At 46.3% G+C, this 72,089-nt stretch overlaps 2 long non-coding RNA genes and 1 other non-coding gene across 3 annotated transcripts; 2 read left to right on the forward strand and 1 right to left on the reverse strand.

Annotated features, from left to right (window-relative positions):
- Positions 1 to 23,083: 23,083 nt before the first annotated feature.
- Positions 23,084 to 23,194, forward strand: trnal-caa (transfer RNA leucine (anticodon CAA)). Its single transcript has 2 exons — positions 23,084 to 23,121; positions 23,149 to 23,194. It is a non-coding gene; the product is annotated as a tRNA-Leu (tRNA).
- Positions 23,195 to 37,833: 14,639 nt separating this feature from the next.
- Positions 37,834 to 38,639, reverse strand: LOC115249229 (uncharacterized). The gene is made up of 3 exons (XR_003887924.1): positions 38,248 to 38,639; positions 38,046 to 38,092; positions 37,834 to 37,972 (listed from the first exon to the last, which is right to left on the reverse strand). It is a non-coding gene; the product is annotated as an uncharacterized lncRNA (long non-coding RNA).
- A 3,735-nt stretch (positions 38,640 to 42,374) lies between these two features.
- Positions 42,375 to 49,090, forward strand: LOC115249183 (uncharacterized). The gene is made up of 3 exons (XR_003887893.1): positions 42,375 to 42,456; positions 47,914 to 48,165; positions 48,980 to 49,090. It is a non-coding gene; the product is annotated as an uncharacterized lncRNA (long non-coding RNA).
- Positions 49,091 to 72,089: the final 22,999 nt, after the last annotated feature.

Raw genomic sequence — 72,089 nt, forward strand, 5'->3', positions numbered from 1 at the left:
TTGAAAGTGCTCTTACGCTCAGGATGGTTGTTATAAAGATGGATGAGGCTTGGCCGCCTCATGCGCTGGTGGAGTCTGAACTAACGAAGCTGTGCCGCTGCGCTCCTGCTGTTCCCGCCTATCCTAACAAGTTCTTAGCCTTTGAAATGATAGAAGAGCCAAAGCCCTCACTCAGTAGCACATGACAACGTGACACAGGTGACAACTGACCAATTACGTGTAGCCCCGCCCCCTGCATGCTCTCTGGAGACGCACCTGTGCTACGCAGCTGCGTTCAAGTGGCAACATCAACTGCAGACAGACCTCATAATTTCGGGATCAAGTCGAAGAGACCAATGATGATTGCCGTGTGTGACAGTGGCTCATTTTGGACGGTGCAGTCGTCGATTTTCTCCTTGTTACAGAGCTGGAAATTCGAAATGGAGCTGCCCATCGCCGCGTCTGAGCCGTGACTGCGCTTTAATATTCGCAGTCCTTCTTGAAAATGAGCAAGTCAGGCCAAATGTCAGTGCCTCACACAACAGAGGTGCAACCCCCCCCCCCCCCCCCCCCCCCCGAAATAAGCATTCGAATGGCCAGAGCAGGAGCCAACATGAAAGGTGCATCTTTTATGTATGAGCTCCACAAACAGCTTCTGTCGGTGCCCCAGGAGACGACGGTGTGGCTGGAGATACAATAACTGGAGGCGGTGAGGAATAGGGTGAGCCCCCACCCCAAAAAAAACAGCCTTCTGTGATGGACATAGCAAAGTCTGCTCTGTTTACAGATGTTGTGGCCGTGCCGTATCGAACCCCTGGATGTCAGAAGGCAGGAGGAGCCCCTGAGCTCCCATTAGGGCCACGTTCTTCGCTGTTATTCTCTATGACATACAGTGACATCACTCATGTACAGGAGCAAACAGCCCCTTCTTTTAGACCTGCGTGTTACTGCCAGAGCTTTTGGAGGTCCTCCTGGGGGAGCAGGTGGGGGACACCTGGCTTGTCAGCAGCTTCAGATACAGTTTTCTGTCCTGCACAAGTCAGGCTGGAAACGATGCTCAACTATCTCCAACGGGTCTGTTGACAGCCGAGATGTCGTCCCCCCCCCCCCCCCGCTCTGCTCTGAATGTTCACCTCTGGTTTGCAAGAGAGCAACGCGTCCGTCCGGTTGTGAGGAGATCTCCTGCATTCAGCTCCTCAGATCAGACAGATGGGAGACCAGATTCAGGCCGGAGCCATTCTAAAACGTCCGTCTTCTCCTGGCGACGTCCTGCTCTTGTTGACTCGGATACGAGGCTGAGGTGGTGAAGGGTGGAATCCCTCCTCGTCGTCCGCTTTCTGACTGCTCTGTTGTGTCTGCATGATAGACGACAGCAACATTAGCTCAGCAGTGTGATGCGTTCGGGTGCTGGCAGTGATGTTTCAGGTCCGCTCAAGCTAACAAGAGTCATGCCGATCTGGACTCATCCTGGTTGTTATTATTGACAACTTGCTTTATTGGGTCCAGTTTAGTGTGTCAGATCCCCCCCCCCCCCCCCACACCACACTGCACGGAACGTTAGTTAGGAGGAAGCCCAGTCATTTTTGGGAAATTGATCCGTTCCAGTGATCCGCGTCGGCAGTTTCAGGTGATCCCAGCCTCCTCAGAATCTGCATTCTATCGGCTCAGACTGTGGAACGTGATCAGCCATCGGTACCATCCTGCACTAGATTTTAGTGATCTGGTTTAAGGACAGTTCCCATTGATGACAGGTGAGAGAACAGAGGATTCCGATTCCCCTCGTGTTCCAGCAGATCTGATTTTCCTTTCGTGACCTCGTTCTCATCATCCTGCGATCAGACGAGCCCCCCCACTGGCAGAGAGCTTATCAAGGAACCATGCGTGGGGGGGATCGTCAGATCCACTCTCACATGACGGCCGTCCTCTAATGTATCGCTGCACTCCTCTCTGAAGTCTACCTCAACCAGACCTTCATTCCTCCCGGCTGGGTTTCACTCGTCCAGCTCCGGATCGGTTTTCAAAAAGGTGTGTAAATATTTGTGGCCCGTCGGGGGTAACAACCTTGTTTCCATAGCATTTATCTCGCCCACAGGGACAGTGATCTGTTACGGGGAATTACAGGAGTTACGTCCTCTCATCAGAGTAAACAGCATTTTCCTTCCGCGCCGGAGTCTCAGTCTCAAGCTGCTGACAAGAAACGTTGCAATTAGATCGGTGGCGTCGGGCTCTTCTGGGGTTGGATGTATGATCATCACGGGGAAATTCACTTCAGAGTGGCACTGCTATTACCGTCATATCGCGTCTTTAAACCGCCCCTGTGGCACATCCATGAGCTTGAACATACAACTCTCACCGTGAGGCCCCCGGGATGGAAGCTGAGGTTTCTAACGCTTGATACCAGGGCTGCGAGGGTGAATAAAACATGGACGCGCTAGTCTGGATGTCTTGCTCCCAAGGTTTTGCCAGTTTGAAATCAGCAGACTGCGCGTAGACCTAAATCTGGATAGAAAATGTGAAGTTGCGGAGCGATCCAGCTAAAGCCTGATGCTAGCTCCCAGAAAACCATATCCAAAAATGGCTTTTTCTCTCCTTTTATCCATAATTGGCTTCCTGTGATAGTCAGAGAACCTCGGCTGGTGCATCAGGAAGCATATTTTACCTCAGGATGCTCTCAGGAGAAAGCCAGCGCTCGTTTTCTTGTCGCGAGTCTTTTGTCTACACCCACACGGGCCTGTATTGAAGGTTATGTAACGCTAACACAACCTGAGGGCAAGTCTTCCGACGAGCGACAAGCGAGATCTCGTAAACAACCCCTCCATTTTTGTTTTGCATTCGCCCTCATATTAGCTTCTATGCACTCTGATTCCACCTTTAGATGTGAAAGCCCAAAACTTTATGAAGGTAGAAATGGGGTAGAAATGAGCTCTGGAATATTACAAGTGCTTCAGTCCAATTTATGAACTCCCAAGGCAAAACTAAATCCAGGGCACATCCAAGAGCCTGCGCAGGGAAATGAAAGCAGCGCTTTTCCACAGTTACGGCGCGTGGCACTGTGCAGTCATAACATGTTTGACACGGTGTCCGTCAGCCGAAGACAGCCATTACCTACAGCCGCCTGCAGAGAAGCGTTGCTAATGGCGACATGTTAATGACAATGAGGCTGCTCGAGGACCTGCTGCTACGTTTAGCATCGGCTGCAGGACACGCTCATACGTTTAATAAGGCTGCAATGAAGAAAATGTGTTTTTTCTTTATTATTTCTGGTAAAACTTCTCCAAAGTAAAAGCGCAGATGTGTATGACTTGAGATGAGTGTTAAATGAAGTGTCAGTCCTGGGATTATCGGGATTGCTTTTTACATTATGGGCTTTAGATTTATTGTCTGTGCTACTCAGAACAAGGAATTCGCCAGGCCGACATTTTGAAAATCTTATTGTGCTATTCTCCTGAGCTTCATTTCTAAACTCATAATGAATCTAAATCTACAGGGGGCTTCAAAATACTCAAGTATTTAAGTTCAAGTGGTAGATGTCAGACTGTGACAGCTAGGAGAGGTGACTGTTGGTGGGAAAAGTGGGCTACATAGATTCCAAATAAAAAATAAATACTTAAACATGTCATGCTCTCTGCAGCCTGTAGGGGCGCTACTAACTTCAATTCAACGAAATTCCCCCTTTAATAATAATCCCCTATGTAAACAGTAAAATCAAAATGGGAATCCTCAGGAAACCATCAAACAAGAAGAATGTTTAAGGAGTTCCCTCCAGCTGTTCTGTGGTGGTCCTCCAGCCTCGTCCTGGTTCAGGTTAGCGCAGGATTTTTTTTCGCCAGCTGCACGCGGCTATCGCTAATTCTGGGCTGTGGAATTCAATTAGCCCGGCCTCCTCTTGGCCGCCACCACCATCCATGTCATGGACGCCTTCATCCGTTCCCGGCTGTTTGGCTATTTGCAGCTATATCACAGACTTACCACAGAACGCGAGAGGGCATCGGTATACGAAAATCCTCCCTTCTGTCTCCACACCGGGTAAATATTAAAACAACCCACCCGGGGGGCTGCAGTTTGCATCCGGTTCCATGTTCCTTGGATTGAAAAGCAGGCCACCACCCACAGCAGGACCCACAGCGGCCTCTAAAAGCTTGGACGGGCCTTGTCAAATTCCAAATATTCGATCCTGACATCAGAGCAACGTGCCGAAGAAGCAGCAGTACAACGGTTTTTATTCCAGGCTTGTAAGATCCGACGGAGACGGTGGGACCGCAGCTCTGCCAGCTCGGCTCCTTTGCCGAGCCAAGCGGGCGCTGGGCGGACCCGCGACTGCACCGTCAATGACCACGAAGTCCTCCGGCGCCGCCAGTAAAATAAACGGGTACAGAAAACGGGGACCGGCCGCGGCTGCAAACAGACGGAAAAACCGGAGGAGGAAAAAAGACGTCGGAAACAAAGATTATAAGGAAATGAGCTGCTCGCATGGCGGCATAAATCAGAGGGTCGCGTTCTTCTCTAATGGAAAGCTGAGGCCTGAGCCCAGGAGCCTATCAATCACAGAGATAGAGCTGCCACCATATTGACTATGCACCAAACAAACAATATCCAGGATGAGGTCTAAGTGCTATTCCCATACTAGCTGTGCTGTATATCATCCCCCTGCCTGCGTCTCGGGGGAGCACACTGAATTATTGAGGCCACTCGGGTGTGAGTGCAAAGCGCGGTAGCCAGAGGATTACAGCAAACATCGCTAAAAGTCACTCTCACTGAAACTCATCGGGGGGCCAAAGCATTTACTTCATTTACAGAGCCTGCAGAGAGGGATGGGTCGCCACGGTCGCCATGGGGATTTGTATAATTCACAGGTGCTCCCGTACTGACCAGGGCGTGCGGACCAACTCCGGAGCGCCGGTCCCGGAAGAGATCTGTTGCGTTTTCCATGTGGAGGAGAAGCAGCGCCAGCTTCTGATGGAGCTGATGTGTAACCTTCACTTCCGTCAGGTGGCTTTTATCTGGTTTTGATCTTTGGCTGTAACTGGTCTGGTTGATCTGTCCCAATCTAATGGAAATGTGCCTCTTTTCCACAGAGCCGGGCGCCCACGTACACGGTTCCTGCATGATCAGGCAGTTCTTAAGCTAATATACTACACATGCTAATATAAAACAAGTATATTGTACATGCAGTTTATTGAGGCCATCACGTTGGCGGACCTCCCTGGGACCTCCTCTTCTATCCGCTTCGCATAACTTCCTTTCTTTGCTTCTATTATACCGAATGAGCAGAACAAGAAGTGAAGCTTTAGAAAGTATCATCCTCCAATCAGTGAGCTTCAGCACCCCCCCACAGAAATACTGGGGAGGGTTTTTTTTGTTTTTTTCTTAGCTAACTTCAGTGAATACACACATAAGGATTTGTAATATTCCAGCTACCCGCGGTGCAAAAGAGGCTAATCTCATTGTAACCTGTGTTACTGTGCTTAAAATTTAATTTCAGTCTTGAGGGGCTCCGATTCATTATGTGTGTGCAGGTGCAGGGATCTAAATATTACACTAGGACCAGAGGGTGGGGGCGTGAGGAGACGGCCCGGAGACAGAGAGACATTTTCAAACATCATCATCGGCTGCACGTCTCAGGCACTGATCCCAGGTAAGGCGGAGGATCGACCGCTCCGGCCCGGCATCCTCGGCAGCGCTTGGTGTAAATAACTTGCTGGCCTGACCTTTGACCTCAGTGCAACAGGACTTTTCCCTTCAATAAACATGAGCTTCTGAATACCTGCCAGTCTGCAGTAGGATTACTCACAGGCGGAGCCTCCAAACCCCACCGAATCCATGTCCCTCTGGAAGGCGGTCCTCTCCATATCTGCTGAACAGTGTGTGTGTGTGTGTGTGTGTGTGTTCTGTTTCTGGCTGACCTGTTTTTGAGCAGTACAGCGGTTGTTGGTGCTCCGCCTGTTTCCAGGATGTCATCCAGTCATTAAGCCGATAAGCAACCTTCCCCACCAGATAAGGACACCGCTGGCGTACTTGGCTAGCTGACCTTTGACCTACAGTGGGACACCGAACGCTGCAGCCTCGATGCTGTGTTTACATCACTAACCTGATCTTTTCTTTAGTTTTAAAGCCCAAAACAAGTACAAAATCTCAGGTTTTGCTTGTTTTGATGCCTGCAAACATCAGATCATCCTGTGAGCTTTCACACCAAAGGTGGTGTGGTCCACTTCAGTCCAATTTGGTCCAATGTGGTCCACTTTAGTCCACTTTGGTCCACTTTAAACTGACCAGACTTCGTTTGTATGAAAACAGGTGGAAACGCTCATCTGAGCTCTGGTGGGGCCCAAACGAAGCCAACTCTGTTACATTTGGGTCTCAGTTCACTTGCAAATGAACCCTGGTGCTGTTCACTTAGAGTGGGAATGCAGAAAGATGATCCAGCAAACTACAGAGAGGAAGTGATCTAAAGATCCCTAAATGTATCCTATCAGCCTTTACCGTATCCACTATGATCATCTTAAATATTACAACATAAATGTGTAAAAAAAAATCAATCAACCTTCACTCCCCCCCCCCCCCACTTAAAATTGTTCTTGGGAATCGTCTGTTCCTCACCAGGCGACAGGATCTCAGGAAAAGAATATTTACAAAGATGAAAAGTAGCTCTGGATCCATTTTATGATGAAAAATGGCTTTATTAAATGTTTTCACTACAGCGGAATATGACTTGAGAATGTGCCATCACGTCTTGGCTTGAAAATGTCAAGGGACACTAATTATTTTCGTAATTATTATTGTATGATTATTGGCATTAATATTTCATTTGATTATATAAAGTTAATTATAGGGTAAAATATTGCATTTCCATAAAATGACCGCTGAATGTATTTCTGATGGGTTACGATAATTAAATGGACCTGGCCACTTTTCCCGGCGACCGTAATTATTATGCGACACCATGACGTCACTTTACGTGCGCCGTAAATGACGCCGTTGTCCGAATACTAACTTTAATCTGAGTGCGCTACGTAGTTCACTCAATCCATGTCCCCCATGTAGTGAAGAGGGAACGAGTGTGTGGTTTCGGAACCAGCCCAAATCAACGGTGGGAGTCCTCAGGCTGTGACCGCCTGTCAGCAGTCAGCTCTGCTTTGATCAGGTTCTGCGGGGGCTGAACTATCCCAAATGAAGGAGTGAAACTCGTTGGCATTCCCTGCCGTATCGAGCCGAGTCCGCCACACTCTGCTGGTGCCAAATGACCCAAGATTTCTCGGTTCTTCAGCAAACCGGAGCGGAGGTCACCTTAACAGGTCACCCATCAAACCGGTCGTGACCTGCTGGGTCAACCGGGGAGTCTCAGGTAGGACCAGCCCGCAGGCTCAAGTTGACCTGCTGACAGACGCAGGTTCCAAACCCGACATTAGCTCAGGCAGCGATTGTCTCACGAACATCATCCCGGTGATCTCCAGCCTCCCCCGGGCACCGTGGCGGAGTGGGGGAGGGGGAACTTAGGAACTAAGAAGCGGCTTTTGTCAAAACGACGCGTTCCTCCACCTCTGAATAGCCTGAGCAAAATTGCAGAATGAGTCCCAGAGTGTTGCTCTCATTGCTGCAGTTCAGAGCGAGAAGGGGGGGGGCATCAGATTATAACAGCTGCACGCCGCCGCGGAGGGCTGGGAGCACAAACAGAGTCACAATCTCTGGGAGACGCACAAAAGATGACAAAAGCCCAGCACGGCGAGCTCTACGGGCAGCTCAGCTGGCTGTTTGACTGTGACACGGATACACGGGTGGGATCAGACGAGAGGCCTGGAAGCGCGTCACCTTATCTCAGCCCCTCTCTGGGCTCTTCCCGCACGCCGGCGCTCCGCTGCTTCGCTCCAGTTGCGCAGGTAAAGCCGGGGAAAAGCACGAGTTTCCAATCTGGCTAATGCTGCTTTCCACGCATGTCGCCGCCGTTCTGCGGCAGAATTGATTACGAGATGCGGCTCGTCGTTTATCACCGGCGTCAAGTAGGACGCATCATCCGGAGGCCGCCGATTCCCGGCGGGGTCTGCTTCTGCACAGACATCAGGATTAGTTTGTATTTAAGGATTTAAAGAATTCAATTTTATCCGTCTTATCGTCGAAGCAACGCTGGACATGTTTTCTTAAGTCGTTTTCAGTCGGGTGAAGCCAGGAAGTGATCGGCTCCTGGACAAATCAAATCAAATCAGTCTTTATTTATATAGCGTCTTATACAATCAAAATTGTTTCTAGGCGCTTTCCAGAATCCCAGAGAGGAGAGGAGAGGAGAGGAGAGGAGAGGAGAGGAGAGGAGAGGAGAGGAGAGGAGAGGAGAGGGAGAGGAGAGGAGAGGAGAGGAGAGGAGAGGGAGAGGAGAGGAGAGGAGAGGAGAGGAGAGGAGAGAGGAGAGGAGAGGAGAGGGAGAGGGAGAGGGAGGAGGAGAGGAGAGGGAGAGGAGAGGAGAGGAGAGGAGAAGGAGAGGAGAGGAGAGGAGAGGAGAGGAGAGGAGAGGCACAGAAAGACACACAAAAATACACTATACAGCAGGGTGATGTCGCTTGTTTCCTGGTCACATGACAAGGGTTAACGCTGTGTTGGGTTTTGGATAAACGTCCAGCTCCAGGTTGTGTTTCCATTGGCTGTTTGCTAAATAGCACCGCAAGTTCCTGAACACGCATGTGGTCCAGACTGACGTCACATATTCACACATAATCACGCATATTCACACATATTCACACATATTCACACATATTCACACATAATCACACATATACACACATAATCACACATAATCACACATAATCACACATATACACACATATTCACACATAATCACACATAATCACACAGCTTTACAGGACATTATATGTTTTCTCCACCTGAAACCACCAAGTGTGTGCTGCTTTTCTTTTTAAAATCATTTTATTCATGCTCTTTTGTTTTCTGCCCTTGGTTGTGAATTTTCCTGGTGCTTGCTCAATAGATCATGATCTTATCTAATCTTATCCTTTGTTTTCCTCTTCTAATCGTGTCTTTCACATTCTCACACATCACCACGGAGAGAACTGAGGGCCATGAAACAGCCTAAACTCATCTGTGCCATTAACCGCCTCCCTTAGAGCTCCGTGTTTCTCCCTCTGATCCAAAATGTTGTGCCGTTCAGCGTTTATCCCCTCGCTGCTCGCTTTAGCTTTGATTTCCGGGTTATGAGGATATATATTGATTCGGGCCTTGTGAAGTCGTCCATCTTTGACCATTAAGCCGCTGAGCCTGCGGCTCGTGTTTAAACAGCAGATCTCAGAAATTAGCTGCGATCGTCTCATGGATGTAATTTGTGTCTTGAAGCAGAAGCAGCATTTACCTTTAATTAAACAGCCTTGTGGACCGAACACGTGTGTGTGTGTGTGTGTGTGTGTGTGTGTGTGTGTGTGTGTGTGTGAGGCCCAAGAAAACTTTAAATTTAGTGATAAGAAACAGAAGCTCAGCTCTTCAGAGTGTAAATATGAAGTTCTCGGCTCCACTATCTGTAGTTTCATATCAGTTTGAAACATCTGATGGAAAATACTTTTTTAACATTAAAACAGCCCACAATATTATACTGTGTCCACATTTATATTATATGTTACACCCAATTTAACAAAAGTTTAAATAACCCTTGAAGTTTGTTTGGTTTGGATCCAAATCCAAAAGGAAGAGTTTATTAGTCTGTAATTAAAAACAAAGTGGTCCCAACGGTCTGTTTTAGTTGAAACTGACAAATGAAAATGATGGCAGGGAGAAGGTTCTCCTGCCAGGCAAATGTTTGAGTTGGTCATTAGAGACTCAACTATGGGATGGCCTTGATATTTACCCTGCCAAGTGTGTTAGCTTTAGCTCATATATTACATGTATTTTATTAGCATTGAAAGAGGAGGGGCCAGAGGTGACGCTGGGGATCCTGCTGACGCCCGTACAGGAAATGACGCATCAAAATGGTTTTGATGTAACTTCTCCTCTAAATGAACCCTAAATGAAATCTTCCCCCACTGACTGTGTCACATCCTGAGATTATTTTTAATAGCTCAAGATCTGTAATGAGCTGAATCATTAGCTTGTGAATCACTCGCGGTAACGCGTGTGCGCATCGACACGTGTGTGTTATGTAAGACGTATGTGGGAGCTCTCAAAGCTCTTCATTTTCCCCTTCATCCGCTGTATTTTTACTCAGTCCCTTCTTGGCCAGGACGGCCCCGTCGGCGTATGATTGTAGGCTAGGCGCTGACCCACAGCTGCAGGTCTGCAAGCAGCAGACAGTTCGGACTTGCTGGGGTCTTTCAGAGGACGCAGAGACGTGCCGATCGCCTGAGAAAGACCAGACGCTAATCTAACCCCCCCCCCCCCCTGTATCAGGAGGCTTTGCTCCTCTCTTTGATGTAGCGGCGCCTCGGTGCTGCCGGCGTGATGCCCCCGGCTCTCCTCCGTCTTCATCCCCCGTCAGTCCAGCTGACATCAGTCAGAGTCTGCGTGAACTCAAGGAGGGCACTCAGCACGCCGACCACATGGCTGGATGTTGATGCGGGGGTTGTGGAGATATGGAGGCTTACGTGGTGACGCGAGATGTCAGGGCTGGCTCTGCAGCATGAGGAAGTCTTCCTTTTCTTTGCTGATCCCCAGAATACTAATTTAATGCCAAGTCTCTCTCCCCCATTAGCTGTTCTTTCACTGTAAAGCTATTGTTATTAGCTTCTATGGATTAATCTCTAGCTTGCGTCGCTATGTAGGCATGCTTACACGTCTGTCAAGAGTAATACGCTTTAGCTTAGCTTAGCTTAGTTTACCTATGCTTTCAATTGCATTTTACAGTATTTTTCTGGTCTTCTCTGTACTCAAGGATCCTGGATAGTGGGACGTGGGTCAGCATTGCTGGGTGATCCAGATCATGCCAAAAGGTTAATAAATGGTCATTTAAAGTTGCTTGGTGGTTATTGTAGCATTAGCTCCCGACAGTCTCAGGCTATCATTGTCGCATTTGTCACCTTATGAGTGCGTTGAGATCATTTGTTTCCCTTCATTCAGCTGCTAATTGCCTCTCAGCAGCCGTTTAACTTTGACTGTGGGGAAATTGCCCGAATAGAGTTTATGTTTGTATATACGTCAGCTTTACTCCGCCAGCACTTTGGCGGCGCTTCATTTTCTCAATCTTGGCTGACTGATATAACTCCCGCTTCTGCTGCTCCACAGAGCTTCTGGAACGGAAAGTTTTCCACGTTTCGGAGCAGGGAAGTGGACTCGATGTTATATATGTTGCAACTGAAGCGCAAGGCGGCGCTGAAATAGAACTTTGGAAATGGAAACTTTTATGTCGGTGTGATTGACTCAGGCTTTGACCGGACCTCACTGATACTGTACGTTAAACTAACCCAGGTCTGATCGCAACAGCGGGAAAAAAGGTCACCTTAAAGTCAGACGGGGTTAAATGCAGCGGCGTAGATGGAGAAGAGTCGGCATGTCGCACACACAGAGGAAGCAGGAAGTGGGGATCAAAGGATCTTCAATAGGAAGCTGTGGAATATAAATGGAATAAATAAAAGAGACTCAACTGAGTCACTGAGTCGGGGGTTCAGATCTCCTCATTCGCTATAGCTGAGATGATGGGCTCGCCGTGACAACCTGATGAGGAAACCGTGTTGAGGATTTGATATTTAGCTAACCAGGAAGACGTCACAAACGTTCCCCACTCGTGACTTTTGTAATTGAGCTGCAATCCGGGTCCATGCTAGCACGGCCAATAACCTGACGGCACGCTTACAGTAGGATCATAACGTCACCTCGTAGCTATTTTTCCCATTGCTGAAGGTTTCGAAACTCATTCTGTGTTTTTCAGGAACGCCAGCAACCACCTGGAATTCTGTGGAGACGCGGTTTCAGGCCTGAGTGCTCCCAAAGATCCGGAATCCCGATAAAGTGTTATTTAAAGGGCCTCTGTGGTTTTAGTCCCAGTTCTTCATCACGTTCCCGCGCTCCGTTTAACTGAGTCAGGAGGCTGTTTACACACCGCGCACACGCCGCTTCAGCACTTGGCTCGCTGAGTTGCTCTCGCTCTTTGGCTGCCCGTGCCGGCGTTTGGCGGGGAGGGCAAACATCTCGTCAAGTTTGCTCACGACCAATGCGGGTCAAGATGACAAATGGGGTGTTTGTCTAAAGCTGCGGCACCAGATGCTCCGGGGAGACTCAAATTAGCCGGACGTGTTTATTGTTGTCACCCTGTGTTACCGTCCAGGAGGCTTTAGCTTTTAGATAAGAGCGCTTGTTTACCAGATATGATTGGATGGCTTCCTGTTAAACCTTCCATTGATTGCTTGGTTATTGTCTGGAGGTCAAAGGTCAATCGTTAAAGGGCAGTCTTCATCGCAGAGCCTTCCAGGTGTTCAGAAAAACAATCTAGCTAAACTGTCCGTCACAGCCCAGTGCTCCTTCTTTAGCCGGATTACAGTTTACGTAGTCCTTTCATCACGTTTGAAGAGGGAAAACTGCTAACTGCACATAGCAATTAGCTGTTTAGCTAACAGGGAAGACCTATAGCTAAAGCCTATAAATCACCAGTTCATGGTGTGTGCACTTCTAAACACCAGCACATCCTTTATTAATGATGTACTAATGTCTCCTACAGGTTAACGTCCCAATTTACTAAATAGCCATAAATTCCTTGCAAATGTGTCAACAAAGCACTTGTGTATCATCTGCTAATGTATAATAATGTTTAAAATGATGAGTTCTTCAACAGTAAAGCTTAAACCTAGCTTGGGAGGTGACTGCGCTCACCACCGACAACCTTTTCAAATTTAAAAAGAAAATGCAAAAAAGCCAAATTGTGACTGAAGGCTCAGAGCCCAGAGTGCTGCTTGGATCGGCATGATGGGACGGGCTTTTCCAGGCTCCCCAGCTGTGATGAAGAGTAGAAGACTCCAAAGGGAAAATCCATCCAAGACGTTTGGCGAAATGAATTTCAAGCATCCGTCATCGCTGAAAATCCCTCATCCGTGACGTCCCTTTATGGGGCGTGTCCAAAGGGTAAATGCGCATGTTGATTTTAACCAGAGCTGCTCTTGAGGTTATTAAAGGCTCGCCGTGTTCTCTTGGAGCCCGGATCAGGGAGCAGCATCAGCAAAGGTCAACATCGTGTCTGAACCTGGCGGCAGAAGGAAACGGCCCCCGTGTATCAGTTATTAGACGAGCTGCCCACCTAATTAGGGCTCGGGCGCGGTAATCAATCAAGGGCCAAATTGGATTTGGATCGGATTTCGGTGCCAGGCGTAGCGAGCGTCCGCGGCTGGACGTCGGACTTGGACGCTGGAGAGAGTAGCGGTGTAACGACACGCTGGGGGCAGGTTTCAGCCAAGGCAAATCTCCTCAGATCTCGGCGGTGGTGCTGAGGGTGCGTGTTTTTGGTGATGTATCGACTACTTTTGTCAGTGTGGCTCGGCGGCTGCAGAGAGGAGGAAGGCCAGAAGACTTTCTAAAAATAAGTGAGATTAACGAGGGACCATTACACCTAAAAGCTTGGGCACATTTGCAACATAAAGGATGCAGTAATTGCTGGCTGTGTGGAATATCTCTCTGTTAATGAGGCTACGGTGATTTCCCCGCCAGTCCGCTCCAAGCCAGGATTTCAAATTGTTCTTCAGCTTCCACCGAGGTGGCAAACGTGTGAAATGCCATGGCAACCGGAACCATTTTATTTGATCTACAGATCATTTATTTTAAATCTAAAGGAAACACAACAACACCACACCAAACTCATTAAAAGTAGCTAAAACATAGTTTTTTTCTACTTCCAAAGTGACGCGAGAGTTCTAAATAAAACGGCTCTCAATCGCCCCCCTGTTGGTCACCAGTGGTACGACATAAAGGTTCATATAGATCTCTGTTGTGTCTTGGGAGCAATGTGTTAAAATAAGGTTTGATATTAACATTAGGTCCTTGAAAAAAATCATAACGATGTTCTCAGATCCAAATTTTCGATCAAATCATCGTCAAAACTGCTTTTTCCACTGTGTTTAAAAGCTAATCTGCAACTCCGACTGGGCTGCCGCAATTAAAGCTAAGAGAGCGTTCTTGAGTCTCTCTGAGAAGCTTATTGCTGCTTTTACTCGGACAAAATGAGACTGAAACCTTGAGCAAAGACTTTTATTGGGAAAAAATAAACCAAAAAAACATATAAAAACCCAGCATGTTGATGTTTCTGTGGGCTATAAAGTGGGCTGTAAACACAGGAGGGACTCAAGCAGCCTGGAAGCATCAGTACGAGCAGATCAGTACTATCAGTATTGCTAATTTCCCTGATGGACACCCCCTAAAGGGATCAATAAAGTACTCTTGAATCTTGAAGTACTCTTGAATCAGAGATCAGGGACCTTTCCTCCATCCCTCCGTCTGTCCGTCTGAGGACGTCAGCGACGGAAATCCTGTGAATGAGGGGTGGAGGCGCCATTTTGCCAAAGTCAACAGCGCAATCGTTCACCTGCAACCTCACGTACGCAAACACAAACACGGCTGTTTGCAGACTGTTGAAAGCCCACTGAGGGAACAACAGAGGAGCTCAAACACAGCTGCTGAATGAATCCAAATCTCACCTTCAGTCATCCTTCACGGGGGGTCTGCTCTGTGTTCAGCCCCCCCCCCCCCCCCCCTCTCCCCGCCTCTGGATCTGGAGCTGATCCCTATCTGTGGCAGATGTCGTTTCAGTTCATCCCTCCTTAAAGGGATCCAGACAGCGTTGCAGACAACTTCGCTGAGGTCTCGCCATACATGTCAACACACACACACACACCAGAACCACCGCAGCGTTCCAGTCTTTGGAGTTCCGCTCATTTATTTCTTGAACAAAGTTCCGCTCTTGAATTTCTTGAACAAAGGTTTGCATAAATGTGTTTTAAAGTCCCAACAGCAGCAGCTGATTGATCCCGGACAATAGAAACGCCTCAAGTGGAAGCGTCACATGTCACTTTTGGGACTTTGAGGGTCGTTGCTGGAGGCGGGGAAACTCGTGACACGCGTTGAATCCGCCCCGACTCTGCCGGATGACTCACCGCCCTCAAGGTTGTTCACGCACAGCTGCAGATGTTTGAGCGATGTTTGAGTGAAGAAATGCAGAAATGCTGCAGGAACCCACAGTAAAAACCTAAAGGCTCGTTTGGGCTCTGTCCATGACCGGGGGTCCTGCTGATGACCATAATCCAGGATGGGGGGCACGCATACAGACCCAAAATAACAGTGGAAACCTCTGCGCCACTGGAAATTTGAGGCGCTTTTGTGGGCAAAACGGCTGATTGTTCTCCAACATTGTTTGAGTTCAAACAAGCCGAATCCCATAAACAGGATTGCTTGACATTGAAGGCATCGCCTTGTGCAATTAGCTCATCCTTGCTAAACTAATCCATCCCCTCCAAACATGAATCAGACCCCGTCGAAGGCCACCTTAAAAGTTGGTGAGTCAGTGGAATTCCATCAATGCTATTTTAACACCCTGCAGCAATTAGCAGCAATTAGCATCAGATTAAAGGCCAAATAATCAGTAGTTTAAATGCAAGAATAAAACAAATTCTGAAGACCTGTGCAGTCGTTCCCAAGGTTAGATGGGAAGCACGTGTTCAGCTGTAGGTCCTTTTATCCAGGCCCACTTTCAAAACATGAACTCAACAAATAAATAACACAATAACTAACAGTAAAGCGTCAACACGTGCTGCAGCTGTGCTCGTGATTGCGACCTACGCTGATGCAAGGACAGTCATTTGGCCACAAATTGGATTAAGAGCTCAGCAATTCTAACAAGTGCAGCTTCAGCTTTTTATTTATTTTTTTGTAATTACGTTTTCCACAAATGTCCCCTTTTTGGTTTTTACTTAATAGCAGAGTGAGCATAGAAACACTGAGCCAGCCACCTCTGGCTTTCTCTACAAATGTACATATTCATTCCTGTCTGAAACGCTGCTACTTTGGGCTCTTTTACTGTGCAAAAACCTGCTCGTTCCGCTGGTGACTTCATTCTGTTTACACTCTCTTTTCGGAGGAGATAAATAAAACATTATTCTTTTGAGATGGTTTTGGGAAAAAGAAACTTCAGCCGCTCACACGCTTTAGGTCTACATCAGTATAAATGGGTGTGGTCAGAAGGTATCAGCTGTGAAGCCAAACAGACAATTACATTTATTTCCCATCATGCACCAGCTTTCTGTAACCCCAACCTGTGCGAACCATAACCATGGCTGAAGGTCCCATCCAGGCTCAGATGTGTCGCACACTTTGAACTGCTGGGTCTCCGTCAGCTTCTTCTTTTGGAACGCATCAAACCTTCAGAGGACTCTCCCTGCTGCTCAAATATGCTCTGTTCCAGTGATGCCAAAGTGTTGAGCACCTGGTACTCAGGGCGGAAAAAGTCAAATTGTAACGCAACGTTGCATTGATGGTACTGTCTGTGTCCTCGGGAGGGGCTGGGGCTTCGTGTGGTCTCCCGAACTCTCGAAAATATGGGTCAAAAGTGGCTCAATCATCAAGTCGTCTCAATAGTATCTGGTTACACTGTACAAACTTGTCAAGTTGTCGGTCCTAAATACATTTGTTGGATCCTTTGCTGCCTTCTCTTTATTCGCAGTGAGGAGCCCTGCGGGCCGTCTGTTCGCTTCCACACCATTACAGCCCAACACCGAGCTATCAAAAACATCCTAACGCCACTTAACAATGAATTTCCGCACCGGTTTTCAGATGATCATTGAAGGGACCGTCTCAGGGTGGCGGACGTGCAGCCTGCAGTCATCCACCGGTTTACAAGCTTTAACAACGCAGTCCAGCAGAAACGTGGCCCGCTCCCACTAACGTGTCGTTATTTGAACACTTCTGATCTGACGGAGACGGTGAGCATCAGAAACTGGTTCCCCCGGCCAGAGGTTTGGCATCCAACTCCCAGCACCCTCTCCTAATGTGTCCACCTTTCCACTGGCAGACAGAACCGCAAAACCAGAACATCTCTATTAACTTTCTGGATGTGTTGGAGTCTAAACAGGAAGTTGGGAAACTGAGAGAGTGATAGAGGTAGAAGGTGGGAGGGTTTTTCCACTGAGAGCCGTTGTGCAAACTTCTTTAGGCCAGTTCGGACGGTCAGATGTGAAGAGTGGGTAGAAAGAGATGAGAAAGGACGATTCCCAGCAGGGAGGCGGAGGAAGGTAATCTCACCAAAAAACCCCAGAAGGATTCGATCAGTCTCTGAAGTTAACGTTGCCTGCTTATATTTCGGCTCGGTCTCCTGGAGCTGACCAGCGTTAATGCTGTGTGGAGGTTTGAGGTCACCGGTTTCTCCAACCCTCCCGTGGTTCCTGTTGTTTTAGGCCACCTCTTGTGCCGATCTGCATAGGAAACGGAGGTAATTAGGAAACCCACTTTACCGAGGCCTTTCAAAGGAGGAAATTAAAAATTAACAGACAGTCCTTTCACGCCAGCAGGAAACCGCGGTGGATAAACAAGGAGAACATCCCGTCCCGGTTAGAGGCTCTCGCTGAGAGGATTTGGCTGCTCCCCTGACAAGGAGCCGGGGAACTACAGCACAGATGTTGTGATCAAAGTGGGTTGTTCTCCTCCGGTGCACAGCACCGACGCAAAACTACCTGATCAAAACTTTCGCAAAGTTTTTCCGTTTGATGGCAAACCGAAGGTGCCGCGCACATCAAACGGGGGCACATCAGGGTTGACGGGAGACGCCGATCAGCTCCGGCGTAGAGGGTTTCTCCCTGCCTCTCCCCCACTATGTTAGAGGGACGGCATATCCAGATAGTCCAGGGTTCAATCAGTTGTGTTTCCAGCATCGTGATGTTTATTCTCTCCCAACATCAAAAAAATAAAGCTTTTCCGAACAGAAGCAGAGCCCAAAGAGGCTGGTTACTGTTGTCCAAAGTGCCTTCAACACATCTCCACGGGTCTACTCTTGTTTCGGTGGATCGTTTCTAACAAACCCAAACTCACCACCGTCTAAGTGTAAGTTATTAGCAGCGACGTCTGTGGTCTGCTTTTGATGTCGGGACCAGAACATGCCTGGTGCGACCCTGGTCTGGCTCCAGATCCGGTCCAGAGGCCGTCACTGACAAACATCCTGTTATTGTGTTCAAGGATGACGGTCAACACGTCGAAGGTCCCACATCGGCGATGCAACGACTCCAGGCGACCGCAGGTAGAAAGCATCAACCGCAATTTTCGAGCTCTGCTCGCTACTGCGGAAGCCACCGCGGTTCCCAAGGCAACCGTGCAGAATTGAACGCATAGTTCTGACTGAGCCGCAATTAAAGGTCGGCGCGATTTCCATTTTTTAAAAAAAGAGAGAAAATTTACCTGCTGCTATCGTCAGATGATGGAACAGGAGCAAAGAGCCCGTTCACGCCGGTTTCATTTTCTAAGCGTGTGAGCGAAGTTGGGCGAGATTCTTTTTGTCACTTATTCACAGCAGAAATGCCTGCTGTTCAATAGAGTTCTTCTCTGTTCTCACTGTTTGTGGGCTTTTATTGCCGGCGGGTAAATCAGGTTGGGATGATTTGAAGCATATTGAATCTCTCCCCCTAGAAATGTAAAGTAAATGACAGGCAGAATTGATCAGAATTGATCCAGAGACCGTCTGAGAAGATTCTCAGAGCCAAATGTGTCCTGCTGAATAATTGAACAGACACCCGTTTAGCTTTGGGTGCATCTCACTCAGGACTCCCCGCATCAATAATTCAGCTTTAGGGTCTTATATTAAAATCTCAATGAAATATTCAAATCAGACCAGGACCACTCTCAACCATCCCCATTTTCTGTTGCCAGTGGCGCCATCTGACAGCTATCCTCCACGCTCAGCCCACCGTCCCATCCAATTGTGTCCAGCACCTCACATCAAGTGTGGAACAACTCGTCCAAAGGGCCAACGCGTGTTTTCCAAGATGGGACTCATATCGGACACACGATCCTCGTCTCTGAGCACGAAATCCCTTTGAATTATTCAGACAGGCGTCAGCACAGTTCAGTCGTTTCCAGGAGCCCAGAAGTCAGGTCGCTGGGGTTTGGGAAGACTTGGCAGCAGCGCGTCCATCTCAGCCTGACGGGCTCCAACGGAGCCGGCCTCTCCGGAGAAATGCTAACGTCTTTATTCCCGCGGCATCGGGGTCAGCCTTCTGCTGACTCCAGCTGCCTCCCGCTGCCCGCGCTCGCTCATCACCACCATACAAACGTGGTCAATGCTAGTTTTTCGCCGCCAGCTCCTTTAGCGGGCGTTCACGCTGGCTTAATTTACATGTTAAAGCAGGGATTTGACACTTTAATGAGCCCGGTGACTGCACCACTAATTACCCAGAGGTATAGTGTCCAACAACAGCGGTTATGCTAGCAGCTCATGACAACAGCTTCTGCTGCTGCTCCCTTAGCGGGATCGCCCTGGACCGACCGCCAGCTCACCGCAGGGCCACACGACTATTCTGGAAAAGCTGCTGCCGCAGTTTTAGGGGTTTCTTTGTGGCTGAGCAGCATCGTCCCATCTCAGAACTTTAACGTCGCTCCGATTTAGCGTCCCAGTCGTTTCGCCAGGCTCCAGTTGCTGTTGGTTCATCAGCGTTCATCCTCTGCATCAGCTCTGTTTGTGCTCTGGGAAACTTTTCCGCCGACACGTGGAATCTGCTCCTGCGTGCACGTGCCAGCAGTCTCATAAATATTGATTTCCCCCACATGTAAACCTGTCTTGTTTATTACCTGACATACTTTGACTGCAAAGGCTTGGAAATAAAATGTAATGGAAAAACATGTCTTTGTCTTATTCCTTTGGGGGGGTTACATAGGTTGAGGCTGGGTACACCCCTGCATGGGTGGTCAGCTTCTCCCAAGGCCCCAATAAACTCTACTATGTCACCTTTTTCACGTGAAATCACCCCAGCTCAGGTTGCCTTGAAGGTTGAGAGATTGTCTTTGCGGTCCTGGGTGGATCCTGGTGAACATTTTAATGAATCTCTTTAAATAAATCCACCTTTTCCTTTTACCACGCGTGATGCTAATCATAGATCGGGCGCCGGTGTGTAATTTTGTCATGTGGAGACGCCTCGGTAAAGCCAGAAAATTCCCGTGAGGGAGTAATTTCATACGCAGCGAAAGGCTGCAGCTACCGCTGCCTGGCCCTGTGTCACGGGTCCCACTGAGCTCAGAGCTCAGAGCCTGATTAGATGCCGAAACGTCACCCACCCGGTCCAGGCACACTTCATTAGCGGGTCTCGCTTTCTGCATGCCAAGAAGAGGATTTTTGATCATTTGTGATTGAGTCTGATTGGGATTAAACACAGCGTTGTGAATATTGACTCCGACTTCCTTTGACTTTGAGTCATTGGACAACTTCTGGATCTTGCAAATGCACGCGGAGGCGAATCAGGCGCAACGTTGTGACCGCCCGCCTGATATCGCGCTGCTCCCCCTTGTCGCTTCCAAAAGTCGTGGCCCATCCAGGCGTGAACTCTCTGAAGGTGTCGTGATATCAAGATGTTAGCGGCAGATTCTGGAAGCGTTGAGCTGGATCTGTGTTGCTTTCCCAACTCCTGCAGATGCTCAGTTGGATGGAGGTCTGAAGAATTTGGGGGGCTCAGATTCGCTGGAGTTGTTCCGCAAACGTGCTTTCTGTGGCGGACAGGGGTCAGCAGCAGGGGAGCGAGGCTCTGCAGCCCCGTATGCAAAAAATGGGATGCAATGTGTTCTCACACATTTCTACTGGGACCAGCATGAACATACTGGAGTCTTGGCAGTCTGAGCTACAGTAGCACGTTATCAGACCACCCAGGAAAGGCTGCCTCTCCTCTCCTCTCCTCTCCTCTCCTCTCCTCTCCTCTCCTCTCCTCTCCTCTCCTCTCCTCTCCTCTCCTTTCCCCTCCTCTCCTCTCCTCTCCTCTCCTCTCCTCTCCTCTCCTCTCCTCTCCTCTCCTCTCCTCTCCTCCTCTCCTCTCCTCTCCTCTCCTCTCCTCTCCTCTCCTCTCCTCTCTACCTCTACCTGCACTGGCCTCCCTGCTGCGTCCTGAAAGACCCTGAACCCCGTCAATTGCTCTCTGGCGACTTGGCGCACGCCGCACGGCCTCATGTTGAGAAACATACGCCAGGACAATTATCTCTGTACGGCTTCTGTTCCAAACATGCCATTTACCGGTGCCACCACCTGCATGTAGACCTGCAGGACTGGAGTGCACACATGGAAAAAACTCACCCGCCTGTGCATTTCTATTTCAAACCCACGTACAATCTGCACATTTGGAGACTCAAATGGTGACTAATAGCTTCATTTAAGTTTAAAGGCACTCAACCTCATATAGATGTCACAGTGTTAAAGGTTGTACACGATGGTTTCCTCACTTCTGTCCATGTGAATGTTCCTGGCTGGCCCGTACTGATCTGACCTGGATGTTGACCGTGCTGATGCCAAATGGGCGCCGTGCTCCCCTTCACGTCCCACCCTTGTACTGATAGCGGAACCCTGTTTCGTCTTGAACCGCCTCTCTGAGTGAGGCAGCGCTCCACCTGGGAGCCGCCTGGTAGGTGGAGGCACAGGAAATATTGATCGTAATAAGCCAAGCAAATGACCTCTGGAGTATTTTTAGACTGGAGCCGCGCCTGACTTGGGAGGGAGAGGGCCATTTTCATGAATGTGGAATGAGATCTTTCTCTTTTCTCCCATCACCAGCGGCACCCACCACACAGCGGAGGGGCACGCAAAGCCCTCCTTTGAGGATGAGTTAATTATTCTGCTCTTGACTGCTCGATGCAGGAGGCCCGCCCAGCTTCTCATACTTATCCTTTCTGCCCTCTGTGCTAGAATGCCGGCAAGTGATTGAATTGTTTGCTAATGGAACGATCTCCACCATCTTTTTAAGTTAACAGCGACTCACTATAAATCAAAGCAAACACGTCTTATACCTTAATGATTAATGCAATTTAATACCCTTATGTAAATACACGCTTCCCCCGCGCGCCACAGGCATACTTGAAGGGGAAGAGCTGCACTGAAGAGCTAGCATTCTTTTATTTTAATGTATATATTATGCACGCACAATGAGTGCAGCATTCCTTCAGCAATTTGCACATTTTTTAAGGCGCACTTTCAGTCTTTATTGATAAGAATGGCGGAGGAGTCAGCTGAACAAACCTAGAGAGAAAAAGATTTTAACATAGGGTGTCTGGCCAGCGCTGCTGTTGCAGTATAAAATAAATAAGACCGCGCACTCTTGACTTCTGCTTGACTCTTTCCTGTCCAGAGTGCTGCTGTCTCAGTATGAACCGCCTGGGTCTCATGCTTGGAGGTCATTATCTGGGCCACATTTTATAAATTACACCTAATAGCTCAGCATCAACACAATCTCACTTCACAAATGAACCCATTTGTACTTTTTATTTTGCTATCTAAAAGTTTGCTGGTCCACAACAGTCTCAACATTGCGATGACGGCGAGTGAGATCAGACCAATAATTAGAAAAGAAAAATGTAACCAGCGGAGGCAAAAATGTAAGTGAACGAGAGTTTTGAGATAGTGTAACACAGGTGCAATTTAGGACGTGTGCACGATTAAGCTAGCAACCAAATCTGTTCAGCCGCAGCCATTTCAGTTCATTTCCTCACTGATAAACTGAATGAATTCCTATGTCATTGGAGGCTTTTGTGAGCATTTTAGAAAATATACTGTTGGAAAGTTTGCTAATCTGTCACTTGCAGAGGGCGGAACGCTCACTTCCCATCGTACCATCACAGCTCTGTTGCTTTCTGATGTCAGACTCCCACTGAAGCTTACTCATAATCACAATTAGGCCATGTCATACACATGTGTGACACACACCCAACAGTCCATTTTCCTTTAGGCAGTGACACCTGACAGGCATTTGAAAGCTCTTCTGCCCCCTTGCAGCAGGTCCCTAAACGGCCTCCCGACACCCCTGAGAGTGATTCGCCTCTTTACTGCTACACTAACATCAGACAAAAATCAAATAGATTGAACTCAAATCCTCCAGGCGACATCTTACCATGAAGCCTCTATTTCAGAGTGCTCTGAAAACCTTGTCGATGTGTAAAGAGAAGACTTTAAAGCACGTTTACCAGATGCTGCTGTGTCAGGATGGCCGAGCGGTCTAAGGCGCCAGACTCAAGAGTGCTCCTCTTCCACCTCAGTGGGACTTCTGGTCTCTGTAAAGAGGCGTGGGTTCAAATCCCACTCCTGACAGTGAGCTTTTCTCCAACAGGCGTGCCTGATCGACTAAACCCACAACTTATGTGCGGCATCACGTTCCCCTGCCTGTATTTTCCCACTCATACTTACTCATAAATCAGCTTTCACAAGCAGCAGCCGTTGCTCGACAACAACTTAATAGCTTGTTTGCTAAGATGAAGTCAGAAGTCCCCATGACCTCGAGTGCGTTCACAGGTCTGACCATCAGGGATCCTAAAGGAAGAAACGTTCCTCTGGGATGTGTCACACGGTCCGAACAAAAGGTTTCCGTGCTGACCTTTTAAAAGCGACGAGTTGAGGTGAAGCAAAACGCGTTTCCGTATTTTTGCTTGGCGTGAATTTAGTTTTTTTAAAAATTTTCCTGGAAAAGGTCTGTTTATTGGAGCAGAAATTTGAATAGAAATGCAGGAGACTATCAGCGTTTGCCTGCAAAAGGTGTCAGCCTCCTTCATTCTCCACTGCTCAGATAAGGAGTCTGCATTGTTGCGTAAGCCTGGCAGCCTCCTGCTGACTGTCACTAAATCAAAAGTCAAACTCCCGCACCTCTAATTCGACTTTATCTGGTGCCTGTCGGTGGCTTAATAAAAGTATTTACATTTTAAATGTGTTGTGTTTGCCGCGCGTTTGTTGGCTTCGCCACCTCTCGCAATTTGTGTTCGCGCAATCACTGCCAGGAGTGATTATTCATGAATAATTCATCTCGTTTTCAAAATTCAGCACTCAGGGCTCGATTTGCACAGTTATATTTTTTCCTCATCTCCTTTTGCTTATCCCCAGTAACCCGCCTCCACCTAGTACCAGCAGCAATTCAGCATTTGTGTTAAATAATTCAAATGCTGCTATAATCGAAAGGATCCCACAGTCAGCTTTAACCGACTTCCTGTTTCCAGTGAATATCATTTCTCAGATGCAGCCTCTTCGCAGTTCCTTTGCAGCAGCTGGTAGGATGCGAGGCTGGCCTGCCCCCCCCCCCCCCCCCCCCCACCCCCCACCCACCCTGAAAGCTGTGGAATAAACAGATCCCTCTTAGCAGTCCCTGGCACGGAGTGAAAAAGACTTTAATTGTTATCAATCTACATATGCTGAGCCGGGCGACGAGGGATGGAGCGCCGTGGGTGGAGGGCTGCATGGAGAGGGGGTGGCTCTGATGGGATTTTCACCCCGTGACACTCTTGTTTTTATTGCCTGCGCCAATATAGCCAGCTTCAACTGCTTAATTATATTATGTAAGCTGTGAGATCAAGGCTTCGCAGCACCGTGTGGCCTGGGTCTGGCAGTGGCAAATTCTTCTTCTCTGCCTTCAAGCGTTGTTCTAAACGGACATGAAGGATTTAAATCAGCCTTTAGTCGGAATTCCACTCTTCACCTGAGCTCTCGTCTGCTGTTTCGAGCAGTGCAGCAACACAACAATCTAATTACTGAGAGATCCACTTGCATCCACAGGTGAATAATTCAGAGGTCTCGGTGTGCATGTTGCATTCGGGGCCGCTCAGGCACCCCATGGCGTAATTAGCCTCTCTGCTACTTCTGAAATCAGCTGATTAGCACCAGCATGTGTGTCCTGGTATGCTCTTACGTCCACACGTCCAAAAGAGCACATAATGTCTTGATGCAGTATCCGCTGGCACTGACGCTTACGAGCAGGACCTGATTGACGTGGTCAATACCAAGCTAGCAGCAGACTGAGAGCTGGATGCTCCTTCATCCTCTTTTAAATGCTGAACAAGTCGTCCTTCCAGTGTCATATTAGCGCCTCTGAAAAACATCTCGAGTCAGAACTTTGATTTAGGAACTCGAGGAGGTACCCGTGTCCCTTCCTGATCCCGCTCAAGGTTCCTTCCTGTTAAAAGGGAGTGTTTTCCTGTTTTTCCTTGAGAGCAGTGGATGCCATACAAATAAAGGTATATTCAATTGATTTCTTTTTTAGATGCAGTAACTTGTCTGTACGTGGAAAGCAAACAAAATGGCTTCAACTCGTTTCAGCATTCCGTAATACGGAATTTTACAGGCAGTTGCTGAAGGTCGGGCTTCTGGAGATTAGGCAATGGACTAAGTAAAAGCTCCTTTTTCTTACATTTGTTGTGCCCAAACCTGAACAATCACCTCCCAAATGGTGCCAAACGGCACACACAATTATCAAAGTCAATACGAGCCCAATGAGCCGCGACAAAAGCACAAATTATAAAGAAAGTCACTCCTGCATCGATGTGCCGCCATTACAGAGATTGTGTCAACCCTCCGCTCACCGCGGCTGCAGTATTATTTACAGCGAAGTGTGGAAATATGAGTGGAAAAGGATCAATATTTCCATCTGTGTGCGAGATTGCACTTTCTATTACAAGCGCGAGTCGTTAAATGCCACCGCTCAGGCCCAAATATTACGATGTCCGCAACCGAACCGACACAATGCACCGATTGTCCGCGCATTCAAACCACAAGTCCTTAAATCATGATAGCGCGGAGGCTCATTTTGGCAGAGAGAGACGGCGTAACAGCCACTCTTTGAATCAAGCTGTTAAAAATAACAACCAGGAATATTCGGTTAAGGGGGGTTCCCTCACACTAAGGCTCTCACAAGTTGACTGCGCAGTAATTACATCTCCTGAGGATCCAGGAGAGGAAAGTTTTCAAGAAAGAGAGGAGAAGCTGGCGAGGCGGTTGGGGGGGGGGACTTCATGCTCCGCAGGCATCACCACGGTCTCCTCCCCCTCGAAAGGAAATATGAATGCTGATACCTCATCAACAGGCCAGGAAAACAGCAGATGCTCGAGCTGCTTCATTCATTTATTATGTTTCTTATCCATGAAATTAAATGTTAAGTTTCCCCGTTTATACCCAGCGTAGAAGGATAACAACCCCGCTTAAAAGAAGGAGGAATCCTTGGATTCGCTGCTCCACCTCGGGGCTTTTTTGGAATGTTTCTGCCACAGTCGGTTCTAATCCGGCGCTCCTTTCGTTAAGGCTTCGCCATGGAAGCGAAAAGCGTCACCTGTGGCAACTTTGTCAGAATGCGAGCAACAGCGCTGAACACGTCTTCCATTTTCTTTTTGTTTCAAATCTTTTTCGGTGTCTGGTTAGAAGAAAGCATACAGGCGGTGTGAAAGGCCTTAACTACCCATGGACTGTGAGTGTAGTCAGAGCCCGCTAACCCCGCTAACTGAGGACAGCTCAGTTTTTGATACTTAGCGATGGCTACTCCTATTGCATTCGTTCAGGCGGAAGCTCTATTCCTGTGGGTACCTGCAGGAGATTCATAGCTATTTAATGTACAAGCTAGCACCAAGCTATTCACTGGAGGGCTGTAGTTTTCTGCAGGTTTATCCTCCGCAGCAATAACAGGGTTCATTTGCAACTAAAGTTTGCAACTTCTCTGCTAAACGGAGCCAAATGTATGCAGATTGTACGTGCCCCCCTCCAGATGTGATGCTTCATTTCATTTCTTTTTTTTAAAAGGCCATCGTGGTCACACACATCTGAGCGCCAATTCCCTCCCCCTACTTGTCGCTGACCCGAACCAGCGGTTTGCCACAAATCCATCAGCGACAGTCAAGGAAAGTGACATCAGGATTTATGTCGCCGGCAACGGCGGCGAGGTCGCGCCTCCATTAGATCTGCTGCAACACAAGTGATAGAGATGGAGCTGCGTTGTACACCTGCGTGGCGCCTCGGAGGTGAATCCCTTTCAGATGAAAGCGTGGTTTCTAGAAGCTCTTTCGGAACGTAACAATGGCACCTTCAGTGTGAAAGCAGCCAAAATGTCTACAGACATCAGATATAATAGCAATACTAGCGCTCCTCAGCTCCAATGAACAAATAACAGATGTGTGAGACAGGGAGAGAGACGGCCCACTGCATCATCAATATATTTCAGTTGGTTTCAGACGTCTCTCCGCGCCACCTTGCTAGGCGGCGGCGTTGTGAAGCGAGCCGACTTTTGATGAAGAAGGTGTTTTCACATTTGCCGGCGTGTTGTTCATTCGCAGCCCGAGTTGCGGTTCATTGAGCTGTAATGCTCTTGACGGATGTCACGTGATAACCGTTTTTTATTTCTTTTGGAAAGCGCTACGATGTCAGACAGCATCCCCGGGCTATCTGCCGGGCAGTGCAAGCCCCCGACACCGCCACCGCCGCCGCCTCCCGGACAGCTCTAATCCCGTTTTTTTAACATTATAAAGGCAAAGACCTGCCTCTGCAGCCTGCGCGTGTCACTCCTGGCTCCGCCGCACGTCTGCTTGGTTATGCTTCGCAAAGGTCAGGGATGTCTGGAGTCACATTTAAATATTACAAATTCGACAACGGCGCTTGTCTGCAGCTCTGTGAGCCCCAAATCGTGTGTGTGTGTGTGTGTGTGTGTGTGAGAGAGAGAGAGATAATTGTTTTAAGGCTGGCAGTGACTCAACACCAACAGAAAAAGCAGATTTTTAATTTTACAGAAGTGTTTCATTGGCCTTTTACCCAAAATGCATCAGCACTCCTCCATGGTGCCGGGGTGCTTTATTCACTCCCCTACAATACGCATTTATCGCCGTCTTCTTTATATAAAAAATGCAGAGCCGGGCCAAAGAATTCTCCAGCTTTAATAAATAAAATATTTAATTAAACTAATATCCTTGGCCGGGCCGAAGCGCCTGTGAGCACTGGTGCTTAATTTGCATTTAAATAGAAAAACAGGAAGCAAAATATTTCAGCAGTGCGCAGGACGACTTCCTGTCAGTTCAGGTGATTTGCTTTGATTTAGCACTTTTGAAATGGTTGATTTGTGTACGTAAAGATAGCTGAACCCCCTCTTCTAACGATTTATTGTGGTATTGTGTCACAAGACTCGCTCCTCTTTTCCCTCCTATTTACCAGGTAATAGAGGGGACATTTGTGTAGAGGGATGGAGGTTTGCTCCGTCACGTGGAGCTGGAGGCTCATTTTTCCCCTGTCTGCTGAAGCGGAGCCATCTCCTCATCAGCTGAATCGCTTCCATTGTGGAACTCGACCCTTTAAATTGATTTGAGTCGTACTGGCGCTCGCGCCCTCTCTCCTTACACCACTCTGTCCATTATCACTGACTTTGAAATGTTAATTAGGTGCCATTAATGAATATTTACACTAGAGATGTATGTGACATGAACACACTCATTACAGCCGCTGCCGACATGTATTGACTACATTTATTCAACATGACATGGATGGATGCTAATTTCTTTGATGTGTGTGTGTTTGTGTGTGTGTGTGTAGTGAAGTAAGTGTTCATAAACAGAAAAGATAATATTGCCCACACGGGTCCTCATGTTTTCTCCCACAGTCAAAAATATGAAAAATAGGTTGTTCAGAGACTGAATGAAGTGGTGACCAGTCCAGGGTGCATCCTCGCCTCTCACCCTGGGAGAGACTCCAGCACGTCCAAGGACCCTGATTAGGAATCAAAGGTAGGTAGCAGAAAATAAATGAATGCAACACAGTCTAATGAACTATTCCACCTAATTAATCCTTTCTAAAACAAACAGCAACAACAAACCCATTTATTTTGTTGATTTGAATTGGATTTTTCAAAGGAAACCCTTTGATATGAGTGCATGATTTTAGTACAATCATTTCGGCAATGAGCCGGTGACCCTTCAAGTGACCCATCAAGTGTAATTTTAACAAACACTTCATTTGCAATGTAAAAACCAATGATATTTACGACAATACACAGATTAGTCATTCACACACACACACACACACACACACACACACACACACACACACACACACACACACACACACACACACGCACTCACTGTAAATGACTTACTTACGTTAATGTATTTTTTTAAGCTGTTAAAAATGGCTACATATTAATGCAGAAACAAAACAGGAAAACAGAACGTGTCACTCTTATAATTAAATATTATCTTGTTAACAGACTCTCTCCTAAAATGCGGTTTTCGTCAGAGAAATTGGTTGTTTCTCTTCTAATCCTATATGGAATTTATTTTTTGTCGATGACTCAGATTCATGAAGGATTTTTCCAACAGTGCTGTAGACTGTTAGACAGGTTATCATGGTGGGGCCCGGCAGGCTGTCCCTGGCCTGGCTGACTCTGGCCACGCAGACCTGAACCCTCCACAACCTGAAGTTGTTAGTGGGCTGCGCCAGAAGAAGAGTTTCCAATTACCAAGTCACATCTTTTACAAACAACCAAACTGGCATGAGCCTGGTCCTGCTCAAGGTTTCTTCCTGTTAAAGGAGAGTTTTTCCTTACCACTGTTGCTTGTTGGGGGTCAGGCCCTGGGATTCTGTAAAGCTCCTAGAGACAATTTTGATTGAAACAGATGCGATATAAATAAAGACTGATTGATTGATTGATTGATTGATTGATTGATTGATTGATTGATTGATTGATTGATGGATTGCATCTTCTCTTGCATCAGTGTTGCAACCATTGGTTACAACATGTTTGCTAATTCGCCCTGCTCCTCTTTCCTTTATTTAACAGGAAAACAACAGTTGTCAACAACAATCACATGTCAACAGAACATGGAAGATCCGCTCTAATCTGTGTAAACATGCAGACATGGCTGACCCACTTCAGTAAAACATGGCTGCCCCAGTTCTACACCAGAGAGTAATGGCAGGGTTTTACACCTTCAGGTAATCCGCCTGAGCGATGATCTCTCAGGCCCGTTAAGGTGCCATAAGCAGCATCAGTTTGCTAGCGCTGCCTCGCAGCTATAGCCAGTGACACCATCGCTTATTTATGACCCGTTCAGTGAATCAAATCTGCTGAATCAACACCAGTTTCTTTTTTTCCCCCCATAAGCTTATGAAATATTCACAAGGGCACCTCTACTTACTTTAAAGCGTTCATATTTCATCTTGAAAAAAACACACTTTAATCTTCCCGATTACTTGCTAGCCTACCAGCTGCGGTGCCAGTGTGAGCTCTCGACCACGCTGTATTAAAAACCGTATGTTGCTGTCAAATTGCTTTGTAAAAGCTGCCTTCATTCACCCCACATAAACACGTCACTTCTAAGGTGTCAGCACTTGGATTGCAGGCGTGTACGGAGCGCGTGTCTTTGATGATAGATCTCACTCTCCTTTTTTACCGCCTGGTTGAATTTATTTTAAGGATCTTGTCAGTAATTTTTCAGCTGTTTCTGTCACTGCTCAGCTGAGTGTACGGCAGAATGATGTTCCAGTTGTGCCCGGCGAACTGACATGTGAAAGAGACACACTGACATGAATGTAATATGAGTGTTATGCGTAGGCGTGTTTACCACATCTATGAATTACTACAGGTTGACGAGCGACGGCGTAACAACTGGCTTGCTAGGCCTCACTAGATTGATGGTGTAAAAAATGATCTTGAGCCAGGCACATGGCTAACAAGACTAGGATGTAGTTCAGTTCATTTACATTTCCCATTACCATTTAGCAGACTTACAGTGAGAGGCACAATCAAACCACCACGCAATTGAAACCTATGTAATAAAATACTACCATGCCGTCCTAAACTACCTATTACAACTACGGACTAACAGTGCAGAGCTATGGAGAGGGAGTGAACTGGGATATAAACAGGAAGAGGCTAGAGCAACACCACTTGTACCAGTGGGCCAGTAACAGGCTATTTTTCTGATGTTAGATAAGGCAAAGCGAGAGTGCCAGGAGATTCAGGCGACGTGAAAAGAAAAAGTCCACTGATCATCAATCGTGATTCCAAGATTTCGCACAGCCTCAGTAGGAGCATGAAACATGGTGCCAAGGATTTCATTGTTGTGATGAATGGGTTGGTTGGCTGGAAAAAGTAGGAGCTCAGTTTTAGCAAGATTCAGATGGAGGTGGTGGTCTTGCATCCCAGCAGATATGTCCAAGATTCATCTCATCCGAGACAGAGGGTTCAGAGGGGAAACCACAGGTACATCTGAGTATCATCTCCATAGGAGTGATATGAAAAATCCTGAGAGTGGATGAATGACATCAGCGATCCTTGGGGCACCTCGGTGGAAAGCTGGTCGAAAGCTGACCTTGACACAACACCCTGAATCAAAGTCCAGATAGGTAAGATTCAACACAGAAAGGTCCACTGACAGTGAAGCCCACACCAGAGAGAACAGAGAGAAGGATGGACGGAACGGTGCACCTGAGCCACTTTGAAAGTGGATGGAAAGGTGCCGGTGGAGAGGGAAGAGTTGACCATGTGAGTGATTGCTGGGGTGATGGTGGGCGTGGGAGGGTGGTTGGGATAGGGTCTAGTGGGCACGTAGACGGATGTGTGAAGAGTTTAGATGCCTCGCTTTCTGTGAGAGAGGTTAAATATGGATGGCCTCTCAGAGAGCTGGCAGCTGATCGCTGAAACTTCCTCCACGAACAAACGCAGTAAAAGTGTCAACTGTGAGGTTAGCAGCACAACAGTTTACCTGGATGCGTCTGGAAACAGGACACCACTGTGTTTTTGTTTTTACGAAAGCCATCTTTGAGAGGAGCAGTCATACCTTGGAAGGTTCTGACGTTACAAACTAGACAGGCAAACAGTAGATAGTTCACAACTCCTGCAATCCCCAAAATAACCACGCAGAGCAAATCTTGCTATTGTTAGCTGGATGTGTAAATCCGAGGACTTTTATTTCATTCGCTCACTCTCAAAAACGTCATAACTGGTTCGTTTTCTTAAAACAGTGCTTTCGGCCAACAGGGATTCTTTAAGTCTCATATATCTCACATCTAAAATCCCCTGGTTCTTGGGGAAAGTCCTACCCAGGACGCTATTGTTGTGGCAACAGGTCTAACCACTGCATCACCATGGCGACCTTCGCAAACTATGTATTTTAAAATCACTCATCACAGTTTCCTTACACCAAAGACCTTAAAAGTATTAAAAACATTTATCGTAATCAGCCTTCATCTTAAAAAACACAGAAGAAGAAAGGGTCCAGCTCAAGGTCTCTACCCAGCCGGCCATCAGCAGGAGGGTCCCCCTACATGAGCCTGGTCCTGCTCAAGGTTTCTTCCTGTTCAAGGGGCGTTTTTCCTTGCCACTGTTGCTTGTTGGGGGTCAGGCCCTGGGATTCTGGAAAGCACCTAGAAACAATTTAGATTGTAAAAGAAGCAATATAAATAAAGATTGACTGATTGCCCAAGGTGCAATCTTCCCCTTGAGGTGTACTTGCTGCATCCTGGGTGAGGTTACTATGAGCCAAACGTTGAGTTATGTGAGGAAGGTGGAGGGATCCGGGAGCTACGCTTTCAGCGTTGACACGTCTTAGCATGGGAGGGATGGGCCACAGCTCTGGGTGCTGTGTGTACATTAGCCTGTAATGGAAAGCACTCATTATAATCTAATTAGGCAGAAACGGATGTGCTGCAGAGAACCATCAGGCTCGCTTCTGCCCTGCCAACGCAGCTCTGACGGCGTCGGACGGTTCCCGCAATGCCCAAATGTTGCTGCGGTTTGATGAAGCGATGGAGGGAAATGGTTTGTAAAGGCAGAGAGACGATACGAGCACATAACCGCAGGAAACGTAAAAACCCGTTTACTTCAGAGCGCTTTCATTGTGAAAAAGATCCGTTCGGTGATGCCGCATTAAATATTGCTCGAGAGACTCTTTGTGTGCATTCCTACGGAAAACAAGCTCAAGAACTTTTTGACTTGGACCCATTTTCTGCAGGGAGGTTCTCCAGCTTCACCAGGAGGACCCGAGGGGCTCCAGCATCCCTTCGGCGTGTCCTGGGACTGCCTGGAACTCTCCCGTCACCTGACCTGATGTGGACTATCGCCATATCTCTGAGCAGAGCTTTCCAGAAGCACCAACCTTTTCATCCACCTCCTTCACATGCTTGAACTGAAAATAGGTCCAATCAATGGAAACCTTCTACATCAAGACACATAAATATTGTTGTTTTCTTTCACATCACGTTAAGGAATCCCCCCCCCCCCCCCCCCCCCCCACACACACACACACAGACTTCCACAGACACGCACGCACACACACTCAATTGTGATGCTTGGTCAGATCTGGAGTTGGTTATTTTCAAAAGGCAATTTACTCCCAACCGTTATCTCAGAGAACCACTGGGCTGCAACACTGCGTCATGTGTGCAAAGAAGATGCCGAACGAGGAGGATGGGGATTAGTTTTCCCGTCCGTCTGAAATTATTGTCAGTTTTTGTCAAGATCAACACACGGATGGCTAAACCTTAATTTAGGATCATGTCAAGAGTGTGCAAAGAACTGATTTTATGAAAACAAACAGGGTGAATTTGACTCTTCTTCTTCTCTACTTGTCATTTCGCTTATGATCTGTGAGTAACACACATTGAAGGGTGAATATATAGACAAAAGTCAGATTAAGTGTGCTTAAATGAAGAAAACAACACAGATAAAGTAACACACCTTGAGTCCATCATTTTCTTTTGTTTTGGGCTCATCTTTATGCCCTCACCATCCCTTTCATGCATTTTGGATTTTGGAGAAACGAGCCCTTGATTTGGAATTCTGCTCTGAAATCATCCATTTTGTTGCAGTGCTATATACAGTATATATATTTGTATGTATATATACATATATTCTGACACATGTCACTAATATGTGCCAATAATATTGGAATATTGGCTGGAAGTTCCACAAGGACCAGATCCGTGTTTAAAAACTGTCACAGAACACCGAACAAGAACACCAGCAGCCTAAAAAAAAGCTTAATGCATTCCTCTTGTTTCCATAGTAACCAAATGGGGAAAAAATAGAGTAAAATACAAAAGAGCAGCACAGCCGGAATAAACATTTAAAATATAAATCAATGTAAGCCACAAAATATAAATCAATGAGTGGCAACTACAAAGTCATCATGCAGCTTAATACACACATACACACACATGCCCCCCCCCCCCCCCCACACACACACACACACACACGCACACACCGCTGAGGGAAACAATGACAAATTTGATTTCACCACATGCACACCGGACTGGCTTATATTCAGGTTAGCTGTTATGGATGTAAACAGCCACAAGAAAACATCATCAAAGTGTTCCGGGGGGGCAGATGAGACTCTTGCACCCCTGACACCCCCCAGCTTCAGATCAGCTGTGGGAGGGTGCACCTAGGCACGGGCAGCACGCTGCGCAAACATCTGAATGAGCTGCAGCGTTGATGTTACGTAATGTGGGAGCCGTCCCAGCGCACCCCATCAAAGAGGAGGCCTGAATTAGATAAATACAGTAGAGTCAGAAGAGTCCTGCTAATTCATTCATAAATCATCAAAGTTGTCCTGCTTCGCAAGACAACAACATCTTTAAACTTCCTGATCAAGCCTGGAAATCAGGACGTAAACGCAGCGACTGGAGCGCGTGAGGGATCCAGAGTGTGTCTGGAGATAAAGAGATAGAAGATTACTTTTGAGAGGAGTTCAAGTATTTTTTTTTTTTTTGCCTTCGTGCTTTCAGTGACGAGCTGTCACTGGAAATGGCACGAGTGACATCATTGTATCACAGATTTCAAATCCAAAATACACCAACGTCGCTCTCCTCGCCCCTCCTCTCCTCTCCTCTCCTCTCCTCTCCTCTCCTCTCCTCTCCTCTCCTCTCCTCTCCTCTCCTCTCCTCTCCTCTCCTCTCCTCTCCTCTCCTCCCCTCCCCTCCTCTCCTCTCCTCTCCTCTCCTCCCCTCCCCTCCCCTCTCCTCTCCTCTCCTCTCCTCTCCTCTCCTCTCCTCTCCTCTCCCCTCCCCTCCCCAGGTCTATCCTCAGATTTATGCCCGCACTTGCCTGTTTGGTGTTAATATTTAATGCTATTTTATGTTAATAGTGACACTTTCAGGTAAAGAGTCGAACCTTTTTAGACAGATTTGGCTACTAGTTAGTGACCCCTGATCCGAGGATACTGCCCCCTTCTTAATGAGGCATATCTATCATTAATTAATAATAGTTCATTTGTCAAGGTTGACACAGGGGTGGGGCAGTTTCCACGGTCCCCCATCGTGAGCTGGGTTTGGGGAATCTGCACGAGGTCAGCAATCCATACGTTGGAAGTATGATAACGACAAATCAATATTACAACACCTTAGAAAGGTTTATTGCAACTGCAGCTCAGGTGAAGAGTTATGACGGGAATTATTGTTGGCTCTCATTTGCTGCGTACACAGTCTTCTTGCTCGTGGCAAAATCGAATATTTATAAAGGTGACTGGAGTAAAATACAATAAAAGTTTATTTTTTTTGTCAAAGTTTCCTCGAAACATTGAGCTACTGGCTTGATTCATATGATGAGATACTGGAACTATTATAACTACTATTATTATTATTTCAATGAATGAATCAATCTTTATTTATACAGCATCTGTTACAATAAATATTGTTTCTAGGCGCTTTCCAGAATCCCAGGGCCTGACCCCCCACAAGCAACAGTGGCAAGGAAAAACTCCCCTTTAACAGGAAGAAACCTGGAGCAGGACCAGGATCTTGTGGTGGGGAGCATCCTGCTGATGGGGGGGCTGGGTAGAGAGGGAGGAGAGGAGAGGAGAGGAGAGGAGAGGAGAGGAGAGGAGAGGAGAGGAGAGGAGAGGAGAGGAGAGGAAACCATGACCCAGTGGGGTGACAGAGGCCTGTCAGGTGATCATGTTTCTGGACCCCGGCAGCCTTGGCCTATAGCAGCATAACTAAGATGTGACCTAACGATTAGACGACCCCCTAAGTATGATGATTTGTCTGTCTATGATAGTAACTGGAACTACAGAATTAACAACAATAAGCTTTTTCAAAGAGGAAGGTTTTAAGTCTGATCTTAAAAGTAGCGATGGAGTCAGCCTCCCGTACCTGGACAGGGAGCTGGTTCCATAGCAGGGGGGCCTGGTAGCTAAATGCTCGGCCCCCCATTATACCTCTAGAGACTCTGGGGACCACAAGTAGACCAGCATTCAGAGCGGAGTGGTCTACTGGGCTGATAAGGTGTCACTAGGTATTTGCACATGGACCCACAAACACTGAAGATGAATTAGCATTAAAAAGCAACACAGTCCTGAACTGCCAGTACGGCCCCAGTGGGCAGGTCAGGGTGGGATGTCCTTGCACGGAGCTCAAACATCAGCTTGTTGACTCAAACCACAGCTCAGCATAAACTCAGGAGAGACGACGCGCTCCTGCATTTCAGCGTGCTTCCAAACGTGCACTTTTAAACAGCATCTAGCGCAGTGCTCTTGCAGTTCGCCTTACATTAGGACTCCGCAAGGAAGGATTAGTGGCCGAAATGGGGGGGCTGAGCCTGGACAGCCAAAGGGAGAATGATTATATGGCTCTTTGCCTCTGTGGTCCTCATTACAACAGTCCTCAGACGCACAACATTGCATTTACTCTCAGATTAGCTGCACACTTTAAACTACTCCCTGTTATTTTTTATACTGTATATCTGGAGTGTTTTCTTCAACTTTACTGGAAAAAAGTATTTAAAAATATATAAACCTTTATTAGGATTTAATTTCATCCTTTTTTTCTCTCTACAAATGTAAGGCCATCACTATCAAATGTGATTTGAATAAATATTTGCACTTGCAGCCTGTTTTCACCTTGTTTGGACATGTTGGTTTTTTCTTTTTGGGATTTGATGAAAGGCGGCCGGTGCTCAAACGGGGGGAGAGCGCAGCAAACGCACCATCGATGCATCTGAGTGGTCGTGGTCACGCTTTCTCACGCTGGTGGTGAGAAAGGTGCTCACCCCCTATCGTTCTGCAATAACTGGTGCTACAGCAAATGTTGCCTCCATTGTTTGAACTAAAATCAATGTTGATTGCAGTCATCTCCCAAGTCCATTATTTTGCCGACACACCAAAGCCCCCGCCTCCCCCCCAGGTACGAGTAGCCCCCCCCCCCCCTTCCCCAAGGACAAATAATCTCAGTATTGGTCGCTGTTTATTTGCATTGATGCATAGCTGTTCCATCCACACAGAGCAGGAGGAAGGTGAGAATTAGCAACTGTAGATTAGAACATCACGATCAGCTTGTTAAGTATGTGCATGTCCTCCTGATCAGCTCCAGACTAACCAGGACAGGCTGGACAGATGCGTTCCGCTGCTCGCTTCGAACATGAATAGATGCACAACCTTGTTTTGCTTTAATTCACATGAACATGAAATCTATGTAATGTCTCAGAACAGGTGTGTGCATGTAAGCAGCAAATTAAAAATCCTCATTTCTGGGCTTGTTTCACGTTACATGGAGAGCCAGGATGAAGTGGATGGGATTCTATCTGCAGTCTAATTGGCCCATAATCAGTGTGTAATGAGTTTCTGGAGCACAGACTGTGTTGTACGTGGAATTCTGAAGCATTGTTTCACTGAATTTCAGCGTGGCCAATCCTGTGATTGTGAGTTTGGTGTGTGGCGCCCACCTCGGGGTCGAACCCATCAAGTTTACCCTTCATTTTAAGCCCAGACAGCCCCATTTCCCATCGCTGGAGTCACTGCTGCTAACTTCCATTTGATGGTATAGGCTGATGTTTTGATTCCTCAATAAAGAAATGTTAATGAAGACAATTAATTATTCTTTTTATTTGTAATAAACCCAGATTGATCAAAAAACGTTTACTACTCATTAAGGCAATATTACAGGCTATTTAATGGATTTATAAAAAAAAAAAACACTTATAATAAATGGTGATTCTTTAACTGATTGATACAAAGAGCAGTTAAGTAGTGATTAATCTTCTTTACATTGAAGATTGATTTGATTGGATTAAAGAGAAATTACCACAGAAACAGGCAGAGGAGGAGAGAATCCTATCAGTACACAATCAGTGGCTCGATGAAGCTTAATGAGGATTGAAACAAAGGAGAAAATCAGCTTACGCCAGCTGTCTGTGGACATGGTTTTCTTAACTTACCTAGAGTGGATGCCAGGAAAAGTCTCCAGCGGTCCAGGACAACTCGTCTTCAGAGGGACAGAGTCCAGATTCATCAAGAAAAGAGAGAAAGAAAGCAGAATTCTTTCTCTGGAATCCAGATAAAGACAGAAAGTACCTGTCTCTATCCCACCGAGCATCTCGGTGAATAATGCTGCTCCAGAACCTGAAGCTCCGAACACACCTGCATCTCTGCTTGGTGCTGAAGGTTGTAGAACACAGAACTCTGTGGCAGGAGTTCTTGTGGTGGATGAGCTTTTCCTACAATGTGGTAGGAAAAGCTTGTCTGGTACAGCCTCTGCAACCATCAGAGCAGGATGGGTTCCCGGTGCAGGATGGGATCCCGGTGCAGGATGGGATCCCGGTGCAGGATGTGAACCCGGTGCAGGATGGGATCCCGGTGCAGGATGGGATCCCGGTGCAGGATGTGAACCCGGTGCAGGATGTGAACCCGGTGCAGGATGGGATCCCGGTGCAGGTTGGGATCCCGGTGCAGGATGGGATCCCGGTGCAGGATGTGAACCCGGTGCAGGATGGGATCCCGGTGCAGGTTGGGATCCCGGTGCAGGATGGGATCCCGGTGCAGGATGTGAACCCGGTGCAGGATGGGATCCCGGTGCAGGTTGGGATCCCGGTGCAGGATGGGATCCCGGTGCAGGATGTGAAACCGGTGCAGGATGGGATCCCGGTGCAGGTTGGGATCCCGGTGCAGGATGGGATCCCGGTGCAGGATGTGAACCCGGTGCAGGTTGGGATCCCGGTGCAGGATGGGATCCCGGTGCAGGATGGGATCCCGGTGTAGGATGTGAACCCGGTGCAGGTTGGGATCCCGGTGCAGGATGGGATCCCGGTGCAGGATGGGATCCTGCCTGGGGTGTGCAGGCACGTGTGTGAGTGTGTTGCGAATGGGTGTGTGTGATTGTGACTGTATGGACTCTGGTCCCACCACCCCTCCTGTTGTGCATCAGCATGTTGCGTCGTGGGTGTCACAGGGTTTTTGTCTCAGGTGGGTCCTCGTCCTCCCTTCAGGGGCTGAGGTCTGCCGCTGCTTTGGTTTCTCTGGTGGGCGGTGGGCCCCCGGTCGTGTAGCCGTGCGCTCTCAGGCTTGTGGGGACTGTCGCCCAGACATATCAGTGCCTTCAGGGGGGGTCTGGTTTCCAGCAGGGTTGGGAGTGTTCGGTCCCTGATCATCTGGTGCTGGTGCCTTTTGCTGTGGGGGGGCCCCGTCGGTGGTCCTCTGCTTTTCTGCCCTGGAGGTTGGATCCTTTGGTCTGTTCTGTCCTGTGCGGGTCAAGGGTGTTCTGGCTATCTGTGGCCTGCTGGATCGTTGTGGTGTGGGGGGGCAGCGTCCCAGTCTCAGTAGTTGGCACACAGAGTTGCAGACTACCACACATAACACACTCATCACACACAGACACACAGTCTCACCTCCATTAACCAACAGCATGTCTACAGATATATGTATATATGTACAGATATAAGTAAACTGAAGGACAAACTTTACACTTTACGTATACATTTATGAGCAGATGCATTCTTAAATATAATTTTATCATCCACTGTCCATTTGATCTTCTGTTCTATCTGTCTTAATGTCTGAAGTCTTTAGTTGTTTTGGTAGAAGTTGCTGTTGTTTGTTGTGTCTTTTGTGGTTTGTGTTGTTGGTGTTTTGCTGTGACAGTGTGTGGGTTTTTCTGGGCAGTTTCAGTCAGGTCCAATATTCATTTATGAAACATATATATTAATACTCATTGCGATGCAGGATACAGGAAAGCAGACTCATCCTGAGAAAGCACAAAAAAGCCCTTCAGTCGCACTGCTGCTGCTTTACTGTTGGACAGGACAAAGGTTTAAAGATAACTCATGTATAATAAAGGAAATAACCATTTTTGTTGCCATTCAGACTTTTTTTCATCCAAATGATGATCATCTGTCTTCTGCAGTGTATCCCTGGACAGATTTTATTCTCCAGGTCAGGAACCCAGGGTCCCTCTCACATCACTGAGGTGTGGAAATACACTCACAACCTTCATTACTCTCTGCAGGATTCGGGAAAGAATTTCTTGGTCTCATTTTCTTTTCCTAACTGTTCAAGGTCAAATTTATCTGAAAGCCAAAGTGAAAACGTTACTTTATGCAAATGAAAATTGTCTGTTCTTCCCATTCTTTTTAAAATTTATATTACGTATTTGATTATTTATTTATCATTTTTGCTAACTTTAAATATTTTAACATTTTTAGAGTCTAGATATGCAAGGACAATAATAGAAACACCCCTCACTAATCTATTTATGTACATGTTAGCTTTAGCTTGACAATGGCAGGTTTGACGTGGACAAAAGCATAGCTAGCATGAGCTAATTACCTTGGTAGAGCTCCCAATAATGTATATTAATAAAGCAACAAAAACATCGGAAGACTATGGTGCGAAGACGTGCTGTTTTACCTTTTGGATGTTTCAGTTCAAAAGCCAAAAAAAAAAAATGAATTGACTAAGTAGTTTGTAAAATTCTAATGTTGTGCAATCATGTTCTTTTACAACAGGTGGTCATGTAGAGATCTATTTCGTGGTCACATGACTGGACACGGGAAGCTGGGGAAAATTCATTTCAGTTATTATAACAGATAAAATTGAAAACTGGAGAGTTCAACATAAAACACGACAATCACTTGCCATTAAAAAAGGGAAGCCTGTCCTGGAGGTCAGCTGCTCTGTAGGCTGACAATCACCGTCACGGCTCCTGCTTGTAAATCTATTTGCTTCTCTGCAGGGTGAATGAGACAAGCGGAAGCACGAAGGAATCTAATCACTCCAGACCACTGGTGGATCACAGATCACTTTCAAATGTACGATACAGGCATGTTTCCTCTCTCACCTGATAGCCATTTACGTTTACGTTAAGTTTGTCCATCCATTTCTTTAAGGTTGTGGTTGATATCTGGTCAGCGAGCACTCTGAAGAATCTCCCTCAGAACAGATGAACTTGAAGAAACACAAAGCAGGAGCCGTTTGCCATGATGAGGTCTGAACACAATGAGGTCAGTCTTGGGGCAATCTTTCAAAGATATTAGGTACCGTTTTGTACATGCAGTCTTTAATTAAATACTTGACCCATTTTAATTCTTTCTATTTGCCTTTGTAATTTTTTTTTGCATGCTGTAGCTCCAGTTAAGGTCATAGCTCCAATCCCACACCTCCACATATTGCCTGTCAACGTGTCTATGAGCAAGACACACAAAAAAACCCTGAATGTGTATCTCTGGTGTCTGAATAAATGGTTCTTTAGATTTCACTGATGAAAGGATAGAATATCCCTCTTGGTAGGAACATTGTATCACTCCTCCACTCACTCCACCACCTGTTGCACTCTTGACTTCTTACTGTTCCATATTTAACAAATGCAATATAATTTTACTCTTAAATCCCCTCTGTTGATCTCTATCTACATTTTTTTTTTGGATTGGCTTTTATTTTGAACATGTATAAACAAATAACAAACGGCAATCATATATAAAGAAAAAAATGTGACAGTATAAAAATTCAAAAGAGGAGTACGAAAAAGTAAACTTTTTAATTATAATGTTCGCAATTTGTTGTATACTTAAAGAAACTTACTTTTCCCTCCAACATGCTAAAGTCACTGTGAGCACCACCTGAATAATTAAAATGAATTCTCTTAAATGGATATCTATGATATGTTAGCATACGACCTCAAAAAAGGTCACGGGACGACTGATGTTTGCTTGTTTTTTAACACAATAACTTAAAAAGATATAAATGGATATAAATTAAATTGTCAGGAAATGTTGCGAATGTAGCAAAGAGGAGCTAATTCACTTTGGGTTAATTTTCTGGATTTCGGAGGGACTCAGACCTTTGATCTTCCACGGAAAAGAGACCAAGATCAAAGCCAAGAAGCTAATTAGATTTAATTTATTGCATGCCACATCTGAAACACAGTGCTGAGCCAATGCGAGAAAATCTTCTCTTTGCATTTATGTGCACCTGAATAACAATAGTCAGTCCAAATTTATTTACACGAAGTCCATATGAGATAAGTGAACAATCTGCAGTCGTGTAACATTGTAATTTCTTTGATTTTTCTTTGAAGTTGTAATTTCTTTTGCGCTGTAGTTAGGAAAGCACGGCGACATGACTGAGTTATCCCAACAGCTGTAAACATATCTGGTATTTAAACATCCTAACTGCTTTTTTTCCTTCTCCTCAGACCTCGGAGCTTAGTTGTGTGTCCCCACAACCGAAGACTCCCTAATGTGCTGCATGCGGCTGGAAAAGAATATTCTCTGCTCCTGCATTCATCACGGTGTTTTGGTCAGGAAATCACGTTAAAAGTGTCGCTTTGATCTAATGAAGAAACGTAGCTTTTTCGGGGTAAGTCGTCAACATACTTGAGTGGTGCGTATTTTTCTGCACATTAAGATTTCAGTACGTTGTAGCTGATCTGGACACGTGTCAGAGTTTGCTGGACACATGTGTCCACATCCCGTCCACATCCCAGTGTGGGTGTAAAAAATGCAGTGAATGCACAACATCTGCCCCTGTGCACCATTTACCCCTGAGACCCAGAGGCAGCTCAGAATAAGCCTGATTCAGTGTGTGTGTGTCTGAGTATTACATTAGGGATCCATTTACTCACTTTAAATGTACCATTAGGTGGAAATGCAGGTGTAGCATCCTCAGTATGGATGTAAACACACAACAAGCTTTCAGGTAAATAAGAGGCATGAGTGCCAGCTGTGGGAGCACCACTGCCCTAATGTGCATTCGTTCATCTTTTGTTCACCAATGTTCAAAATTACAGTTTTGGGGAGAGATGGAGTACAAGACAGAGGTTTCCAGTCTGTTGCAGAGCAGATCTGCGAACATCAAATTATGACAAGCCACTTCCCTTGCACTCCCTATCCTATCCTATCCTATCCTATCCTATCCTATCCTATCCTATCCTATCCTATCCTATCCTATCCTATCCTATCCCATCCTATCCTATCCTATCCTACCCTACCCTACCCTACTCTAGCCTACCCTGTCCTGTCCTGTCCTGTCCTGTCCTGTCCTATCCTATCCTATCCTATCCTATCCTATCCTATCCTATCCTATCCTATCCTATGCTATCCTACCCTACCCTACCCTACCCTACCCTACCCTACCCTACCCTACCCTACGCTGTCCTGTCCTGTCCTGTCCTGTCCTGTCCTGTCCTAACCTATCCTATCCTATCCTACCCTACCCTACCCTAGCCTACCTTACCCTACCCTGTCCTGTCCTGTCCTATCGTAGCCTTGCCTATCCTATCTTATCTTATCCTAGCCTACTGTAGCCTATCCTAGCATAGCCTATCCTAGCCTAGCCTATCCTACCCTATCCTAGTCTATCTTATCCTAGCATAGCCTAGCCTAGCCTATCCTATCCTAGAATAGCCTTTCGTTTCCTATCCTATCCTATCCTATCCTATCCTATCCTATCCTATCCTATCCTATCCTATCCTTTTCTATCCTATCCTATCCTATCCTGTCCTATCCTATCCACTTGGGGGTTATTCCCAGTGGGACAGCAACATGATTCCCTGTGGCTTAAAGCATGTGCATTGATATTTAAACAGAATGGACGCAGTCACAACGGAACTCCGTGTAAATGCAGAAGCCCGGCATTCTTGGACTCAATCCACGGATGTTCTTACTATGGTGACCATGTGTAACTGGAGCATCATTTTGCCCTAATGACACATATCAGCACAAAACTACAGAGCTTCAGTCTGTTGGAAATCATTTTAACATCTATACAGGCATTAAAATCCACAAACCATACAGCTCATGACAGTGAAACTGCAGTGAAAACTTTCAAACATGACATGCTTAATTATTTATTAAGATTATGGCTGTTTTTCACAGATTCTTTGACAGATTTAAATTCCCTTAACACTTTTTTTCAGAACAGTTGCATAAAGGACAGTCGCAGAGTTCTCAAACAGATCTCGGCTAAACTGTCATTTCTCTCACTTTGTGGTGCCAATAACGCGACTTCTTAAAGCCATATTCATATTGAAGACTTTTGTCATGTCATCAGTCTATTCATGAGGCTAATCCTCCAAATGAACTGCTCATTTTCATTGGAGCTTCCATCAAAGACCGGGATTGATTTTAGTCTCGCAGTCTGAGATTCACCTCACACAAATCTCAATTAAATCAGCGTCAGTGAGCGATTCAAATCTGACACCTCGGCTTTTCCACTTCTGCCTCCCTCCAGTCAGCTGATAGCAGGGTTCCCTTTATACCAGTTGATTAAAAAACACACCTGTGATGTCCCCCTTTGCCATCAAATCAAACTCATTTTGGGTATGAGACAGCTTTGGGGAGGTTGGGGGGGTTCCCCCAGGAGGTCATGTCATAATTCACCAAACATCTGTTGCCTAATTTGATGACAGAACCATCAGCAGGGCTGCAGGGTGTCACCAGAATCACATTTTGTAAGAGCTCAGTCACATTACTGACACCTTAAATACAAGGACAATCAATAAAACTGATCAATCAATCAATGACTGATAAATGCATGCTAAGATAATCACACAGGCAACTCATTTTGTTTTCTATCATATGTCCAGCTTCTTTTCATACGCGGTGACTTGGAGATGACGGTTTCTAGTTGTCCTGTGGCGAGGTGGAGCGCCACTGGCCTCAAGGACGGCACAGATGCCAATTATAATCCAGGCAGGGGGCCGCCATGGGAGACGCACGCCGCTCGGGCTGCACCGCTCGCATGAGCGGGAGGGAAATGAGGGGACAGTGTGCGGGAACATCTGGGATCATCTGCGGGCCGAATAAATTGGGATGAATGGGAACGCCAGAAAGAGTGAACAACACCCTCGAATCCGGTGGGATTTCAAGTTCCACTCTGGCAAACAGCTGTTTCTCTGGTGGATGACAAGGAGCAGAAGAGGGTAATTGGGATGGATGTGGCAGTGACCCCTCACAGGTGTGAGGGGCATTTACCTTAAACTACAATCTGACACTTCCTCATTTTCTCTGTCTGTCTGTCTGTCTGTCTGTCTGTCCAAAGTGAAAACACTGATTGCCTTATAGAGTTATTATCATTTTAAATAATGCTACATTGCATCCCTGGCATGTTTGTAATTAGTTAAGAGCTCTAACTAGTGGGGTTCAGGGTTCTGGGTTGTGTTTGGTTTTCCTGCAGGGGGCGAGGAGGAGTCGATTGGCAACAGCTGGCGCTGCAGGCAGGTGCACCTGTTGGCAATTTCCATCAGGCCACCTATTTAAGGAGGGAGCGCCTGCCTACCAGTGTTGGAGTGTTTTGGTGTCATCCCTGCTCGTTTGAGGTCTCCACGCTGTCCTGCTGGACTTGTGCAGAACCCGACTCTTGAGTTGGCTCTGCGCTGGAGCTCTCTGTGCCCCGGAAGATTGAACTAGTGCTCCCTGTAGTCCAGGAGGACTGCCAGTTTGTGTTGGGTTGAATAAGACCTGTTTTTGGACTGGCGTTCTTGCCTGCTTTCGGGTCCTGTAAAAACCCAAATGTAACACTAACAATGCCACTGAGATTCAAGATTCAAGAGTACTTTATTGATCCCTTTAGGGGGTGTCCACCAGGGAAATTAGCATCTCCAAAGATCTACAAGCATCTACAAAATTTCCCACCACCATTTCACCCCATTAAACCTATTAAAGATAATAAAAATATAATAAAATAAGAAATAAAATAGAATAAATTAAAAATAGAATATGAATATAAATATAAAACTATAAAAATGTTCCAGAGAGACTCCTAACAGGGATTTGAACCCAGGACCTTACTGGGATTGAACAGTGCAAATCCACCAAAATAACAGAAACTCAGTAATGTGTCGTTTGTAGGCCATTAATTTCCCTAAGGAAAGTCCACATTGTTCTTAGTGCACTAACCCAACCACTGTGCACGAGTTCATGTCTCTGACTGAGTTCTTACCCAAATACTATTTGTTTGAATAGACTGGCCTGTGGTAATCCCAGTGGGAGTGAGGGTGTACAGAAGGAAGAGGGGGAAAAAATTGGGCTAAAGGGAGAAAATTTCATTATGTGGTGCAGTGGCCGTGTGGCGTTCACTGCCTCTGGGAGGACAAATCAGGGCGAGCGCGGAATATCGAGGACAGAGGAGAACAGAGGGCGGGAGGTGTGATGCGAAAACGCATTCTGATCGGGTTAAAACGCAAGCTGCATTACGCCATCTGCGTTATCTCGGCCTGGATATTAAAAGTGATTCGCAGACTTTGTGCGACACCATATGGCTTCCCTCAGCTCAAAACTACCGACTCCACATATTACTTCTCCTTCAGCATCGAGGAGCACGCTCAGTTTGTTTGGTGAGTGAAATGCTAAGTATTTTTATTTGCCCCCGGAAACCTCTTCGGAGCTCCACTGCAGCATACTGGAGGGTGGGAAATGCCTCTCTGATTATTAAAGCCTTCCCTGAGCGGGCAATCAGGCCAGACTCTCCAGCTCACCGCGGACCAAGAAACCGTCAGGCTGCTGCTTCGGACGCCCTGAAAGAGCGAGAGAGGTTTGGAAACCAGACTCCTACAGGGCCAGAAGCAGCGGAATGCCGTCCTCTCATCATCAAAATGCACGAGCAGCAGTCTGTGGTGTCGCTCATGTTTCCTCTTTAACGGGTGTTACAACTGCTATTGCCCGACATCATCATCATCATCATCATCATCATCATCATCATCATCAGCGTTTAATGTTTCCTTCCTGCATTAGACTAAAATAAGCAACACTTGGAGTTCCTCAAGGTTGTCTTCTCAATAGGGGGGGTTTCTGTGGTTACCTTAGATTTCCATTGCTTCTAGGGGACTTCAGTCGGCCTGTTATGCAATTACCTTGTTACACTCCGTGGCCTGTAGTGGGGGGAGGAGGTGGGGGTGGTGTTGGAGAGCTGGACCCGCCGGCTGCCAAATCCTGCCGCGGCGCTGCTACTGTTACGCCGCAACTGGGCTCAATTTACCTGTCTCCCTGCATTTTGTACCACCTCATAAAAAATGTATTTAAGCTCATCGGCTGTTCCGGATGCTCTGTTGCCTTGGCAACCAAATTCTCCCACAAGTATTAGGTGCCTGAGGCCTGGAGCCGGCACCGTATTTCCCGACTCCTCATCCTTCCCACTCTTCTTTCATTTAGCGATATTGTTGTTTTATTTCATTAATAAGTCATAGAGTTAAATAAAGGTTATCAGGGCGGTGAATTTGTCGCCAGGCCCATGCAATATCTGGGTGTGTGTACAGCCCAGCAGTGTGAAACGTGCACACCCAGAAGGTCACGGGTTCCAGTTTTACCCTCTTCTCTTCTCTCCTCTTCACTTCCGTCCTTCCTCTCCTCTTCACTTCCTTCCTTCCTCTCCTCTCCTCTCCTCTCTTCTTCTCCTCTCCTCTCCTCTCCTTTCCTCCCTCTCCTCTCCTCTCCTCTCTTCTCCTCTCCCCTCCCCTCTCCTCTCCTCTCCTCTCCTCTCCTCTCCTCTCCTCTCCTCTCCTCTCCTCTCCTCTCCTCTCCTCTCCTCTGAGCTTGGTCCTGCTAAAAGTTACTTCCTGTTAAGTTTCCTTGCTACTGTTGCTTGTTTGGGCCAGACTCTGGGTTTCAATCTTGATTATAAGAGATGCTATTTAATAAACAAACAAACAAACAAACAAACAAACAAACAAATAAATAAATAAATAAAAAAAGCTGGAACCCAAACAAGAATCCAGGCTGCTCTGCCTCTCCAGCCCCCGAGCTGCCTGATGACGGACAAAAAATGTGAACAAGCTGAGGAGAAAATCTAAACAGGCCCACTTCATGTTGTTTCCTGCAGCAACCCAGGACGCTCCTACACATTAACTCGTGACAACATATGCAGCGCTGGGGATTCTCGGAGAGAGAGAGAGAGAGATGCTGAGAAGAGGCTGGAAGAGAAAGCCTCCCCCACCCGCACGCCGCTGAAGCCATCAGGAAGAAGAGCACTCTCGACACATGCGATCGTCCCAAGAATGGCCTCCAACGGGTGCAAACAGAAGGACGGCTGAAGATTTATGTGGCTTTTAAGGACTCGACTGGTGTGCCCCCGGTAAGCCCTGCAGTCAGAGACAAGACATATTTAGGATAATGTGTTTCTGTTGTCACTAGTCATCAGATGCACTTTGCCGTAACCGCACATGTCTTTCTACAACATTCTACTCAGAGAGTATATCCAGTTCATGCAAACCAGCTCTAAATAAGACATTTTCTGACTCCACAGATGAAATCTGCAGATGTTATTAAGTGCTCGTGATGTGTTCATGCATTAAGCAGGGAGCCTACGCAGACCTCTGTTCCGTCTGCCTCTCGCTGGGGATGCAACAAGTCGGACTGGTGTTATGTATCCTCAGCATTGTGCATCCTTGTTCCTTGCTGCTGTAAATGAATAAATACGGACCCACTTGATAAGGCTGCGTATCAGCATCTGCGTAGCTCCCCGTCACAGAAACATCACTCTCCACTTTGCAGGAATACACAAAATGCAAATCAGCACATTCCATCATCCTGCTGTGATGTGAGCATAAATAGCAGCTTTAGTTCGACTTTGCTCCTCCCTTGATTTTAAATTGGCATTGCCTCATCACTGACAGTTTATGGTATAAAATCCTCATTCTTAACGGAGAACACAGCTGAAATATGTGCTATTACATGTAACAACACTGTAAATAGCTGTGTGTGTGGCACCTGACTACTGGCCAGGAACCAGCGCGCTACCAACGTTTCAAACCACCCAAATTCCTGTTTTTGGATGAAATGACTAAATACAAGTGTGCTTATGACCTGCTGACATTCTGCATTACGACTGTTAGCTTTATTCAGATGGTAGGAGCCACTACAGCGTTTTCCTGTTGACTTTTCTGCAGATGTATGGAGCGTACACGTGCAAAGCAAACATAAGAGGAGAAACAGCTGCTGTGGCACATCAGGACTTCAGCTCAGTCTAAAACACAGGAAATGCTGCCAAATCCAGGCCAACTGCAAAACTTTGCAACATAAACTGTGCTTATTCTCTAATGAGGCGGTGGCATTATTTTTTCTCAGCTTTTATTGACAATAAAAGAATGAAGGACGCATCTGTGAGGTTAAAATATGTACCTTTATAAACACAAGCTCAATAAGATTTTTATTCTTTCTCGGACAAGAACAGACACCTGCGGAAACATCGGGGACAGTTTAAAGAAAACTGGGCTGGAATTCCTTGTATATCAAGTTTTTGTGCTTTAAAACAACATGAGCAGTGTGTTCATTCCACATTTGTCTTCCCTAATAGCATCACAGAGGCCCCGATGCTGGAAAAAAGGGTCATTGGGAGCCTCTATGCTCCGAGCTTAATTGTTTTTACTTCTCGCTGACACCAAGACCACCATCTCTACGGACCGTAAACCAAATAAATGAAATCCAGCATTTGCGCTGTACTACAGCAGGGACCGTTAAAATGTTAATATTTAATTTGCGGTGAAAGTTTTGTGTCTTGCGTCCACATCGTTCTGTTTGCAGAGTAGCACTTATGGGTGCTATGGAGACATTTGCCTCCAACAAATGTCTCCATAGCCCAGAATAACTTTGTTTATAGAGATTTAATTGTAGATGTTTGGGTGTTTTGAGGATAAAGGGATGAATCCAAGCAGAAAACAGCTCACAGCTAGTGTCTAGCCTACTTACTAGAGCCGACACCCTCAAGTAAGACAGAGCAAAAGTTAAAATCCTTGAATAAAATCAGCTCACATGTCGTCAGTCCCAATATAACGTCCTGACTTGAACCCAGTCAACACCTCTAGAGAGACCTGAAACTGTCCACGGGTCTCCATCCATCCTGGAAGTGTCACGGAAGGGGTTGATCAGGACCCGAACGCAGGCCAGGACACAGTGGTAAAATGGTCAAACGGCTTTATTTACAGGGGAGGGGGGAGCACGCGAGGAACACGAGGGCAGCCCTCCAGGACTGGGGAGCACCCAGGGAACGGGCGCGGCCCTCCAGGGCGCAGGGAACAGGAGCGGCCCACCGGGAGACACGAAGCTGGAGCTGCCCTCCAGGAAACACAGAACACCAGCACACAACGAGGGAGACGAACAGACACCCTGACAAGACAAGCAGGCCACCCTGGCAGTGACAGGCAGGCGCAACCTGCTTAAATAGGCAGCAAGATGTAAATTGCCTACAGGTGCGCCTGCCTGCAGTGCCAGCTGCCACCAATTGTGCCCCACACCACCCCCTGCAGGACAACGACCGACACAACCCAGAACCCCGACAGGAAGAGCCTGAAGATTGAAGACTATCCAACAGTATAACTGTTTAGGCCCGACCGTGGCCACTGTGATCAAGAAGCTTCTGTTGGGTTTCTCTCCTCTAAAACAGGATGCCCCCCTTCCCCCCCGCACATCTGTCCCAGCAGTGCTCACGAGGGGGAGGAGCAGAAATGGGCCCAGGTGAGGGAGCTGGAGACAGTTGGTGGACATTTTTTGCGCTCCCGCTTGCCGTCAGAGTTCAGAAGCAGCTGTTCAGCAGCAGGTATTTAGTGCCACGGTCGTCAGCGTTGGTCCAGGCCCGTTTTAATTACAGAAATACGCGACGGCTTTAATGAATTCTACTGATGCGCTCCGTGTCAACTTTGCTTTGCAGTCAAACTCAATCTGGAACAAGAGACTTCCGAAGAGCGCGACAATAAACCGGAAGTCTACGGCAAACAGACACGAGGGGCTAGAGTGGAATATTTGAACGGATCCTTATCAGCACAAACACTAGAGTGGTGGATTAATTGAAACTCCCAAAGACGGTTGATGCAGAGATGCAGGGAACCTGGTTTTTCTCTTGCGCAACACAGCAACTGCACAAGGCAAAATGAATATTTTATTTCACTACTTTATGTAAATTAAAAGGCAACGTGAATGGAGTTCTAAACAGTGCACCACCAGCATCATAGTGAAGAACGTGACAAGAGTTGTCATGTTAGACGTCATATTCTGTCCAACAGGTGCTCCACATCCCCGAGGAAAACTGTTTGCTTGGGGGTTTGCCTCTGGGTCCCTGTAAAGCAGATCATTTTGATCCCAACAAGAGCTGTGGAAGACCGAATCGAAAGCTGATCTGCTGTCCTTGAATCTCGTGAAAATTGTGATAGGCTAAGGAAGAGCTTCAATTTTGTCTGATGGCCAGTTTAAGGGGCGCGCGGAGACGTGTGCTTCTGGAAACTGGATCATTACAACAGAAAATGCGGCTGTCAAATGTTGCTCTTCAACAAATAACTACAGGCTAACCCTTTTTTTTCTTTTGGAAACCTCTTTAGTAAAGCTTCATGTCTCTTCTGCTTCTTACAGCACTCCTCTGGTGATGATTGCCCATCCTCAGAAGATATGAAGCCCCCCCCCCATCCTCTGTTTTCCAAAAGGCAGTGAAGAAACAAGAGTTCTGTTTAATCCTGAACAAATTAAATGCCGTTTGAGGCAATAATAACAAACAAAATAAGTTGGTGTCCTAAAACAATAGCAGATTTGCTGACTGCTCCGGCTAACAGTGCTTTGGCGTAAAGAAAAAATAATGTTGTCACATTTGTTCTCACATTTAAACTAATCTTCATTTCAGGCACATTAAACCACTAAAGGATGGCTTGGTCGTTTCTTTTAGCACCTTTCCCATCTAAAACCCGACTTCTACCCCCGGCTTTGCTGTGTGAGATGACCAGATTCGCGTCATACTTTCTCTCACTTGGGAGGAAAAACGCATCAGGCTCCATTTGTCACCGGTGGGAAACTCAGACTTGTCCTGTCTTCCCTAATTATGCAGCTAACAGTCGCAATGACGGCTTAGTGGCAACCTAATGAAATAATAAGTTGTCTCTGCCGTGTCTACACATCATTTGCTATATTTATGTCATTTCAGCCAACGGCTAAACTGAGATTGTTCCACCTTCAAGGCAGCTTTTAATGCAACCGCTCCTGCTTCAATTGAACATGTAAATCAGGCCGAATCAATGGCTAAAGAACCCGAGGGCAACGTTGCAGGTGGGGCGAGGTTGGTATTGCAACTGAAAACACACTGAACAACTGATTTGATGCGTGTGTGTGTCCTTGACAACTCGGGGCCCCTGCAGTTTTAACGGATCACCATTTCGATATTCCCCACGTCTGCAGTGCATTTTCTGTTTGAATAATTCTCACACTAATTAGACTTTTATCGACCGAAGGTTGCGCACAGGATTGCGTTGAGATCCACACCTCATTTCACGATAAACAGCTGAAGTTGCGGGGTTATCAGCTCGCAGGGCTGTTTTTAAAGTGTAAATAGTGAGCAACAGCTTTACGTTCGGTTCAGTGTATCAGACTCTCCTCCAGCAGTGGGGGCTACAGAGCTCACATTCACACACCTCCCCTTTAAAAAACAAAAAACATCATGAGTAATGTTCACCGTGGCTGACGAGTGTGTTATTGCTCCTCTGGTTTTATTATAATTGTTTTGTCCCCCTGGCAGGCTTTGCACGGGGTGAACATAATCATGCAGCAATAGTCGGCGCAGTTAATGGAGGGGTACAACGTGAGAAATGTGTGGACATGGATGATCTGGGGGGATGTGTGTGTGTGTGTGTGGGGGGGTTTCCTTGTGTGTTGCTCGGGGCAGCCGCATGCTCTTCAAATGGGAGGTGGAAGCTACTCTTTGACCCCTAAACATGTCCCCTCCAGGTGATACGCAGACTGCCTTGCAGCTCATTCTGCTTCCCTTCACACTGCTACACACACACCCTTGTCCTTCTATCTTTATGAGATCATTCAGATATGATATGTTCCCCTGGCCCTTACCCAAACCCTGACATCCTGGCCTGGGTCCCTAGTCGCGATCTGTTTTGGCCCTATAACTTAACCCTCATTTGGCTTCTATTCCTATTCCACCGTCTTGGTCCCTAATACCAACGTGATTTGGGCCAGGTGAAACATGAGAGAGGGTTGATGGACTGTGCTTATACATATACATCTCACCAGATTCAATAATGACATTGAAATTCTTTCCTAACCCTGACCTAAACCCAGTTGTAACCTTGACCTTCATACCAAGTTTTGAACATCAAACAGTCCTTTGCAGTTGTGAGGACCAGCCAAAATGTCCTCACATTCCTAAAGATGTCCTCAAGGCAGGGTAGAATGCATATTGTGGTTCTAGTCTGTACAGAGTACGTACAGAGAACACACATGTTTGCACAGCCATGCACAATCTCACCTGCATCTTCTTGAGAACACACTTTCTAAAAGGCATTTTCTCTATTTTAAACATGTTCAGTTCATCTCCCAGGAATAAAACCTTGAGTAAACAAGTACTTTACTAGTTTTACCTTCAAAAACCTGAATACCTTGATAGTGGGTCAGATGTGGGTCATATCCCAAGTTATTGAAATCTTGGCTCAAATGAGTTCACCTGGACTTCTGTTAGTTTTTTTGAAGACGCTTAGCAAGAGTCTTCTTCAGTTCTGAAGAAGAACTTCTGAAGAAACCTCTGGGATAAGAGAAGTCCAGGTGAATTCTCCTAAGCCCAGATTCATCTTTGACCTGGATGACTGAGAACATTCATCAACATCCCAAGTTACTGCCTGTGCCAAACAACGGTCCTCACAGCTGAGCTTGTTCAGGTGAAAACATTCAGCTTTCCCAACTGAGAAAAAGTTCATTATGGTGTGTTTTTTTTTTTTTTTGAGCTGCTTCGGTTTCCGTAAGGGACCTGAAAGGGTTTGATAAATACAGCATATTCCAGGCTCTCTCACAGGTTGGAGGGATCAATTGTTCAGACGGACGACCCTTTCTCCTCATGACCATTTTCTCAAGTCCAGTCATTACGTGGCAATCTGGCCTATTCCACCATGATGCTTTTGCACTGTAAAAAGATGAAACTCGCCCACTATTGTACCTTGCTGGAAGGCAACAACGCACACGCACACATACTGGTTTTATGCGATTAGTCACAAACTAAGGCATGCACATAGTAAATCATTAATATTCCAAACACGGGTGCAAGCAATAGATATGGGAAATGATTGCTGCTCTAATGAGCCGATTCTGTCAAGTGAATTCTTTCCGATATTTGTTGTTTTTCTGATGTGAGTTATTCAAACTCGGACCAGACGGATGCAGGGTCCATTGGCAAATGAGTCTATTGGCTTCATTTATTTGCTGTGAAAGCAACACTGCGAGCCAAAAAACGGGAAACAAAGCCGGAACAACCTCGGCTTGGGTAACCTGTTATCTCGCCGATGTGAGCTCGGGTCACTCTCCAGTTACGGTACAATGCGAGCGTTCGCCATGTTTGCGCTACGGCCAATATCGCCCGGCCTCGGAGAGTCAAAGGAAATGTTCAATAAAACTTTAATGAAAATATGGAAGTAGGAGAGGATGTGAGGATCGCACCAGTTGGGCAGCAGGCGGATGGGTGATTCCCCCCCCACAGTGTCCAGCTGCAGGGACATGGTTGAGGAGATATACTTCACACTTCTTAACATGTCTTTTTGCAAATGCTCGCCATGTCTGTCTCTTTAAACCACAGGAGGGCAAAGTTTAAAATCTGTCAAGTGTTGTCAGAGTGCTTCTTTTCAGACTCGGAGCCTTTTTTTCCCCAGCTTTTCACGCATGATGGAGGTGGCCACAGTTGTACCTGTCAGTCGTGCTTGGTTCTTCAGGGGAATAAAAGGTTATAAAAAGAGGTCGTTTTGACTTTTTACACAATTAAATACAAGTCGGTGTACAAAAACCACCTCAAATTAAACTGTGCCTTTCCAAATCTTTTGTTTTCTCTGGGGACAAACTAACGTTGACTCAAATTTTGACCTCTGATTCCACAAAAGGAAAGGTCCCGAGCGTGCTAGCTACAAGACGGTCAGAGATAATTATGTTTCACATATCAGCTCAAAGCACTTTTGTTGATATGATGAACTACTGGTCATTAATGTTTGTTCAGGTCCCCCACCTCCAGGTTAAGGAGTCCCCTGGGAACACAAGCGCGGACTCCAAAGTTCTGGGTTATCCAATAGATAATTAGCATGACAACAGCAGACTTTACAGAGATCACTGGGGGCTCTGTGGGTTTAATTGGGGACCCACAGAGATTGATGCACACATGCGATAGTGAAGCTATTTTGGTTTGATGCATTTAAACGTGAGTCTGGCCGTGAGTTGTGTTCAATGTCTTTGGGAACATAAAAGAGCAGTTTAAGAACAAAGTCAGCTGTAGTTAATGAGACATCTCGTATGAAGTGGTAGTCATTGTTGAAGTTTATGAAACTCCAAAAGCTTATTGCTTGGAGACCTAACGATGGTGCAGGCGTCTCCACATAAATCAGGGTCTTCAACACAGAAACTATGTCAGTCAAAGCTGATCTGTCAAAATTGTAGACGGGACTCTTTGGGTTGTAGACGGTATCTTTCCAGCGCGTTAGCAGGGTGATCGGGACGAGGACAACTTGCAGCATCTTGTCACGTTGGTGTGCTTAGACTGAACACCATCATTACTGCTCATTTGTTTGACATCAGCCCCAGCAACAGTGAGGAATTGCAGAACGCCGGCAGAATCCTAATAGCGCAGCCTGAGCTCACGCTGCATCGCCGGCGCCGCCAACCCGATGCGTATGCCGAGGAAGTTAAAGGGACCGCAGCTTTAAGTGCCTCGTTGTGATCATTTAAACCCATCAAGTTCTATTCTTGAGTTCAGAACAAACGATCCCTCTTTTCAACGAACGAACCCATCAGCGCTGTTTTCTGTTGGACCGGTGCTGCTCGCCACAGTCGATGCGGCCCGATTCACTTGCAAATACTAGGGGCTTTAGATATGATGCCAGGGTCGTTGTGGTGGCGGGATGGAGGTGGGGGCAGCTATCGATTGGCTTGTGTTTGGAGACAATAATCAGGGAGGCTGATGTCAGGGACACAGTGGATCTACCTCTGAGGAATTGATCGCTTTGAGCTGCTGGCCATTGGTATTCCTGTGCAGATGGACAATGGCAGGCAGAACAGGGCACTCTGTCTTTGAGGGTCAGCCACCAATAGGGTAGAGAGACTCCGTGGAGGGCCGGTAATGGAGAGAAAACCGACAAAATACAGCAGAATAAAAAGAGGACGATGCGGAACGATGGGAATAGGTCCAGTCTCGCTGTCATCTTCGCATGTGAATTCTGACAGCAATACTCAAAAGACAATGTTGCACTGCAGCAGTGGGTATATTCTGCTGTGCGCTCTGAATATTCAACCCTTTGGAGTTGTTGTCGCACCTTAAAATGCGGAGGGAGGAAAAAGGGGACTGGTATTTATATACTTCTGAGAACTCTCAACTGATTCTTGCACAGCTGTGTCCCAGAGCGTTTTGAAGATGATTTTCTTATTGAAATTAGAGCGTCAGAACTGGTTTTAAACCTCAGCATGAAGCACAATAAAGTGTTTCATTTCCCTCGAATAGCTGGTAAAACCCCATCTTACTTTTTATTTTTGAATTGTTTCAGCAGCCCTGTCATCTTCTTTTCCTCATTTATGTGTAGAATGGGATCTACTGACAACTGACTGCTACCAGCTAACTGATGCATTAGCATGGGGAATCATGCAGCAGCACAGAGTAATGCCAACTGTCACTGTCAGAAACAAACATCGTTCTCCTTGATTTCCGTCGACTCGGGACGGGACCCGACTGCGTGATTCACTCATTTATAAAAAGGTGGGGCCTGTCCGCTCCGTATCTGCCAGAGCTCTTGATCAGAAACAGAAAAAATGGCTAATGTTGAGGATGCAGAACTCATTATGACTGCTGTTAATTCCTGCTGAGTACATAATGATGAGACAAAAAGCGGGTTTGCCAGTGACTGAATAGGCATTAGCGTAGCACTTGAAAGTGTTTCAATGGGCGCCCCATCCTCCAGTTTTTCTCTTCTAGCTTGATTTCCTGTGTGTTTATTTGACGCAGTGTCTATTTTTGCAGCTCATTTTGTTTTTGTGCTCAGTGCAAAGCAGGTTCAATTTTTCTGGTTAGACTAAGAGATTTGTTCGCCGCGATGGTTTCATATGAGGCACTGAGTCTGCACTGATGATGGCGAAATCGCTTCACTGGGGAATCTCGACAGAGTCGATCACAGCGGGCCCCCGTTACTCTGAGAGCCTCTGTGAAATCTATCAATCTATTTCTGCCACCTTGTTCAGCTCTCGCTGTTGTTACAACCCGGCAATTTCTTTGTTATGATGATTTTGTTTTTGCGGCACAACCTTCCGCCTTTCGATTGTTTGTTTTCTTATCAATTTACAATTGAAATTCACACCAACGGGAACAGAAAAATTGCTTTAAGTGCCCAGAACTGCCAAAATCATCTTTTTTTATTCAAAGCTTGGGCTGTTAACGCTTAAAATTGCATCGTCATAAATCCTTTATCCTTCCTATATATATTTTTAAATAAATCAGCCTTTATTGGAGGATGGATGACATTTTTTCCCAAATTTATAAAATGTAGATCTTCAAGAATCCTGTATTTCGAATGTCTGTTAACCATTAAAGGCATGAGAATACAACTGGTTGACCATATTTCTATAATTGTTGACCAGCAAAAATGGTCTGTCATCTATCTATCATCGAGCAGAGCGACAGGGCGAAGCTTCACAATCAGTTCAGCAAAGGAGATCGTCGAATCTGCAAGGACACGAGAGCATTTTCTGCGTTTTGTTATTCGGCCTTTCAGCCATGAGTGGTGCTCTTGAACGTCTGCTGAGATCACTTAGAGAGAAATGGCACAGCACCGGTGCTTTAACCAGGAACCTGCAGCCTGCCGCAGCACCACATCACTCATCCACTAAACTGCCTATAGACTCGTTAACTTGGATGTGTAAAAAAAAACCAGAACAATTCATCTCTGAGTCACACTTGATTCGTTCCATTTTATGATACAAACCCGTGTGCTTTTCCGACTAAAAGGAAGGTTAATACATAAATAATGAATCAAGACTGACTCATTATCACTGTTATTGTCAGCTATGGCCTCGATGTGTGGGTGACGGGTGTACCGACACCCATAACTGGGTATAGACCGCAGCAGTATCTTCGGAGAAGTTTCTGGAGAAATTACAGCTTTATTCTCAGATTTTAGTACTGTGTCTCGTTTACTCGGCTAAATGTAAAATTCTGGTAGCCTAACAAATGTGTGGTGGGAACGTGTCCTTGAATATCGGGAAATAGGGAACCATTTAAAGGTTTTTAGAGGTCAGAGGTCTTTCCCAGGGGTTATTGCTGGAACTTGAGTTCAATTTTGGCCAAACACACTTCGACCCTCCAGTCTGCCACAGCAACAAAGGCTCACCAGTCCTGATGTCATGTGGTTCAGCACCCATCCTCAAAGAGACCATTGATTCTTAGGGTTGGGGTTGTATGGACACCATTACAGGGAATTAGTACTCATATCACTCCCAGTTAAGTGACACCAGCAATGCATTTACAGCTCTTAAGTGCTCAAAGCACCTGTACACTGCACCTCTAACACCATGTGTACTGTATGTTCTTGTATGTGCTGCAGGGATCAGAGTGTCATTTTTCCCTCTGTGGGGATTCAAAATTGTTATGCTGCTATAGGCCGAGGCTGCCAGGGTCCAGAAACAGGATCACCTGACAGGCCTCTGTCACCCCACTGGGTCATGGTCTCCTCTCCTCTCCTCTCCTCTCCTCTCCTCTCCTCCTCTCCTCTCCTCCTCCCTCTCCTCTCCTCTCCTCCTCCCTCTCTACCCAGCCCCCCCATCAGCAGGAGGGTCCCCCTACATGAGCCTGGTCCTGCTCAAGGTTTCTTCCTGTTAAAGGGGAGTTTTTCCTTGCCACTGTTGCTTGTTGGGGGTCAGGCCCTGGGATTCTGGAAAGCGCCTAGAAACAATTCTGATTGAAACAGACGCTATTGTTACAACTTGGCTCAAAGTTGTAACAAAAAGAGGGAATCAGCACACAGAAAGATCAAATCCTCTAAATATTTTATTGAGAAACCCAAACCCAAATGATGAGACGGCAGCAGCCCAGCCAGAGAGAGAGACAAAGGAGAACCGCCCCTTTTATGCCCTCTGGCTCCTCCCAGCTCGCAGGTGAAACCAGTCTCACTGACGACCCACCCAGTCTCTGGGTAAACAAAACAAAACACATGGGCGGGCCGTCACACTATGTAAATAAAGATTGATTGATTGATGAAGGATGCAGAATGCTGTGAGTCCACCCCTCACAGCTGTTCCAAGGCTAAGGCTGTTATTATGCATTATTTGTGTAGGGGAGGTCACCTGCAACACAGGTTGGGTGTTCGTGAAAGTCCTTTGCCTGGCTCTTACCTTCTGACCTTTACTCTCAGTCTGTCTGGACAGGTGCTTTCTTCTAAACCACATCATTGGTCTGTGCTTTAAAGTTCTTCCTACATTGACTTTGAGTTCAATTCTATCAGACAGAACCGACTACACCTGTGGAGAGGCAGCTTCTTCCCCTTTCAGAGAGGCAATACACACTAATGGTTTTTTTATCCTCCATTCCATATGCTCTAACTACATAGATCCAAGTTATTCAGGGTGAATGGAACGAGGAAGATCCTGACCTTCACAAAGCCTTCATGCAGCATTGACGCGCATTTTTATTGAACTCAGAAGCAGAACATTAAACGGATAATGAAGTCCTTTACTGCTGCCATTCCTCACAGACTTACAAAGTAGTTATCAGGACGCTTGGAACATTGGGACACAACACAGGTCCCTTCCCATTGGTGAAGTAAAGGAGTCCACAACACTGGAGTTAGCATTCAAAATTAGTATGGAGGGAAAATCCCAATATACTGACCCAGGGCCCAATCCAGAAGGATCGAATCAATTGACCATCGATCTACTCTAACTTCCAGTCAAAAAGTGATTCTTATGTGTTTTTTTGTCTTTGGCAGCTAGAGTAGCTTTAAATGGAGTACAACTACATGTAAAACGTGTTTATTTTGGATCATCACGTTCCTGTAAACTTCTATGTTCATCAGCTCCGGTTTTAACTAAAAATGATGAAGACTGATGGCCACTGACATCTGAACAAGGGCTGTTGTGGCTTTAGATTGGAAAAATATATTTATCCGCTCAGACCAATATTAACTATAACTATTAAAAACTAAACCATATAACAAGTAAACTAGGCTACGGTTCACGCTAAGAATGAGCTAATGCCAGCTGGCATTATTTCTTCTTCTTCATTTCTTACTTGGTGCCAGTCAGTTTTTTTTTACCTACTTAAGTGTGTCTGCTGGATTTTATTGAAAAAAAAAAAAAACAGAGCAAGGAAGATGAGAGCGTGTCCAAAGGGAGAACAGGGAGAGCGACCAGATATGACTGGGACTACAGCAAATATGAATGACTAATAGCCTCTGTTAACATGAATTGTAACAGCAATTATCATTTATTTACGTAAACGGCTTCAGATGTTACAAATCTGTGATGCAAATTTAAACAGATTAAATTGTTTTAAATTGTTGTTTACGATAAATATGGAGAATTCAGAAGACAAAAGGTTTGGCTGAAACACTGGCGGGAATGTGACGTCAGCTCACGACGCCCCCTGCTGGTCCTTCTTCAGGGGAGACTTTCACTGTCACGAAAACTATTGTTATTATGTTGTCTATATTGGTTATCCTAACACAATACATTAAATAATTTAGAGTTTTACAGCAGCCAGTAGCAGCCAATCATTTTGCTGCTTCGAGATCTTCCCTTCCCTTCCCCCCCTCCCACTCTGCTACAAGATGGCACCCATGAAACTGGTTCCAGTCACTGAGGTGCCGGTTACGATCATTTTTCTTCATTTGGGTCCTGTTTATGTGCAGCCTAGAGCTGCCATGGTTGTGATGGTCGTGTTGGAATACAAGAAACCCGGCATGTTCGCTCTGCCTGTGGCCACGTTGCCTTTCCTGGTAAATGTGTTGGGATCCAGAAAACTGCTCTCCATCACTGATGTGCTCATCCAAGCTGTGGATCTCTATGTTTCCTGTTTCTATTTGGCCTGGAGCTGCCACGCTTGTTGAAGATGCTTTGGAGGAGAGGAGAGGAGAGGAGAGGAGAGAGGGGAGGGGGAGAGGAGAGGAGAGGAGAGGAGAGGAGAGGAGAGGAGAGGAGAGGAGAGGAGAGGAGAGGAGAGGAGAGGAGAGGAGAGGAGAGGAGAGGAGAGGAGAGGAGGGGAGAGAGGGGAGGGGAGGGGAGAGGAGAGGAGAGGAGAGGAGAGGAGAGGAGAGGAGAGGAGAGGAGAGGAGAGGAGAGGAGGAGCGGGGAGATCATGCATGGCCTATGGCAGCTTATGCTTACACCAGCATTAATTAGGGTTAGCCAAGTGAATTCCAGCTAGCTCCACTAATGAATGCAGCTATAGAATTTCTGACTGAGCGTCTTCCTCAATCTGTCCCCTTGGACAACACAATCTCTAAAATGTGTTAAGGAGCCAAATTGAGGCCAAATAATTGGAGGCATTGAATAAGGTCTCGCTGAATCACAGAGCTCAGCTCTGAGCTGATGGCGAGGTGCTTTGGGTCCGGATAAATGGAGAGCGAGAGGCGAAAGCTTCGGAGGGGAGTGGAAGCCGCGAAATGAACGCATCAATCAAACCGCTGTGATTGTTATGAGTCCCACAGGACAAATGAAACTGGCAGCGTGGGGATGGAAGTTGTAGCGCCACGCAATAACACAACAATCAGATACGCTCAGTGCAGCCCGCAATCTTGAAAGACTCCTCCGGCCATGACTAAAAGATCCTGTTCAATGGATGGAAGCTGGAGTCGGAGCAGGAAAGAAGATAATAGCTCAATAAACCGCATGCACAAAGAATAACGAGGCAATGAAGCAACTTTTGCCAGGTTGTAAACATTTATCAGCATTTTCAGTGAATCACTCACCCTCCAAATCTGTCTCGCATTCTGCCGGATTTACACTTGAATATGTTTTGCAAAGAAAATCTGGTGGTCGGCGTCGGTAAAGTTCCAGAAAACAAAGAGTCCAGTCGATTTAAGTCCGGTAACCTTTGTCTCAACACACTTCTTCACGGGTCTCCTCTGAACTTTCCTGACTTTCCTCATATCGATGTTTTCCCAAAGATATTCCCACTCAGGCGATACTAGCGTACTCAACTCAACTCTGACACATTTTCTTATTTTTCTTCTGTTGTTTTTGGTTGCTACAATGAGAGAAAAGTGATCTTTGACTGTAGTTACTCACGAACAATGATGGAGATTGTCTTTTTTAGACTTGGGAGGTAGCTGTAGCTAACTTTAGCATGTCTCAAGTGTTCCAGCGGCATTGTGGGATGTTGTGTAATGTGATTAGCTGTTTATATGCCAGCGGCGTCACATTAAGATTCAGACATTAGCATGCTCAACCTGAACATCATTTATCCAACTTGAGTCACACTGTTGCGGTTAAATGAAGCACACAATGATGTGTAAATAAGATAAAGTAACCCAGGGATCGTTCATTACGTATGCCAGCAGCGTGTAACCTGCCTTCGCCCATATGCATTTTTGTTCTCTCGACTAAAGGAAGTGCTCCAGAATGTGAATGTGTATGTTTTTCATTTCAAAATGCATTTACATTTGGGCAGGAAGCAGAGGCTGTGGATGACCGTGATGAAGGTCCCATGGAAAAGATGAAGCTGTTGCTCTCCTCCACATAGTTGAGATATTCTTGGCAAAATTGCATCAAAATAACTTACAGCAGAGTACGGAAACTATATGGAGGCGCTCCAAATAAATAATATCACTTGTTTTGACAGATTTTGCTGCCTGTCGATAAAGGTCTAAATATACAACAGCCTTCCTTTATTTGGCCTCAGCACAGTTAAAAATACAAAAGGGAGACAGGTAGACTCGTGACCATAAATAAATATGGTCATAAATAAATAAAATGACGTGGTTTTTCTGCTGACTTTGACAGACACAGAAATAGCATAAAAACCTTACACATCTCAGCTGACAGTTTCACAACTCACCATCTCCAGAAGTCAAGAAATGCCTATATTTTTAGGGAGTGTCTTCCTATTTCATGCAAAGTTTGTAGTTTATATCATACGTAATTTTGTGGTAATTCAAGATTCAAGATGTACTTTATTCATCCCCGTAGGGAAATGGAATTGTAGTAGCAGCATAACGTGGATTAATATAACTGTAGTGTAGGTTTTGTATTTACAAAGTATAGAAATAGAATAAATAAATGCAAATAACATTAGAACGTTATAAGCATATATACAGCACATATTATAAGCATATATAAATATAATATATACATATTATAAGCATTATAAGCATATATACATAAATATAGAATAAAATAGAAATAAAATTACAACATAAACATTACACAGTTATTGTTATTGGCTGGGTTTGGATGAGTTATACAGTCTGATGGCGGACGGCAGGAAGGACTTCCTGTCCCGTTCCTTAGAGCAGCGAGGCTGCAGGAGTCTGCTGCTGAAGCTGCTTCTCAGTTTGTCCACTGTGTTTTGGAGGGGGTGGGAGGGACTGTCCATGACTGTCCGCACTTTTGACACCATCCTGTCCCTCACCACCTCGTCTAAGTTATCAAGTCTACAGCCAACAACAGACCCTGCCTTTTTGATGAGTTTGTTGAGTCTGTTAGCATCCTTAGCTTTAATGCCTGCACCCCAGCACACTACAGCAAAGAAGATGGTGCTAGCCATAACAGACTGGTAGAACATCTGGAGCATCCTGCTGCAAACACTGAAGGACCTGAGTCTCCTGAGGAAATAGAGTCTGCTCATAGCCTTCTTGTAGACAGCATCGGTGTTTGTGGACCACTCCAGTTTATTGTCCAGCTGGACACCCAGGAACCTGTAAGATGGGACTATTTCCACTTCTTTCCCACTAATGCAGACTGGGGAGGGTAGGGACTTGCTTTTACTGAAGTCCACCACCATCTCCTTTGTCTTGGTCACGTTGAGCTGCAGAAGGTTCTCCCTGCTCCACCTGACAAAACTCTCCACAAGGTCCCTGTATTCATCCTCCTGTCCATTCTCCACACACCCGACTATGACTGTGTCATCCGAGTACTTCTGGAGGTGACATGTCTCAGAGTGGTACTGGAAGTCGGCTGTGTAGGTGGTGAACAGGAATGGGGAGAGCACAGTTCCTTGAGGAGCTCCTGTGTTGCTCATCAGGGGGTCGGACACACAGCTCCGCAGTCTCACAAACTGTGGCCGACCTGTCAGGTAGTCCTCGATCCAAGAAACAAGGGGAGCATCCATCTGCATCTTCTCCAACTTAGCCCTCAGCAGTCTTGGCTGGATGGTATTGAAGGCAGAAGAGAAGTCGAAGAACATGACCCGCACTGTGGTGTTTAGTCTCTAGATATAGTCTGTAATATAGCTAAATCACAAAAATGTTTAAACCTTATTATGTATTTACTCATTTAGAAATGTTTTAGTCTGGCTTTAACATATTTGTCCTCAGTATACCCAGTGAACATTTAACATTTACAAAAATTGTAAAATTCTAAAAACGTAATTTTTAGTTCGACCTGTCAAAGGTGAACGTAGGGAAATGGCGTTTCCACGGAAAGCTATTTAGCTAATTCTGTAATTGCAGAAGCCATCGTCTGGCAGGAAGCAGAGAATGTGGATGGAAATTAAATGAGTCGCATCACTGATATAATTACGAGTCTCATTAAAATAGCACCTGATGACGCGCCATTAAAAGAAAATAAGCTGTCGCCGTCTCGCATTGTTAATATGAATTAATCAAAACAAATAGGAGGAATTGACACAGTTCGTCTGCGGTTGTCGGAATCCAGAAGCCGTCCGGCCTTGATGGTGGAGTTCCGCAGCTCAGGTTGTCAGTGTTGTTGTCATGGCTGAGGAGTTTTCCTGGAAAAGTGGTTCAAAGTTCTTTCTGTCACATGCGGCTAATCTATAATGCATTGCTACACGTTTCTGCTATCTTCTGTGCATGCATTATCTCCTCCAGAGCCGCACTTTTGGTCATACTCATGTACGACTCTCTGCGTCTCCGTGGATCTTGTACCTGTCCATGTCGATTTCATAACAAACTTGACTTCCTGTGAGCTGCTTCCTGTTTTTGTTACGCTAGCGCTGGAAGTCTGGTACCATGTTTCTTCAGCATAGCAGCGCCGAATGGAAATAGGACAAGAAAGAAAAAACACTGAAAAACTGTCAATCATGTCAAGCTCAATGTTTTGAAAAAAAAAAAATTGTTGATGACTTTATTAAAAATTCAACAGCTTTTATGTAAAGGAAGGTTTGAACTGCACTTACTATGATGTCGCTGCTTTTTTTATTGTGCATGTGTAATGATGACCATCATGATCGGGATTATGGTTTGCTCTACGGCAAAAGGTTCTGGGTCATTTGGGTTTAAATGTGGTCATCCAGAGGATGCTAAGCTAAGCCTAAGACAGCAGACAAAAGTCCAAAGCAAAAAGAACATCTAGATGAGGGACGAGAACCCAAGATGATCTGGGCAGAATGTATAAATCCATGATGAAGGAGGTGGAGGCATTTACAGACAGGAGAACCGTCATGGGGGAACGGTGAAGAAGGAGGAGGGAGAAGCCAACAACAAACACAATGAGGAGAAGACAATCAAGGGAAGGGACTCACCACACTAGAACCCGACAGCACGGTTGTGGATACGGATCCTGCGCACGTCTGCGACAGTAGTTGGTCTGACGCAGTTCTGTCAGAGCTCGTCCAAGGAGATGAATGGGTCCCAGATTCAAAGGGCACCGAAGAACGGCATTAATCAGGTTCCGTTTTTTTTTTTTTTTTTTAAATTCAGGCTATGATTAATTAAAAGGAACGCTTGCCAGCAGTCACCAGGAAATGGATGGCAGGAATCCACCCAGGAGGTGTTTCCAGCCCGCCCCCTCTTTTCTCACACGTGTGCATATTTTCACTTGAAGGCATCTTTGACTTTGTTATTTTGGCCTCCAGCTTCTGGACAGGGGGGTTAGGGTGAGTGAGGCAGAGGAAGGGACAGGTGACAGGTCCCTGACCAGCTTCCCTGGAAGTAATTGAAGTTCGGGAGGTGGAGGAGGCTGCCTGGGTTAATTGCGATCTGAGTGGAGGATTGTCTCAGAATCCAATTTCCCTTCTCCGTCACCCCCTGGTACTCCGCCATGCAGGAACACAGACGTAGCAACCTCCAATTCGAAGCAGACCCTGCTGGTTCGTGTTGCGCTCATGCATATGGCGGGCGTCGTCGTGGCGACAGGCATGAAAAAAGGCGGAGACTGCGGCCTCACTGGCGGGAGCAGCCGCTTGTTTCTCTGTATGATGCGTTCAAGGAAACACGGGGGTTGCAAACATGTTTGCATTTATCGGTGTGTGAGATAGGAAACACGAGTCTGAACACGCTAAGATGATGTGGCAGTGGCCGACGGTGGCACAGGGAGTTGGATAACTAACACACACACACACACACACAGGTCTACATTTTGTGCACCACAACCACCCCTCTGCTGAAGGCAATTACGCTTATTTTGAATCACAAAGGCCAGCGCTGAGAGGGGACGAATAATGAGGATAGCGCCACTGCAAGTATCAACTGCGAGCGCTTCGCTGCCCACGGATCACTGCGCTGAACATTCTGGCCTCTGAGAGACGCTCGAATGAAGATGCTCCATTTTAATGGTTTCCCTTTTGGTCAAACTGTGAATTGTCATTATGTCTGCAGTTAAAAGTGCTAAATTAGAACCAGGACTCGTAAGTGGGAGGTTAATGGGTTCTTTTGAACGTTCCCCATCCAGTCAAGTCGAGGTGCAGGTGGATCAAGTCTAACACATGTCCAAAGGACGCATTTCTTGGACAATGTCTGAGGTTTGATTTTCAAATTTTACCGGTTCAGACAGGCTTCGGTTGCGCAGATACATTCATAGATTTTAATGATTTGGGCAATGTGGCGTGTGGTATTTAAGAAGTAGAGCTGTATTTTGTAGGTTTGCTCTATAGCCTTAAAGCACTGGGACACACGGTTGGGCAGCTGTGGGCTGGACTACCCTAGCTTACAGACGACAACTATCCAAGCTTAAATTGCCATTTGGTAGCTGTTTAGCAGGAGTGTGAAGGCCATTTTTGCTAGCATTAGGAGACAGGCTGAGGACGGTGGGTAAATGGGTGCTGAGAACCTTCACCGCCGCCTAAATTTCCCGTCTGCAAGCATCTTTACGAGGGTACCCAGCAAAACAGGACGTGTCTGAGGGACTTAGAAGTCCATGATTTCAAACAGGAAGTGAGGATTCTAAAGTTAAGAAGATAGTTTGCTGTTTTTAGAGTTTGGTGCTTTTATTTCTTCTTTTTTTGGGTCTACCAGAAAGGCACCTACTGTGTTTTTAAAGTGGCCGACTGAACATTTGTTGTTGAATTCTGAATCCAGGGTCAGAAGCCCCACATGTACAGGGCCATGACTCAACATCGACCAGGAGGGAACATCTCGGTGACTCACTCTGGAGTTTCTGAAGGCAAAGAAAGGATATGAAAGAAGTCCAACTGCGATTGCTTTGTTGAAATGTTTGGTGGTGATTTGTAGAGGCGGAAGGACAAAAACTGTCATTGTTAAAAAGTAATTCCAGAAGCAAGTATTTATCCGGTACAAATTTAGAGGGCCACAGCAAAGAAAGTGACCTTCCCTCCATCAGAATTTACATAATAGTCAAAATAACTTGCGTGCTGAAGCAGAAACGGCTCAGTTCACAGATCAACTGTCACCTTGGCAGAAAGGGACACAGGCTGGTTAGGCAGAGATTTGCCTTTCATCAGTGTTGTAATGGAGGCAGCTTCCTGGTCTCGAATCTGTATTTATTTGGTGTTTTTCCTGTGTGTTTGTTCTCCTCCATGCCTCTCAGTGAGGACAAGAATAAGCATTTTACTAGAAAAATGAGGACATTTTGGCTTGTCCATCTGAAATTCAATGGTCCATTTAAGGGTCCTTGGTTTTAAAGCTTATGTTGGAGTTGGGTTCAGGGTAAATTAAAGAGATGAGGAATGTTTTATGTCTACAAAAGTCCTCATAGAAATACAAGCACAAACGTGGGTGTTTTAACTGTGTGTTTGTTCTCCTACATGCGAGTGAGGACAAGAATAAGCATTTTACTAGAAAAATATGGACATTTTGGCTTGTCCATCTGAAATTCAATGGCCCATTTAAGGATCCGGACTTCTTTTTAAAGCTTATGGAGATAGGGAATGTTTTATGTCTACAAAGGTCCTCATAGACATACAAGCACAAACGTGGGTGTTTTAACTGTGTGTTTGTTCTCCTACATGCGAGTGAGGACAAGAATAAGCATTTTACTAGAAAAATGAGGACATTTTGGCTTGTCCATCCGAAATTCAATGGTCCATTTAAGGGTCCGGACTTGGTTTTAAAGCTTATGGAGATAGGGAATGTTTTATGTCTACAAAGGTCCTCATAGAAACACAAATGTGTGTGTTTTAACTGTGTGTGTGGACATTGAACAATGGCGACAAGGAGGGTTATGAGCATAAACGCTACTTCCTGTAGTAATGTCTCCATTAGCAGTCAGGATAATCCGTCCTCCTCGCTGTGTAATTTCACTGTTTGTGTTCAAACTCCAACCGTGTCCTCAGGCGTCAACGCTTCTCTGATCGTGCGTTCGTCTCATCCGGGAGGACGTTGACGGAGCACTTTATCCAACAGCAGCGCAGTGAAATCAATGAGCAGCTTGTTGTGTTTCCATCAAATTCCGGGGAACTAACACCAGATCTGGGACTCCTTCTCTCAGTCAAACTGTATTCGATGGTTGTTACGCTTGTAGATGTGCCAGTAACACAGAGCCCCCAGTTTATGGGTCAAAGTGGGGAAGACTGGTCTGATGTACTGAAGCGGAGATGCGTTCAGGGTAAACACATTTTCTGAGTCTTCGCGACATGTTTAATGTCTTTGAGAGGTTTCAGATCTCTATCTCTTCATTTCTATCTCTAAAGAGAAATGAAATTTCCAAGGCGTGTTTGGGAGCTCGTGAGATGAACCGTGGAGGCTGGGTTCAATACTAAATGGAGTTATACGTCCTTTATTTCGTCCCTCCTTCACAATAAGAGCATGGCTCTCCTGGAGCCTCCGAGTGTACAAACTCAGCCCGATGGCAACAACAATCAGTCCTTTAAGCACAGCGGCTGCAGAGGGAAGGAGGGGAGAAGACCCCCCCCACCACACACACACACACACACACACACACACACCTCCTCTTTTCTCTAAAGCACCTATATCTCTCTCCAAGCCTTCATATATTTTCAGACCTCTGGGGGCATAAAAGATTCCACGTGGGGGGAAAAAACCTGGAAGGCTGCAGGTGGTTCTCTAATTGGGAAATGTTTGGAATTGTGTGAGGTCAACGCATCAAAGCCCTGTGGAAATCCACTCTGGTTAACCTGTGTTAGCCCGGCCTTGTCTGTGTCCATCACTTGCTGTTGATGGAAAAGCAGAGAAGCTATTAAGCAGAGGCGCAGCGTCTGGGTCAGTCATGGGCAGCCTTGAAGGGCTAGAAGGACCCCAGGGGAGTTGGGGGGGTTCCGGTTCTGCTCCAATCACCTCCTCCCTTCTACTTCTTTTAGATCGGTTAACAGACCAAAACATATTTCACCTTCCTGCTTGTCTAAATAAACACAAGATGGATTCTTAATAACACATCTCATTTAAAAACTGCAGCTTTCAGAAGTTACCAATGAGTTTGGACCATATTCTGTCTGAGCTGCAGATCCCGGGCTGTAGTTCCACCTCCTTGGTCACGTTGAGGCCATTTGGGAAGCTGCGACTCCCAGACTGGGATCATCTGCTCTCATCCGTCCCCTGGACGCGTTCTGCATTCGCCCCTCGTCAACCTGAGCTCATTTTAAAGCCTGTTTTTGCTTCTCAGCATTTCCATCACAGGTTTATCGCTCCCATCATCAGCGGAGCCTTTGATGGAGCGCCAACCTCCGATAACAATAATCTCTGCGCTAAAGGATTTGCTCCCACTCGTCTGTCTCCCTCCCTTTTATGTCAAGTAATCATTTATTTCCGCTTAATTTCCCGTCTCTCCTGATTAAATTGTCTCCTTTCCCGATCTTTGAAATCCTTCGGCCAGCTTCCCATTCTGGACTGGCTTGAAATGACGCGGGGCTCAAATCGGTCCGACACAATTATGGGCGACCGTGCTGGCAGAAAAAGAGCCGACGTTAAACTTTTATCCTGTTGAAGGATAAACGCTTAATAGAAACAAATCATCAAGTTAAAGACTTCGCTCCGCGATCGTTTTGCCTGGATCAGTTGTTCCAGGCTGGCAAATAATTCATCAAAACAACCACATCGACTCCATGAGGAGTTTGAAAACACCTGGAGAGCGACTTCTCGGGCGGCTGCATCAGTTAGCATCGCAGCTGTGCTGATCTGAGCTAATGACATCAACAGGTGGATGCTAAGGCAGATTACAGCAAAAATGGCTTTTAAAAATGGAGCCGTTGGAATAAACTTTACGTTGCGCAATGTAAAAATCAGCCAATAATTGTCTTCAATTTAAATGCTTTTGTTTGTTTAGGATGGCACAGCAGCATCACTTAAACTTGAATCCGCTAACGATTTTCCAATCTACAGCGTGGTGCTTGTCTCAGAAGACACCGATGACTTTTCCAGTTGTGGAACAATTTGTTTTGTGCGTTTTTTCTTATGGCGTCTGTCGCATTTGTTGCCCTAATGTCCTGGTTGTTGCTGATGATTTAATGCTGTTCTTGTTGAGCAAATTTCTGAAAGATTCATTCAAACACACAATCTAAAACCCCCAAAACACAATAGTCACAATTCAGTTTGGACAAGCAGCCTCTCTGTCTGGGTCGGTAGGTGGATCTGACCCGATCCGGTCTGTCGGAGTGTTGGAGGGGGGGACGGCCCGTTCTGGCGTGTAACCAGACCTATTCATCACTCTGGCGCTGCGGTGGCACATCTCTGATGAAGCAGGTCAAGAAAATGTTCGTCAGGAAGACAGCGAGTTGAGACGCGGGGACCGAGCGCCACTCTTGTCACCAGGCTGTGACCCGTTTGGCTCGCTGCCCAGCGGCCGACGCTGTCATTGATCTGGATGTTTGCCCCGCTCCGCGTGTAGCGCAGATGTCTCGGTGCCGCCTCTCTTTGCTCACTTGTCCGAGTGAATTTCGAACTTAATATCAGGCTTGTAATAACCGCCAAGACTCGCGGCTCCAGGAGCCCGAATCACTTATCTGCTGCTGCCAGAGGATGACTGTTGGTTGGTCCCTACAGATGCCGTCACGGTGTAGCTCAGGGTTAGCATTTTGTACGTGTTGTTTTTTTTGCTCAGGTCAGCAAGATTTTGAAGATTTAGCACAGAAAAATAGAACATCTCATACCAAGAGGTGCTTATTTTTTAATCATTCTAAATAACCTCAACATGCAAAGCCAGGGGACATTTATTTAATGTGTGCATTTCACATTCTTACCAGTAGATGCTGCCAGATGATACACACTTTTAAGATAGCTGGTTTTCACCTGATTTGGCAGCGCTCTGCTTCGCCCGAGGCAGCTCGCTTCTGAAGAACAAACTCTGGCTGCGTGGTTCTTAAAGGTGCATGGTTTCAGCAGGATTTCGTTGTTGTCACAAGTCGCGGGATCTCGCCTTGATCCGCTAGCTGACTGCCCCTGAATACATTGTAAAAATGGCTCATCTATGGAGACAATACAGGTGTCTTGAACATTAAAAACCAACAACAAAAAAGGCTTTTCACCTCTAAGCTCAGCTAATGTCATCTCTACTGTTCCTGTCAATGGGGCTGTCAAAGTCAACACGTTAATGCTTTGTTTCGCAGTTTATCCAAGTCAAGTTACCACCATGCATGGGCAAAAAGGCAGTTGATCCGGTAGTGACGGGCAGGCTGCAGAAGCAACTGATAAAGATGGACATTAAATAGCACGTCAGCCCTTTTGATGTACAAGAAAATTCCAGGAACAGTCAAAGGGCCTAAAA

The sequence above is a fragment of the Takifugu rubripes genome, chromosome 3, assembly GCF_901000725.2.
Source record: "Takifugu rubripes chromosome 3, fTakRub1.2, whole genome shotgun sequence".
NCBI classification, from domain to species: Eukaryota; Metazoa; Chordata; class Actinopteri; order Tetraodontiformes; family Tetraodontidae; genus Takifugu; species Takifugu rubripes.